At 38.5% G+C, this 56,822-nt stretch overlaps 1 protein-coding gene, 2 long non-coding RNA genes and 1 pseudogene across 5 annotated transcripts; 1 reads left to right on the forward strand and 3 right to left on the reverse strand.

Moving 5' to 3' along the window:
- Positions 1-12,237: 12,237 nt before the first annotated feature.
- Positions 12,238-15,913, reverse strand: LOC116203194. Of its 3 annotated transcripts, none has more exons than XR_004156223.1 (2): positions 15,712-15,913; positions 12,238-13,565 (listed from the first exon to the last, which is right to left on the reverse strand). It is a non-coding gene; the product is annotated as an uncharacterized LOC116203194 (long non-coding RNA). The 3 variants fall into 3 exon arrangements; XR_004156224.1 differs by having other exon boundaries at positions 12,238-13,233; positions 15,712-15,899; XR_004156225.1 differs by having other exon boundaries at positions 12,238-12,470; positions 15,712-15,887.
- Positions 15,914-22,694: 6,781 nt separating this feature from the next.
- Positions 22,695-25,147, reverse strand: LOC116204300. The gene is made up of 3 exons (XM_031536393.1): positions 23,661-25,147; positions 23,165-23,558; positions 22,695-23,081 (listed from the first exon to the last, which is right to left on the reverse strand). Exons 1-3 carry the CDS (start codon positions 25,145-25,147, stop codon positions 22,695-22,697), a joined length of 2,268 nt encoding a protein of 755 aa, XP_031392253.1.
- Positions 25,148-29,870: 4,723 nt separating this feature from the next.
- On the reverse strand, positions 29,871-34,524 carry LOC116203192 (annotated as a pseudogene).
- Positions 34,525-44,233: 9,709 nt separating this feature from the next.
- Positions 44,234-46,078, forward strand: LOC116205656. The gene is made up of 3 exons (XR_004156549.1): positions 44,234-44,498; positions 44,561-44,634; positions 45,366-46,078. It is a non-coding gene; the product is annotated as an uncharacterized LOC116205656 (long non-coding RNA).
- The last annotated feature ends 10,744 nt before the right edge of the window (positions 46,079-56,822 follow it).

The following is a 56,822-nucleotide window of genomic DNA, read 5'->3' on the forward strand; positions in this document are numbered from 1 at the left end:
TTCTTTGTCGACAAGATTCGCTTTCTCTCCTCCGTTGTTGGTGTTATACCAGCAGTCATAAGAGTAATGGCCGAATTTCTTACAAACATAACACTGGATTTTAGATTTGTTGTACCTTCCTCCAGTGTTTCTATCGCGTCCTCGACCTCGGCCTCGGCCTCGAACACCACCTCTTCCACGGCCATACCCTTTCTGATCACGATCGTCTCCATCACCGTGGATGCTGGTTTGATCACCAAAGTTAGAACCTCGACCGCCTTGGCTTCGGGCTCCGCCTCTTCCTCTTCCTCGTTGATGACCTCCTCTCGAAGATTCAGTCTTGAGGGAGAGTTTTGTTTGCAGCGCTTGCTCCAGAGTATTCTTCTCTCCTTTCTTCTTTTGTATTCTATCTTCATATACTTGCAGGGATCCCAAGAGCTTATCGACTGTCATCGCCTCCAGATCTTTAGATTCTTCAATTGCCACAGCTACATGATCGAACTTTGGGTCTAGAGAACGCAAGATTTTCTCTACAACCCGAACATCCTTCAACTCCTCACCATTTCTTCTCATCTGATACACAATGGAAATCACTCGGGAAAAATAATCCGAGATCGTCTCTGAATTCCCTTGCTGTAGTGCTTCAAACTGAGCTCGCAGGGACTGCAAGCGAATCTTCCTCACTTTATCGACTCCGACATATGCTTTCTTTAATATCTCCCAAGCCTCTTTCGACGTCTTTGCTGGAGCAATTAACTCGAACGTGGCTTCATCGACTCCCTGATAAATGGTGAACAACGCCTTCTTCTCTCTTTTCTTTAATTGCTTAAGCTTCTTCTCATCCTCCTCGTCCGTATCTGATTCTGCATAGCCATTCTCCACAAGGTCCCACACATCGAGAGAACCCAAAAGGGCCTCCATTTGGATACTCCACATCCCATAGTTGTCTTTGGTTAATCTAGGCACCTGTGATTGAGAAGAACTGGTCAAAGCCATTGTTGTTTTGGCTCTGATACCAATTTTGTTACCCTATGTATGGTATAGAAGAGAAATAGAAACGAGAGGAGAGGGGGACGTTGAAACAAAGAGAGACTTTATTGATATATTCTTCTTTTTCTTATATTTTCATAATTCATCATATTACATATTTATATATCTCAAGAGAAGATTCTAGTTACTCTATTAATGACATCTCCCATTTAATTCATCACTATCCAATGACCCTAGAAACTTTCACTAGTCAAAGGACTCATCATTTTCCGATGACACTAGAAACTTCTTCCATTCAAAGCATTTACCGATAAGATCAAGTTTACATGCCAACAGCTTATTCCTATCCGACTGTGTAATACTATGGCTCGTGATATACTGCCCATTTCCTTGCATAATAAAGTATGTTAATTGACGGAGTCCGAATTCATACCTCGAACCCAAGTTTGTGTTCGCGTTCCTGAGTCTTCAATCAATTCCGCTTTGAACCTGCAAACAAAGGAGATTGAGGGTTTTCCTCTATTTCCCCTCCGATGCTTAAGTATGATCTCTGTCTGAGATTGTATAATATTACTTAGAATTAAATAACATAACTTCTAGGGTTTATATAGAAGGGATGTGATGTGATAAGATCCTGAGATATTCGGGATATTTGATATATTCTAGATATATTTGATGTGATCTTTCCCAAGATATATTAGAAAAATATATATTGTAAGAGATAGATCTCACTTGGGCCAGCGCATGAGCCTTATTTAATTATAGTGGATGAATGCCTTGTTGGGCTGCTTAGTAGGCCGCTAGGGCTGAGTCCATCATTTGCCCCTTACTTGGCTCCAAGTTTACTTGGAGGCGATTAGAAGAAATCATGTGTCAGGCGCGATGACGCAAGTCACTTGGACCTTGAGGCGTGAACTGCGGTTAATTGCTCCACCGGACAAACCTGTTGTTTTTCCTCTCCGATAATGTGTATGATATGGTGTGGCCATTTCCGGGAATAGGTCACCATTATGCCCCCAGTAGCTGTGATGCTTCTGGAGTAAACTTTATGTTGGATGTCTCCATAGAGGGCGAGGATGAAGGTGAGGATGAAGAGGTTGCTTTAGACTCGCTTGGCTCTGGTCGCTGAAGATGAGAACAAGGAGAATCGTATGAAATGTTTATGCCCCTACTGATCAGTGCAAGAGTGACTGCTATATGAAATACCAGTTGATCATGCTAGCGATGATCATGTTGTCAAGTATAGAAGCTCAGTGTCTAGTTTTACTGAAGCATGTAACAATAGAAATAGCCCGCGCACATCAAGTAAGCGTTGAATATTTCCCCTAGTGCGAGGGGAGCATCTACAAGAATTGCCCTAAGAACCCGCCCATTATCGAGCGAAGATTACTCCACTCACTCAATCGAGGTAATTTAGACTTGAAGTAAACAAGAATCACTTCACTCGATCAGTCAGCTATTGCTCAACTGGCTCCAAATCATAGTCGCGCAAACATGAATAGTCCACCAGGACCTTGGTGTAACCGAGGTCGAACGCGACAACCTTTAGAAGGAGGTTGTTCGGCTGAGGAAAGCTTTGAGCGACAAACAGGGAAAAAAAAAAGCGGCTGGACTCCTCCAAGAAGTCGAGGGTGAGCCCCTGGAGGAGATCAAGGCATTGAAGCGCGAGCACAGGAGGGAGCTTCATCTCCATGGTGCCAAGATACAAAGGCGGAGGGATCTCTACCCATGAATCAGCTGAAGTTTCCAACAAGCCTCATGCTGATGCTTTAATATGATGTATGTGCCTTTATTTCGATAATCACTTGTAGGAGTTAGTCAAGGATAATATGACTTTCGCATTTTCTCTTTGAACTCTTGAGTGACACACGTCTACTTTTCGAGCAAGTATCCTCTATACTTTTGCTCAACTACTGCTTTTATTGCGAGCTCTTTCCCGTGTGGCTCGCTTTATTTACAAGTACTTGAATCAAGTTTTAAGTTTGAAACGATATTCGCGCGAGGATTATCTCCTCAACCAGCTGCTTGGACAAGGCCAAGTTCTTTATTTATTACTCGAAGCCAGCAATGCTCGTCACTTTTACCCTGTCAATTGCTTCGACGAGACCAAATTATTTGGTTTGACTAGGATGGGTGAAGCTAGTCGCTTTCGCTCAGCCCGTCTCTCGGTCAGGGCCTAGGCATGGAATGTGACTGAAGTGAGTGCTGAATGTTGTATTGATTGATCCCAATATCAGTGAGAGCATTTCAAATGGTAGCATTAATGATGAAGACCCCAGCACATTGAGGGGCCTTCGCATATTGCCCCCAGTGTAGCAGAGCGTTTATAAAATTACCCCCCTCCTTATAAGGGGTCACTTTGACAAAGAGGATTAGGTCCCATACGCTTAGATGCGGGTGAGCACTTCGCTGCTTCAACAGGGAGTATTGCACTACAGAAACATCGCGCTAGAAGACTACGACACTTGATCATGTGAGAATTATTGTACCTTCCTCAGACAATCGCTTGGTCGAGGCCAAGCTATTTAGAGTTGACTTAGAGTGGAACTTATCGCTTTTTCTTAGTAAGTCACTCGGACAAGACCGAGTTATTTAGTTGACTAGGAGGAAGTGAGGCCCGTGGCCTTCACTTTGCTATCCTCTCAATTGAGGACGAGGTATGGAATTCAACTTGAGTGGGTGAAGCTAGTCGCTCCAACCCGGCCAGCCTCCTTGTCAGTGCATAACTATCGAGTTACTTGTCGCTTTCACTTAGCCAATCGCCCCAACAAGGCCAAGTTATTTGGTTTGATTGGAGCAAGCGATGCTTGTCCTTTCGCTCAACTAGTTTTTCGGATGAGACCGAGGTGTTTAATTTGACTGGACCGAGTAGATCTTGTCGCTCCAACTCCACTAGTTTCTCAGACAAGGCTGAGGTATTTAATTTAATTAGAACGAGTGGATTTTGGTGCTCCGACTCAACTAGTTTGTTGGACGAGGAGAGGTATTTAAGGTGACTAGAGGCGAGTGGAGCTTGGCGTTCCAACTCGGCCAGTCCGATGGAATGACTGGAGGCGAGCGGAGGCTAACGCTCTATCTCGGCCAGTCTGATAGAATGACTGGATGCAAGCGGAGGCTCAACTAGTCAGATGGAATGACTGGAGGCGAGCAGAGGCTCAGCCAATGCGATGGAATGACTGGAGGCGAGTGAAGGCTAACGCTCCATCTTGGCCAGTCTGATGGAATGACTGGAGGCGAGCGGAGGTTGATGCTCCATCTCGGCCCATTGCTCGATCAGGCGAGGAAAATTGCACTCGCTCAGCCGAGTGGCGACAGGCTTGATGATAATTCCTTGATGCCAGCCGCAGTCTTCTCAAGCCTGTCGAAATCACATTTCGAGAAAATATAATAGTGGCGCGTAATAAGTGCATCTGTAGTCATTGTTCATTTAATAATTGCACCAAGCAACCAAAAGCACGATTAAAGAGATAAAAGAAGGGGTGCTTATCTGCATGTTAGGGTCTACCGCCCCCATAGTGCGCTCAGTATACCGGTGGTTTATTAAATAGCGACTTGCCGTGGTTGTCGAAGCCTTTTGCTTGACCGTGATGGAACGGCCAATCTGATAGAGAGTAAGCCTTGTTCTGTACTCTCGCTTCAGAGTGAAAGCTTGAGTTTAGCTACTCTAGCCCTTGGCACCTTGGGTGCCTCATGCTTTTGCCCGACTCGGTTTAGTGCTTTAAAAGCTTATAGAATATTTATGAACAAGAACTGAGAGCATAGATAGAGAAAGGCTTAGCTCATGATTTAGAGGAGGTGAAATCCACACACCACTCTTCCCGGCGTATGCACTTCTCCTCTAAGGCATGATATAGCTTATGAATGCACGATGCGTCGACGAAGCTCACATTCCCACGCGACTTCTTTGACATGCTTCAAGCATTGCTGGAACCAGGATCTTTCGGTGCATTTCATCCCACAAGTCACTCCATTTGACACACCTTCTTGGTGTGTGACATGTCTGGCCGGAACCTAATGAAGATGCAGGGCTTGATGGGCGATTGCGGGCTTTGTGCTCTTGCTAGTTGATGGCGACCGATTATGGTGGACCTTTTACATGGCAGATATATAACCAAGAAGACATGAGACCTGACTTTATTTCTTATTCATGGCTTGGCAAGAGAAAGTGGAAAATATAGATAACAAAATATTAAATGATATGAAAAATCAGAGAAATGGAAAAGCTGAGGTTATCTCATCTTCTTCGCAAGAGTGGAGCTGCTATAGAAGCTCTACGCCTGTAGTATTGGTCGTCCCCTTTTCGGCATTCTCGATGCTCCCTGTTTCCCAAAGAACAGAGGAAAAAAATTCTCTCCTCTATGAATAATAGATGCAGATGAGCACCCCTTTCCGTTCGTTTCATCTCACGATGATTGATATGAGACTACGAGAGTGGGCTATATTACATATATTTTGTATGGAGTCCTCCTTTTTACTCAAAATCGCGAGATAAATGGAAATTTATTGTCACAATTGCATCTTGAAACGGGTTTAATTAAGAAGAGAACTTAGCTCTGGAGGAGGGGGCCCTCTTGTGGCTCTTGGCGAGGCATGGTGACAGTGTTGCGAACTAGTCCCTCACAATTCTTTTTCTGTCTGCTCCTTATCTGCTTGCCCTCATTGAGAGTTTTGAGTCGAGTTTCGGGCCTCTCCCTCGCGTGGACTTGACAATCGTCCTTTAACCTTTACCGTTTTGTTTCCCTGGTCCACGTGTCTTTGGCCATGCGCCATGGGGTTTTCTGTTGAGATCCTTCCCTGAGTCGGCGCCCTTCATGCCTCAGTCTTGGATGCCTTATGCTGGTTCTTAGCAATCGTTGCGCTCTGCTGTTCTCTCGCGAGGGTACGTGCCCCCTGGCTGTGCGTAAGGTTCCCACCTGCTTATCAACGAGCCTAGGAATCTGGGCAAACTTCTTGTTGCTAAGCGACATGCAGACCCTAGCACTGTTGCTTGCTGCAGATGCTTCAGATTTTATCGGTCGAAATTTTGGTCATGGCGTTTGCTGCTGCTGTTCCACCCGACCATTCGAATTGCTACTTGTTGCATGCCTCGCTGCTCTTCACACTTGGACCTTTGATCTGGTTCACTAGAGGGAGTACCCAACATGAATTATGACATCAAAGCGTTGGTCATGTATTCCTGGGGATCGGAATTCGTAGTTCTTGCTGCTAGTTTGTGATTCCTATGCCTCCTTGGTTGTACGATCGGCTCCTTCCATGGGTACACAACGTTTCTCAAGAATATTGTGAATATACAATATATAAATGAGCATGAGATACTTATCTCCGTAGGTCCTCAGCAGTTGACATCGATATTGTGCATGTTTCTTACACGGAGGAGTTGCTATTTTGCATACATGCGAAACATGGCTAGCACTTTGCTTTCGTTTCTAGCAGCGGAAGATACACTGAGAGACTCGAGCAAGTCGTTTTGACGGCAAGCTCAGGCCTGTTCCCTCTTACCAAAAGGAATTATATTAAGAGCTTTCCCAACTTCCGCTCTGTTTTCTATTCCTGCCATTCACATATTTCGCGTGGGACACTATCAAAATGAGCAGAGGGGCTGCCAAGTGACGCGGGGCCAGAGGTACAAGGGCTGGGATGCCTAGGGAATCAACGAGAGCCATCACTGTTAGCCCGTCATTAGGCCAGCACATCAGACTTCGTGAGTACAAACGCCTCGTTGTGCCTTCTTTCTCCACATTGTTCAATAGCAAGAACACGTCACACTTCGCACCGCAATATCATGCTTCTCATATTGTGCTGGTCGGCAAAAGCCGCGTCTCGCTAACGATACATTCCATAAGTGACGTATTTTCTCGTGCTATGGACACAGGACCAGTGCATGAGGTTCCCAACCTGTAATCACTTTTCGCTTTGTTGCGCCCGAATAGGTGTTGCATCATGTAGAGCTTCTTGTCTCCTTGCTTAGATGTTGCTCACACAGTGTTGCTCGGTAGCGAGCTTAAGTTCCTTGATGTTCAGCTCACACGCATCGGGATCTCATCAATCCATGCCCCACGTCCCTGCTACTCCCTTGCTCGCTATCTGACAGTTCTCATCAAGTTTCATGGCTGGTGCTTTGCAGACACATCGACGCTTCTCGATAATAGTATAATTATCTCGAAGTTGGCAGGCTCTATCGTTCGTTAGCTTGCAGGTCATTGTACAAATTCACACAACCGTGCCTTCCTCGGTGGTGACAGGTCTTGCAAATCAGAACGCGCACCTGTACTCCACTGTTCGTTTCATGTCGATGCACGTCGCTGTTCACTCGGTAAGCTTCCTCTAACAGGTGCTTGACCTGGAATCACTATGAGATGTATCCTTGTGATATACATGGTTCATATACACATATACATATAATATGCATTGAATCGAAGTCGGCCGAGTGGTTTTTACGCCCTTGGGGCACAAAGACGTAGATCATTTGCCCAGAGCTACTCTTGGCGAAATCACTTTGAGCGAAGGTTAGCTGAGTTGGACTCCGAGCGGGTCCATGGTTCCAATTGTCGCTAGGGACTACCCCGGAAACGACTGATGTTGGATTGGTCCAGCGGTCACTCAGACTACGATTGACGCTTCATGCCAAGCGTGACGGGCGTGGAGCAGCCCGTGCCCCCGACAGGAAACACCTCGATGCCGACTCGATAATTCCACTCGTGGGTCAAAGCCGTTCGCGAATTTTGTCTTTCTGTCCCTCGCCCCCTTCCTCAATAGAGGAAAATCCAGGTCAAAGATAGGTATTCCAGACATATCTTGGGCTTTGGGGTTGTGAAATCAAAACTAGGATTTTCCAACACTTTGCCCAATCAAAATAATCTTACATTCGTATCATTCACACTTATATATATGCAAATATGTATGTGCATCAGTAGATTGCTGGGCGGAAGCAAGAACTTATCTGTCATGAATGATCCTCGACAATAGTTCCGTTCATAGCCTTTTGTATTGTTTCCCACAGATGGCGCCAAATGATGGAGTCCGAACTCGTACCTCAAACCCCAGTTTGTCTTTGCGGTCCTAAGTATTCAATCAATTCTGCTCCTAACCTGCAAACAAAGGAGATCGAGGGTTTTCCTCAATTTCCCCCTCCGCACTTAAGTCAGATTTATGCTTAAGATTGTATAATATTGCTTGGAATTAAATAACATACCTTCTAGGGTTTATATAGGAGGAGTGTGAGGTGATGGAATCCTGAGATATTTGGAATATTTGATGTATTCCACATATATTTGATGTGATATTCCCTAAGATATATTAAGAAAATATATATTATAAGATATAGATATTTTCTCACTTGGGCGGGCGCATGGGCCTTATTTAGTTAGAGTGGACGCATGCCTCGTCAGGCTACTTAGTGGGCCATTAGGGCGGAGTCCATCATTAATCCAACAACTTTTGTGTAAATTTGAGCTCATGGAAATAAGTTTTGCTATACGATGGAATTACATGTGACAAATGCTCAAATTTGCAACTGCATAATTGGTCTAGTCTGTTAACGGATTCATAAATCAGCAAATCAAGTACATATATGAATGAGAGTTTTCTTAAGGTTTTTCACTCATACATGTTCATGAAAACGGGATGAGCACATGATCATAACGGTGCTAAAATGAAAGCTCTTGCTTGAGTTCTAACGATTGTGTATGACTTTTCCAATATCAGCTCTAGAGTGACGGTTTAAACGATTAGCCACCGCTCACTTGTTTGTACTTTGAGGGTTTACACTAAGATAGGGTTTAATCTACGAACAACACTGTTTTATGCATGACCGTTGTGTAATTAATGTATGGAATTGGAAATCTAGTGGGGGAATGTTGATATTACTAAATTGCAAATTCATGGGTCTATACATTAATGGATTACTTGGTTATAACATTCCAAGAATTTTCTTCAATATACATATTTACATATTTTATCTATTATTTATTAAATTAAAAATTTTACATGCATGTACACACATATATGTGTGGGTTGTTTAATTTGATTTTTGTGACAACCTCATATTCCTTATCATTATCAATTAAAATAAATTAATAGTTTCTTAATGTGTACTTATTTGCAAGATAAGCTTTAATTTAACTTTTCATGTGTTGAATTCTCCTTCACCCTTGCCTTTCCACATGTCCAACTCAATTTCATCTTGACCCATTTCCTTTTTTTCCACCGCCATTCTTCTTCAATACCACACGGCCAAATCCAAATCAATTTCATTCATTTCCACCGCCTTCTCTTTCCTTTAAATGACCTGATGAACTCTTCTTTGTCGTTTAAATTTCCACGGCCAAAACCATTAATTACAGAGAGAGAGAGAGGAGCCTTGAGCAACTTAGGGAGAATATTGAGGGAAAAATTTGAGGAAAATTCTATAAAATAGAAAACATTCGGTTTTCGATGTTTAAGGTTTGGGGAACTTGTCAAGGTGAGTAACCTATTCTTAAACTAGTATTTTTATTATCGTTAACATGGTATTTTTAGAATTACATTGTCATGGCCATATCAATATCACGGATTATGCATGTATTTTTATATAATCGATTATGATATTTGAAAATGAAAAGTGAGGTATTGAGTTGGGTAAATGAGATTGATGGGAGTCGGTGAGTCCTGTAGCGCCCTGAGCCAGTCATAAGTCAAGCAGTAGGAAAGGACTGCATGGAGTAGAGAGACTGTCAGTGTGGAGTCGCCATTATGGTTGAGAGCTAGAAAGGGACCCAAGGATGATCTGAGTTATGGAAGTCTCGATGAAAATATTTATAATATTATTAAACCATGCTATGATCCAGCTAGTTTAGGTTGTGGTTACTCACTGGGCGTCAAGCTCACCCCCCAAATATATTCTCAATGTTTTCCAGGTTAAAGTGGCAATGGATCGTAGCATTTTATCGGGATTTTATTTGTCCGATTGAATTTGTAATTTTTTGAATATCCTTCATATATAAGGAAATTCATGTGTAATTATCGAATTCTATCATAATAAAATTTTCAGATTTTACAAATGGTATCAGAGCCTAGGTTTTTCGATCTCCTGAGCCTGTGGGGTATAAATTTATTTTCGATTACTTGAATTTCGGGGACAAAATTCTTTAAAGGTGGGGAGTTTGTAACATCCCGAGAATTTTATTCAATATACATATTTACATATTTTATCTATTATTTATTAAATTAAAAATTTTACATACATGTACACATATATGTGTGGGTCGTTCAATTTGATTTTGTGACAACCTCATATTCTTTATCATTATCAATTAAAATAAATTAATAGTTTCTTAATGTGTACTTATTTGCCAAATAAGTTTTAATTTAACTTTCCATGTGTTGAATTCTCCTTCACCCTTGTCTTTCCACATGTCCAACTCAATTTCATCTTGATCCATTTCCTTTTTTTCCACCGCCATTCTTCTTCAATACCGCACGGCCAAATCCAAATCAATTTCATCCATTTCCACCGCCTTCTCTTCCCTTTAAATGGCCTCATGAACTCTTCTTTGTCATTTAAATTTCCACGGCCAAAACCATAAATTACACACACACACAGAGAGAGAGAGAGAGAGAGGCCTTGAGGAACTTAGGGAGAATATTGAGGGAAACATTTGAGGAAAATTCTATAAAATAGAAAACATTTGGTTTTTGATGTTTAAGGTTCGGGGAACTTTTCAAGGTGAGAAATCTATTCTTAAACTAGTATTTTTATTATTGTTATAATGATATTTTTAAAACTGCATTTTCATGGCCATGTCAATGTTACGGATCATGCATATATTTTTATATAATCGATTATGATATTTGAAAATGAGAAGTGAGGTATTGAGTTGGGTAAAGAGATTGATGTGAGTCGGTGAGTCATGTGGCGTCCTGAGCCAGTCATAAGTCGAGCGGTATGAAAGAGCTATCTGGAGCAGAGAGGCTGCCAGTGTAGAGCCGCCACTAAGGTCGAGGCCTGAAAAGGGGCATAGGGATGATCTAAGTTCTGGAAGTCTCGATGATATTTTTATGATATTATTAAACCGTGCTATGATCCAATTAGTTTATATTGTGGTTACTCACTAGGCGTTAAACTCACCCTCCAAATATATTCTCAGTATTTTTAGGGTTAAAAGTGGCGGTGGATCGTAACATTTTATCGGGATTTTACTCGTCCGATCGAATTTGTAATTTTTTGAATATCCTTTATATGTAAGGAAATTCATGTGTATCATAATAAAATTTTCGGATTTTACATTGGTGTAATTCATTCACACTAGGACAAAATCCAGGCTTTGGTGTAAATGTGATTTGGTATCACGTTTGGAGGAATTGTTCGAACAATCACTATGATGTTCGAACAAATAAGTTTCGGATCACAATCTGAGAGCGGGATTGGCGGTGATTGCTTCAATAACGTCCATAAAAATTCAAATAACCGAAAAGGTCCCCTGTGGGACTGATTTTAACAAAAAGGAGACATCCTAAACGATTACAAACAAAGAATATACATATTGTTGGTGCCCTTGATCATTATAAGTTATAGGCTCCTGTATCAAAAGTTATGATTGACATCATTTGAAATAATTCGAGAAAAATGAGAGAGAATTTTTCAATTCTTCAACTTTGCTAATCGAGAACTCTTGGACTTTGTTGTATCCCGGGAGGATCTCCCTCAAAGCCCATTAGCAACTACATGTGGGAGCGGATAATTCTATTTGGAAAGCATTGATCGTGCCTTGAAGCTTTCCTATCCTTCATATTCATCCGTGTTCATTAAGTTCGTGTTTCATCTTCACCGTATCCGTCCATCTCGGAGCCACATCCCCAACAAATATTAGTATATATGTAGGGTTGTATAACAAATAAGCTATTATGGACCTTGCTCAAAAATTGACGGATAGTTAAGTGAAATTTTCTCAAATGTTTAAAATTTTCATATTTTCATGATTTTTCCCCTAAAGTACTCTTGTTAAAATTAAAAAGGGAAAATGCGTCTTAATTTTGGCAACGAGTTAGTAACCTCGTGTGGTGAATGTGTCTGCCAATGATGGTCCCCAACCCCACCACCAACACCACCCCAACCATCCCCCCCCCCCCCCCCCCCCCCCCCCCCCCCCCCCCCCCCCCCCCCCCCCCCCCCAGATCAAGACTGATCTTAGAAGTCTTATGCTCCCTCCTATCATGACCAAATATTCCAACAGAGTTTCCTTTAAATTCTCTCAATATCCATTATCACATACTATTCATTTAAAAACCTGCTTTCCATAAATTTCTCAATATATATAATCAATCCTGCAAGCTCTCACATATATATATATACATTGTAAGAGAGTCACATCACTAAACCAATTAAACAAAAATTTCGGGCCGTAATATATTCAAATACATTCTATAAAAAAAAATACTTATTAACTACCTAAGGTCTAACTGCAAAAATCCTTCACGCTGATCCCCAATATCCAAAAAGTTCTCATGTGCTGCTTGTCTAGCTCCTAACTCATTTGAAAAATATATGCAGGGAATGAGCTACATCTCAGTGAACACAAAATTCCAGAGTGAAATGAACTATTATTAAGTAAAAATATATTTCTAAATGAACAAAGATAATATTAGCATACCTAAATCCGTCGTTAAATTCACCAACACAGCATGATATACATTATACACAAATAATGACTAAATTGATTTTTAAACAATCAATCATCTTTATAATCATATAGTAATAGTAGAATTAACCATTAACTCGGCACCACCTAACATTCATACATTGACTATATCCAGCTCTAATAAACAATACGACTTTCACAAAACTTCAAACAATCTCAACAATCATCACATCTATAACAATCAGATCAAATAACAATATATAGCACAATCAATCAATATAGCCATAGGGTCGCATTTTTTTACGATAAGTTAAGACGGTATCGTAACCCTACACTTCTCACTCACATCATCCTCAACTCCTAATACCAATATCTCATAAGTGAGGGCCGCCTATTAACCTTTGGTGGTAAGAGTTGACCACTATTTATATTCCGCCAGGTCTAGCGGCCGATCCTGCCCTCATTTCTATTCTGTCGGGTCCAGTAACCGATCTGTTCCCCACTTATATTCTGCCGAGTCCAGCGGCTGATCAAAGCCCTATTTGTATTATACCGAGTCTAGTGGCCGATCATGTCCTATTTGTATTCCGTTGGATCTAGCGGCCGATCGGGCCTCTTTTGTAATCCGCCGGGTCCAAAGGTCCCATGTCTATAATCAACCAAGTCACGTCAACATACACAATCACAATTAGTCCACGAAAACAATATATAGCACAACCAAGTAGCATAACCATAAAGAAACAAGCAATATAAGCAAATTTCAAGTCAAAATGTAACATGAGAGGCAGTATCTCTCAATTCTCTTCATACAACATAGCAAGACCGATTCCTTAATCTCTAACTATCACCATATTATTCTTAAATAATTTATATAACTATAATACATCATTTCACAAGAGAATAGAGTACTCACCGAAAACCTCGAGAAAGATAGCAAACTGAGTCAACCCTTCAGAGTACAAGGATTTAGTCTCCATGATCCTTATTATTTGCAAGTATTAGATTAGATAATAAAAATATAGCACCATCACAAGGACTTCCAATACCTCCCACAATCTTCTTTAGAGCCTATTATATCCAATAAGTCCCAATTTATATATTATATATCATATTCATTATGTCCATTTCTAATCTATATCAAGAACTACTTAAAACAAATCTTCATAATTCCCATTTAAATAAACCTGATTGCTCTTGTCAATTTTAAGGTAAATAAGAGATTCATAGAAGACCAAAAATATATAATTACGGTATAGCAACAGCCAAATAGTAATCCATGCAAAAAATCCGACATCATAAAACTCAAGGCAGCATAGCGTAATCTCCTAGCATTACCTACCCAATATTATTTATAAAAATGATTAATTGCACCGGTGATCCAAAAGGTTTCATGAATGTTTCAAGTTGGTCCAAAATATTTTTTTGGTAACTTGTTGGTACAAAAAGTTTTAAAACTGTTTCAATATAGTACATTCCGTTTATTACCCTTGACGTCGTTAACATTTTGCTTACGTGGCGCGTCCTAAGTACCACTTTTGTTATGTGGAACCAATCATAGTGCGCCACGTCATTTTAGAGAAAATAAAATTTGAAAAAGTCCAATAAAAATACACAAATAATGAAATAAAATAAAAGTAAAAATTTAGAAAAAAATTTAAACTTTTTTAAAAACTTTTAAAAATAATTTTAAAATTTTAAATTAAAATTAAAATTTATTATTATTTTTTAATTTTAAATTAAAAATTATTTAAATAATAAATTAAAAATTATTTTTAAAATTTTTAAAATTTATTTTTAAAATTTTTTTATTTTTTTATTTTTTCTAAATTTTTACTTTTTGTATTTTGTTATTATTTTTTGTATTTTTATTGAACTTTTTCAAATTTTATTTTCTCTTAAATGACGTCACGCATTGTGATTGGTTCTACGTAACAAAAGTGACACATAGGACACACCATGTCAGCAAAATGTTAACGGCGTCAGGGGCAATTGACGGAATATACTACATTGAAACTGTTTTGAAACTTTTTGTATCAACAAGTTACCAAAAAAATATTTTAAACCAACTTGAAACATTCATGAAACCTTTTGGATCACCGGTGTAATTTACCCTTATAAAAATTTATAATAACTTGTCTAAGCTAAAATAGTAATAACTAAAACTTTAGTAACTTAACAACAATATATATATTATTGAATTCACTAACTTTATCTACTTAATACAAATTGAACAACAATCATTATTCTTCAGCTACCTCACCAACTCACATAACTAACTAGCTCCCAACTTCCTCAAATTTCCACCTCAACTAACCGTCATTCTAAAACTCAATTTTTGATCCATTTCATCTAATTTCCCCAAATTCATTAATTCATTCAAATAATAGCTCTCAAGCAAATGAAATGTGTTCTTAATTACTTCACAAACACAACTCTAATTTTTAACTTAATAAACTAACTATAGAATACTGAAGCAACAGCTAGTAGCAAAGGAAAGCCGAATGCCTTAAAGGCCCTAAGACCCTGAACCAACTTTGAACTTTGTCAATCCAATATTTTACCTAATCACGACCTCAATTTATCACAAGAAATACATATAAGCAAAGCAAAGCTTAAACAGTATAAATAACACAATCAATCTCACATACTTAACATGCACTAGCCCAATTAAGTGACACTAACTTCTCCTTGATGTTTCTCCCATCTGTCTAATGTCATCCTACTTCTAATTATTCAGAGACAATTCAGCTAAGTAAAAAGAATTTCCACCAAATTCAAATCTAACCACACATACCTAAGTACATCAATTAATCTTAACTGATTATAAGCTCATACAGTGACCAAATTCATTCTAACCACAAAATAAGGTTGACCCCCAACATATCCAACTCAATCGACATAAGCTAGGAGAAAACTAGGATAATTAACTAAGCAAGCAAGCTGAGCTCCATATTTGCAGTGCTTTAACCATTTCCTGTTTCCCATTCTTCTTCGTTCCTTACTTCTCTCTTATACAATTCTACCTAGAGTTGCAGCAAAAATCACTTTTTCTCACTATCTCTACTTCCCTTCGTCCCGTTTCAGCTATTCCAACCGACAAAACAAAAAGGAAATTCACACTACATACCTGAAATTGGTGGACAATCGAACCAGAGAGCAAAGTCACGCTCTTCCTTGCTATCTCGACACTTCTCCCTCTCCCTCCCTCTCTCGTGCTCTGTTTCTTCCTCCTCTTTTCCCAGCTGAAACAGAGCAAGAATGACAATAAAAGAAAGAGCAATTGAAAGGAAATGGATGGCGGTGGAAGGGGATTGCAAGGGAAAGTGAGGGCCACGTGGTGCCCTTGCTACCCTTTCTTTTTCTTTTTCTTTTTTTTTCCTCTGGCAACGGATATAATATATATATAAGCATATGTATGTATAGATATGCATGTTTAAAAAAAAATGCCGGTTCTTACACCACCCCTCAAGAATGATATTAGAAGTCTTAATTTTGGATATTAATGTTAAGGAGTGGGGGTCTATGAAACCTAACATTTTTATTGCAAATAGCTTACATATACATATACTTACATGCTTTTATATATATATATATATATATATATATATTATTTGCATGTTTCTGGAGCATTAACCAAAAAAAAAAAAGAAAAGGGAAAGGTGGCATGGGCTCCATGTGGTCTTGGGACCAGCCTTTATTTTCCACCGCCATTGCTTTCATTTGTTTCCTTCTTTTTCTTTCTTTGCTCTATTTTTGGGTGGAGGAGACGAACAAGAAAATAGAGAGAGAGAGCTAAAGTGCAAAGTTAGAGGATAATCGAGGGAAACGAAGTAGGGAGAGTCGGGATATAGGAAGGAAACCTAGGAATTGAAGCTCAAACTTGCATTTGCTTAGATAATCAACACGGTTCGGTATGTTCAAGTTGAAATGGTTGTCTTTGTTGTGTCTGTTTATCTTCTTTCTATTTGCCGTTTGGGTTATTTTGCATGTGGTTGATATAGGTTGTTTAATGTTGAATTTCACTTAAGCAACCAGAGGAGTTATGTTCTTAAGATCATCTATGCCTTCTTGAAAGTATATATATATATATAGGCGTATATACATATATACATATATATATATATATATGCATGTACCTTGTTCTCTCAGCTAATTGCAAATTAGAGGTTGGTCAAATAATTTCCAATAGTGCCAACTCAATTTCTGACTTTGGGAAGTGTTTTCGCGTGGAAAGTTTTCTTGTAGGATTAATTGAGGTCTACTTCTTCCATCTTCCTTTGTTGATCATGTTCTATTTGTGAATTGGAATATGTTAGGTTAGAGGTATTATTTAAAATGGAACAAAGTATGGAGAGAAGGGAATGGATAAAAGATTGAGAAGACAACAAGGGAAGAGATTAAATTTATAATCAATGATATGCTTGAGTATGAGATGTTGAGTTTAAATTGATTGAGCTTCTTTTACTTTTAACCTTGCTTTTCTTGGTTGAGTTGAGAAGCCGTTTGTTTTCATGGAGTTCCACTGTTATAATCAATTCGCTTTTTAATTTAATTATTTGTTAATAACCGAAATGCATACTTTTCTCCATTTAATTGCTTAAGCAGAGTGTGGAGGTTAGACATCATTAAGTGGTGATTCTAGAAAGATCCAAAAGTAGGTAGTGATTCAAATTAATGGTATTACGTGATTAAGTTACATGTTGATAGGGGCTGATGGGTAATATATGATAAAATAGAGATGTGATTGATTATGGAAGTATCAATGTCGCTTTTTCCTATCAGGAGGGATACCTACCAGCACCGATATGTATGGTCGTATTATTATGTTGTTCATAATTTAGTTTTATGCTTCAAATGATAGGCAACGAAGACGAACAAAATCATGCACCGGGAAGGCTTGACTCATTGAAATAACTTTGGCAAGTTCTATGAGTACTTTATTCTTTTGTGAAATTATATATATAAATATTATATGAATACAAATTATACGGAGTATTATTAAAGGAAATATTGTGATAATTTGGGAATAAGAATTTGGTATGGACATATGAGGGATGGCATGATTGTAGTTGATCATGCTTGTGTTGTTGGTTGACTATAGCCATGGGACCGCTGGACCCGGCGAATTACAAAATGGGCCTAATCGGCCGTTGGACCCAGCAGAATACAAATGGGGCCTGATCGGCAACTAACTTGACAAAATACAAATATGGTTTTGATAGGCCGCTGGACCCGCGCGAAAAAGAAGTAGGGGCCAGATCGGCCGCTAGACCCCGTCAAAATAGAAATAGGGGCATGATCGGCCGCTAGACTCGGCGAAATATAAATGGTGGTCAACTCTTACAGCCAGAGGTTAATAGGCGGCCCCCATTTATAAGATATGGATATTGGGAGTTGAAAATGATATGAGTGAGATATGCAGGGTCACGATACCGTCCCAACTTGTCGCAAGGAAATGCGACCCTATGACTATATTATTTGATTAGTGTTGTGCATTGTTTGTTCGAATTGATTTAGACGGATATGATGATTGTTGAGCTTGTCGAAATATGTTCTTATACTTGAATACGAGTGGGATGTTAAAGCTTGATTTGTCAACTGATTGTGCAGTGATTTGCTTTGGAACGCTAAATGAATGGATATTTGATCTTTATGTGACATTGGATATTAGAGAAATGGTTGGAAGAATTGTATGTATTTGTTAGTAGAATTTAAATTTAGTTACTTTATTGAATATAATTATTATTATAGTTTGTATATATATACCATTTATGTGTGCGGGTGAGCTGATAGTTGAATTTGATGTGATTGTATTATTTATTTAAATATTTGGTTGTTTGTAATTAAATACTTATTTAATAATAATTCATTTTACTTTAGAATTTTGTACTCACCGAGATGTAATTTATAGCCCCTGCATATAAGTTTTTCAGATGAGTTAGGAACTAGACTAGCAGCACAGGAGAACTTTTTGGACATCAGGGATCAGCGTTAAGAATTTTTGTAGTTAGACCCACTCATAGTATAAGTAGTAAGTTCATGTAGAATGTTATAAATATGTTACGACCTGAAATTTTTGTTTAGGTAGTTTACTGATGTGGGTGAGAGAAAGTCAACTCCTGAGATGTATATACATATCAGAGCTTGCTAGGTTTAATATATATATATTTCAGAGTTTATGGAAAGTAGGTTTTTTTATGAATAGTTGATGTGGTAATAGATATCGTGGAAATTTATGGGAAATTCTGCTAAAATTTCGAGCCATAACTGAGTTTCACCAACAGTGAATACCCTCGCACTAGATAGCTAAAGGTCTGTTAGTGAGTCGAATGTAGTGCCTATAATTGTTTCTTTTTTCTTTTTCTTTTTATGTAATTTTCTAAAATTTTAGAGAAAATTATAGCGATAAGACCTAAATAGACAAACTGTGATGCATTGAGAATGAAATTGAAATAGCAACTAGGAATTGAGGATAAAAAGAACACATTTTCTATCAAGTCTCAAATCATGTGTCATTGCTGTCAAGTAGCTAACTATTTGTGGAGACTAATCCCATTTAACATTAGCCTGGCACTAATTACCAGGTACTTTTAGTCGGTTTCAAACCCTTCAATGCAAGTATAGTCCAGCCACTTGAAGAGTTCAATATGTTATTGAGCCATACGCTCATTGTTGAAATTGTTTATAAAACTAAAAATATAATATATTATAATAATGCCAAGGGCAAACATAAAAATAAAAAACTTTGTAGTATTTAAGTAAATAAGCAATTAAGAATATAAAAAGTTCACTTATTAATTAAACAATTAACTTAAGCATGTTCAATAAATTAAAGACTTAAAAGTTAGTTAAGTTGTACTAACGTTGGTGGGTTTAAGTGGTTCGGCACTTGTTTCGCTTAAGCAATGTCTCGGGTTCGAGTCCTCGTGAATGTAGAAAATTCATTATGGGAGAGTTTTTATCATTTAGTGGGCCAACTCGGCTCGATTGGATTAGTCGGGCTCCAATTGGGCTTCCAAATACCAGGGTTCACATCGAAAAAATGTTAGTTAAGTTGTTACAAATGAGTTAAAGAAAGAAAAAATAAAATGGAAAGATATGGATGAGAAGATCTATCGTGAGAAAATATTTAAAGACACTAATAAGTTAAAAATGACTTTTTTTAATGCCAATTTGCATTATTTACTTGTTAAGTGGTTTTTTATTGAATGATTAAACATAATTAGACCTTCATTTTTCCTCTCTCTTCCTTTAATTTGTTTTTCCACTAATTTTTAACTAACTCTTAAGCACTTATTTAATTAAGTTGTTATCCAACACAAACTTAATTTAAGTTGAATCAAAGTTGAATCTATGTGGCGATCCACAAGTTCCGTGTCGAGGCCACTGATTGGGCTCACCTGTCATACCTAGGACTTTTACGTGATTAATAGCCGTTAAATGACCACTTGTTTCTATATCTATCATTATTCCACTAATTTTTAACTAACTCTTAAGCACTTATTTAATTAAGTTGTTATCCAACACAAACTTAATTTAAGTTGAATCTATGTGGCGGTCCGCAGGTTCCGTGTCGAGGCCACTAATTGGGCTCACCTATCATACCTAGGACTTTTACGTGATTAATGACCGTTAAATGACCACTTGTTTCTATATCTATCATTATTCAATGATTTAATGGCCTTTAAATGTTTGAGTGTTTGGAGATATAAGAAAGAGGGACTGTCATTTTGGTCCCTGAAAGATTTGTCATTCAACAGTTTAGTCTTTCAAATAATTTTAAACCAATTTATCCCTCGATGTCTATTTTGTCCACTAATAAAATAGTCCGGCCTTCAATTACAAGATATATTTAGCAATTTATCCCAGGTTTGATACTTAGATGGGAGTGGGATTACCCACACCCTTTTGTTAGATATATTTTGGATATCCATTTCATTATATTAAGTCCATACCCCCCTTGTAACCGAATAAAATAGTCCAGCCGTCAATTGTTAGGATGGGAATTTTATGTGAAAACTGACATGGAGTTAACGCTGGAAAAAGAACCATTTTTTAAGACCAAAGCACAAAATTATATCGTTTTCTCACGAGTTAATATCATCAATTTAGTCCTCAAAGAATTTATCACCCACCACTTTAGTCCCCAAAAAAACATTTTCGCAACCACAACTTCCTAGATGGTCATTTCATCAGAGAAAATAGTCTATCGTCAATGGTGGTTACGGAAACTTTGACATGGCACGAAACATTTTTAACTTAATCCATACGCAATTTTAAAAAGTAAAAAATAAAAGATAGAAACAACTGATTTAGGCCTTCTTTTTGGTGTATACTCAGGTATCTGGAAGCTTATTGGTCCCGACTAATCCAGTTCGAGCCGAGTCGGTCCACTAAGAGGTAAAACTCTGCCAGCGTAGATTTTTTCCATCTACAAGACTCAAATCCGAGACCTCGATGAAGGGAAACTACTTGTTTTAGACATCTTTGATTTAGGCATCTTTATTTAACCTTCTTTCAAAAATTTAAAAAAAAATAAGTTTTTTTTTTGGTTGAGAGAGGGGCAACTTGAGTGGGGACCTGTGACCTCCCGTACAAGTGAAGTCACCGGCGGCGTCAACAGGAATCGATTTCATACCCCTCCTACTCAAGCCAAGTCTACCTCCGTTCCGCACGTGCAATAGTTTGATTTCTTGGAAAAAAATTTAGAGGATATTAAATTAAATCGCTTAAATCATGTTGCTTTTTGTTATCATTTTATTTTTAAAATTTTATAATTTTTAATAGATAGATAGTTTGACCTGATAAATCTGGTTGCACCATTCTCAATGTCCCACACAATGAATATTTTGCTTGATGAACCAAACCAGCATGGATGGATTAAGGGGGAATTGTCCACTTGGACTCGAGAAAAATAACAAAATTTCAATTAGAATGTGTCAAAATTTATCAATTTTTCAATGAAATTATTTTATTTCATTCTCTTTTACTTTAAGATATAAAGTTCTTTTGAACTACCAACAAAAGTGTTGGTTGAGTGATAAGCAACTCCCCCCGTAAGGAGGAGAACACAAGTTCGAATTCTGGGAAGCGCACTTGTTGGAAGGGAAAATAATCTTTAATGCTCAATCTCCCGACTGAATTAGTCAGATCCCATTGGGATCTGGATACCAGTTTACACACCGAAAAAAAGTTCTTTTGAACTTCACCTCTGTTGGACAAAATTCATAGATCCATTCCCTGCAAACCAGGTATATGATCGTATGCAAGACACTCTTATTGCTTCGGGGATATACCTAATATGAACATGTTGGAGTAGACTTCCGAGTAATAAAGAATAAAATAGACAATAAAAATAAGATCTCATGCAGATACGAAATATACTACGTGGGATGACCACTTTGGCTGCGCATCTAAATAAAAAAAAAAACTATGAAAGTTGACAACATCCGAAAGAATTACAATCTTCAAATACATATCCCTCCTGAATTTTCATGAATATAAGATATTACAAATTCGATCCTAATAATAGAAATTTCAAACCTGATCTGCATTTTCCACTTCACACTGTCATTCCAACCGAAAGGAATGAGAAGACAAACAAGCGGAATTCTGCTATGCTAAGTTACAGCGTAGGTCAATAAATATGTTATCGTAGTCAAAACAGAAGGGTTCACTTAGGGTCGATAGAGAAGACGCTATTAAGCGAGAATTCCGCGTACGGACCATTCTACCAATACAAACAGTCAAATTAACTTTTAGACGGGTGTTGAACTTATTATTCACGACTCTCAGAGGCAAGGTTGTCAGAATCGCGATTCTACCTAGAATCGGTCGAGGGTCGTAGAATCATGAATCGTAAGATTCTACCTGTAATTAAAAAAATAACAATATACATATATGTAACATACTTTTCTGAGCAAAAAAAATTAATTCTTGTTCATTCAAATAAAAACACAAACCAACAAATCAACAATAAGTTATAAAAACACAAAATACCGTTACAAATTATCGAAATTCAAGGTTCAAAATCCAAATCATAACTCAATATCCCGAAATAAAAAGTTAACAACATATATCATAACTCATAACATAAAATGAAAAAGCATATCAAATCTCATCCAAATCGTCATAATCACCTACGTCATCATCATACAAATTATCAAACTCATTTTCTTCAGGAAGCTCCAAGTCATCAACCGTGCCATGCTCTTGTGTGCGCATATTCTCTGCATCTGCATCGCCAATTTGATTATCTTCACTCTCTTTATCACCGTCATTCCCACGACCAAGAGAACGCAAGTTAAAATTATGGCTTAAAGCTGCGGTATTCTCTGTCTCCTCTTCGACAATCCATTCATCATCGGAAGAAATGTCATCCACTTGAAGATCAACTTGCTTCCTGATCTTCTTATCTTTTAACTTCAAATTGTACATCACAAATACTAAATCATTCATCTTCTTTTGATGCAACCGATTTCTTCTCTTTGTGTGTACCTAAGTAAAACAAAACAGTTAGTAGATATATTAAAATGAATTCTAATAAGGTATCACATGGTAAAAAAAAATCCATAAAATACCATTTCAAAAGCACTCCAATTACGCTCACATCCCGAAGAGCTGCAGGTCAAACTTAATATCCTTATACTAAATCTTTGCAACTTTGGGGTATCGGCACCATATGACTCCCACCAATCTGCCGGTGTCTTCTTGAACCTCATAGACTTTGCAGATGAAAATCCAAAGAGCCCTCTTTCATGTTTGAATTCCTCCAGCTGCAAATCAACCTTATCCCTCTCTTCATCATCTAACATCCGATCCATAACCTTATATAATCCATGCATAACTTCTCTATCAGCTCTAAATTCAGAAGAGAAATGCAACTGGGGGTTCAGGTAATAAGCAGCAGCATGTAGAGGCCTATGAAGTTGAACCTCCCATCTCTCATCAATAACTTTCCAAACAGGATCATAGCTAAAAGCATGAAACGGGCCATTATTAGATACTTATAAATTTCAAATAATAATGAATAAGTAAGAAAATACTAAGCATATAGCAACTTATAAATAATTTTACCTTTTCCGATCATCTTTGAAGTTTGCTTTGATCTTCTGCTTAGCTTTCTCCATCTCATTATAAATAAAGCCCATCGCAGGCTTTTCATCCGAATCCACCATGCGGAGCACCTTAATGAGAGGATATGCGGCCTTCAAACATGTATTAACATTACTCCAAAATCTGTTATCCATAACAGCACGTTCCGCATACTTTCCACCTTCTAACTTTGCAAATCGACTCCCTTTCCATTGTTTGGATGCAAACATAGTCCTTAGAGCATTTCTATTATCGAAGAGGCATCCCAAAGTCAGATAAGCAGTAGCAAAGCGAGTCACAGTCGGTCTAATCAAATCTGTACCCTTTGTGAAATGCTTCAGCATCGTGATAATGAGTGTTCTCGAGTAAATGAAGGTTGTGATCTTCCTACCCTTCATTATCGTCAGCTCATGTACCTTAATTTTCTTCTCCAAATCCTCCAGCATAAGATCTATGCAATGAGCTGCACAAGGAGTCCAAAATAACTTCTTCCGTTTCTCCATTAACATCTCACCTGCCGCCTTATAATTGGCAGCATTATCTGTGACAATTTGAACTACATTCTCTTCCCCAACTTGCTCTACTATATCATCTATCATTTCGAACACTTTATCTCTAGTCTTAGAGATGTCTGATGTGTCAATAGAAGTCAAAAAAATTGTACCCTTGGGGCTATTCACTAGGAAATTACATATAGACCTTCTCTTCTTATCAGTCCATCCATCTGACATAATGGAACACCCCGACTTCCTCCACATAGCTTTATGCTCCTCAAGCAATGACATAGTATTATCAACTTCTTTTCTCAAATATTTATCTCTAAGCTCGTGATAAGATGGCGGTTTCAATCCAATGCCATACTTCCCAATCAATTGACACATCTTCTCAAACTCAAGATTCTTCACACAATTAAATGGAATTGCACTTGTATAGAAAAAACGAGCAATCTGCATACACACATCCTCTCTTAAATCCTTTTTCATCATCTGATTAATTGTTGGTTGTCCTTGCTTGCTTTGAATGCTCAAACTTTTCTTCTTAAACAAAGTAGAGATTTCAGTTGTTTCCTTTCCCTTTCTCTTTGTACCAACTCCTACATTTTCATCATCATTATCAATGTCTACAACATCATCATTTTCCAACCCACAACTACTAGCTTGTTTCTTCTTCATTGAAATATCCTCCAAATGCATACAAATCGCGAGCATATTATTCTTAACATCATCAGGAACAGCAATACAAGGTGACACATTAATCTTGGTACATCCCAAGTGATGCTTCAATCTATAAGGACCCCCAGAAACTATCTTATTACAGTATTTGCATTTAATCTTTAGTCTTTCTCCTGGAACTTCATAACCGTGTGCCCATGCCGGATCATCTCTAACTCCAGTTGCATTTTTTCTAGATTTGGCAACTACCCCAGTATTACTAGCCGATGCACTCCCAGATCCACTTGCAGAAGCCATATCTGTTCAACCCAAACTCAACAATCACTCACTTAACAATTCTAACAGAAACATGGCTTAACTGATCAACTCAGTCCAGAACGACTCATTCTAGAATGAAGACTAATAGCAGCAAAAATTTTGTTACAGAAAAAGGGAAAGAGTTAGGGAAAAGGTACCTGGGTAGTAGCCCTTTGGCTATATAAGCAACTCCTATTTTCTTGGAAGGAGAATCAATTAAGACAGTGGCCTGAGATAGTGCAAAAATTTGGATTAATAAAAGTGATTAGATAAGAGCTGTGGTTATTAAGAAACGAGCTGTGGCTATTGAAAACGAGCTGTGGCTATTAAATCTATGAACAGGACAATCACCTTCAATGCCAGTAAATTGACTAACTGAGTATTTGAATTGCTTATAAATTTACTACTCATCGATCCCGTCAAATGTGCAACTATCGATCGTGCCATCAACCAAGCATTCACTCAGTAACAGAACGAGCCACAGCTGTGGCCATAAACCAAGCATTCACCATTACCAAGCAACAGAACGAGCCATAGCTATGGCCATCAACCAAGCATTCACCATTACCAAGCAACAGAACGAGGGAAGAAAACATCAAAAAAGGAAGCAGCAGCAGGACGAGCAAAAAAAGAAAAAAGAAAAAAAGGAAGATCAAACACGTCCTTCCCTTCACTAGATTACGTACCCTGACACCAGGGACTTAAGCTACGTAACTATAATGGATAGATACACTTTATATACTTTTTTTAAAATATATATATATATATATATATATATATTTTCCTTTTGTTGAGGAAAGCCGTCCTCCCATGGCATACATGGAGGAGGAATCTGGAGACTTGCTTTAGAATTAAAGCTTTGGTGTCACCGTGATGTGAGGTTGGGATGTGAACACACTCAAAACAGATGATCCGACCCCTGTTCTTCAGTGATTGGGTTAATTGCACAACAGATTCGCACTCAGTCTATTGCCAATATCTGATATTAAACCCAGACCCCTGTTCTCAAGCTACATCAAGTTCAAACTCGACGATAAGTATTAAGTACTCGATGCTTTTCATACCTGGAAAATGCAGAGGAACTGAGGAAATAATCGCAACTGCAATCGAAGCTTGGACAAGCTAGCTTCTCGAAAAAAGAAGGCGGTGGACCGTCAATCGAAGCAAGTAGGTGGATCGAACTATCGAAGATTTCGTCGAAGATTTGAGGCAATGTTCGAAGGTCGAATTGGAAGGACCGAAGGAGACGATCTCTGTAAGGAGCTTCCGTGGAGAAATTAGGGTTTCATCTGATAGGAAAGGAGGAAGAAGGGCGGGTGGGAGATGGGTTTCGGGTTTGGGCTTTCGGGTCCAGGCTTCGGCCCGCTTATTGGGCCCGGGCTTGGGCCGAATCTGGCCTGAACGTAGAATCGCAGAATCGGCCCGATTCTGCGATTCTATGATTCAACGCGCGATTCGGTTCCGATTCTACGTCCCCGACTCACCTAGCTGAATCAGAATCGATGATCCTCCTTGAATCGTAGAATCGTACGATTCTACGATTCGAATCGCGATTCTGACAACCATGCTCAGAGGTCAATAGAGAATGCTATTACGCGAGAATTCCACGTAATGGTCACGACTCTCAGAGGTCACTCTTGTTTGAATCAAAGTTCTGATCGTCTGAACTGATGTTCCTCTTTCATTTTCTCATTATGTCATCTTTCTGCAGGAAAGGAAAATCAATCTGCCCCTTTGTTTGGTCGAGACATGTCGACGTGTGCCAAAGACAGAGTTTACGGCCCTTTCTTTGCCAGTTTTCTGTTACTCTTGTTATTTCTTCTTCGATTTCAATGTCTATATTTAACTCTTTTATTTATTCTTTAATCCTTATGGGCTAATTTCATATACTAGGATTATGATTAAATCCACATGTAATTAATTTGTTTATTTTCTCTTGATCTAATGAGTTTTTGATCCTATTCATTTATTCTATCTGATACTTAATACTTGCAATTGTCTAATCAACAGTTATTATGATATGTTAGTCTAACTGAACTTGGGAATGGGATTTTAGATTTAGAACAAGGATAGAGTAGCCTAAGTTCAATATTGAGGAATTGAGTTGATTAGTGGGTACGATAGGAATATACTTACATACCTTAGGTAGCCAATTCAAGTTAGAACTTAATGAGTTTAGCTTAATTACAATTCTGGTAGGAATATCGGGAATTGGTTGAGTTAGATATTTTTCCTAAGTAATTCAGAAGATACTTAGGAAATACTTTTGAAATTTAGGTTAATAGATTGGGTCTTAATCGAATTAGGAAAGAGGGAGTAGATTGAATTAGTGAAGTATAGGGGAAATTGTAATTCTAGTTCGTCTCACCAATTGATTTTTTCAATTATCTTTAATTTGCTTTATATTTTAAAAATTGATTTTAATTTGCTTAACCTCAATTAAGTTGTGATAATTTCAAGCATAAGTAGAATTCTAGGTCAAGTCCTTGTGGGAACGAAACTGTACTCACTTTATATTACTTATTACAGCCTGTATACTTGTGAGATTATAAAACCGTCAAACAAAATTTTAGCGCCGTTGCCAGGGACTTGTTTTCTAAAATTTCTACTATTTTTGATACTAAGCAACTTAATTTTCGATCAAGCTTTAGTTTATATTTTCGACCATAATCTAGTCTTCTTTCTTGAATTTTTGTAGGTACACTTACAATAGTGATGAGCCGTCAATGGAAAGCATGATTTGAATATATATAGCCGAGGGTGATACGGACTGGTGGAACCCACCAAGCTTCTCGTGGCAAGAAAAACATGCAACATGGCCGAATTCGTATGTATTTGAATCGCAACAATGGCTCCCGATACAAGACAAAAAGCCAAGTACCGAGGAGGAACGTTTCATGTTAACCTATGGTCCCAGTTGGATCTCTTCGATACACGCTTACAGTCACAGGTGGCTCTATCAGAAGAAATCCATTGATGTGTTGTTGAATGGCACCGATTTAAATTTGATGAGGTTATCAAAGAAGTCACAATGAGCAAGACTTGGTGCAAACAACAATTTGAGGAACACAAGACCACAAGTGTCAGCACCGTTGAACTCGAGGATGATACCACATCAACGGAGAAAGAAGATCAAGAAGGACCTGATATCATGCCATCTGATGGTGCAAGCAATCTCAAATATCCACTTGAGAATTCATTGCTTTCCGAAAGAAAATTTGATGACGTGGATTTTCTTGGAGTCTTGAAGTGGCTAGAGCCTACACCATCTTTGCCAGGAGCGATAAATAGAGATGCACTTCCAATTTTCTTTCAATTACTGAAATTGATCCAAAATTTTGTGCCTCTACCAAGAAATAAAAAATTTTGATTGGGCTGATTTGCATGGATTATTACTGCTGGCACTCTATCAAGAATTGAAAGAAAGGATTCGAAGACTAGGGAACGAGTTAAAGTGGCAATCGAGGAAACGACGGTTGAAGTGTGCAGCTCCTGATCTAGGAGGAGAATGTTGGCTGTCTAAGGAGTTGAAGGAGTCAAGTGAGTCAGTTGAGTCATGTCCCAGTCTATAGGCATTAATTGACAATTGGTCTATCTAGCTATTTTTCTGGTCAAGTATGGTTTGCTCTGTTTTGCTATGCTTGTGGTCAAGTTAGTTTCTTTTCGTGCCATGAAAAGTTGAGTTTAGTTCAGCTGAGTCATTTATAAATTTTGCAGAGTTCACGTTAATGAAAGTATCTTTTTAGCTCAGCTTTGTGTACATACTTGCTACTCAAAACAACAGTTCTTCTTTCTTTTTTCTCTGATGTCAATCTTTCTGCTAGAAAGGCAAATCAAAGCTCTCCTTTGTTCGACCAAGACAGTTCCACATGCGCCAAAGAGTTATGGCCTCTTGATGGAAAATTTCAACAAATATTTGCTTAAGAAATTGTGATGAATTAGATAAGAACAAATTCGAGCTCCTTCTGATCATGAGTTCCAAGACTAAGGCACATAATTCTGGTGTTTGAAAGAAGGACCTTTTGATCAACTCAGAGATTATCTTGATTGACTAGTAGCATTTGTTGAGTTTCATATCAGTATCAATTCGAATTTGGTAATTGACACACTTATTGTAGCTAAACTAGCAATATGCAATGGAAATTATTTTTAATAAACCCTCGACATGATTCAGTCTATGGCAATTGCTAACATTTTGGATGGGCAAGTATCTAATGGTTTCCTGTCGAAAATGACCAGTTAATTCAGCATGGTTCAAGAGATAATGACCTCTCAATTTTGAACTTCTAGAGATATAAAAGAGCTGAGAAAACGATATTTTTGGTTTTATAAGTTTAGCGTGCGGTCAATTTTAATCCTCTAGGTTTTAAAAGTGCCAAATTAGTCCTATACATTTGCTTCGTAAGGCAATTTTGGTCCATTACGTGACTTATATGTCCAAAAATGTCGTTCTTTTTCAAAACTTATAGGACTATATTTTAATTCAAAGCTAACTTATAGAACCAAAAATATCTTTTTTCAAAACTTATAGGACCGAAATTATCTTATGGAGCAAACGTGTAGGACTGATTCTGTAAGTTTAAATCTTATAGGATCAAAATTGACTAAATGCCAAACTTATTGGATCAAAAATATCTTTTTCCCCTAAAATAATCAATTTGGCTTCAAAGGACTTGTTGGTTATAGCCACCAAATTTATGACTCTCCTAATACTCAAAATCGATTCAGCAAATTGATCACTAGGATAATATTATCCAGTTTAATTTGCACAAGGTACATCTTTCCCCTGAACATAGGAAAATGCAAAAGATTGTTCCCAACTCTACCGACCTTCCAATAGGGTTACAGTAATCTCCTTGGCAGTGTTCTCTCTTCTATTCGTTCCATCAGGGATCCTTTCCAGGTAAAACCCTGGTTCCTTGGGCTGAGGAAGTCTCATACTCTCGCTGTCAAGCATCGGGAGCACAGAAGACATGGTCGGTCTATCTTCGGGGCATTTTGTACGCATAAGAGCCCAACTTGTATGCATCTCGTAACTTCCGCAAGCGGGAAAGAATCCTCCATCCGTTCATCTATCAACTCTTGTGCTTTCTCTTTAACCCACAAATTCCACGTCTGCAATTTCCATATGTCAAAAGAAAACCCCATATGAGAGCATCTCTGAAGTACTAATATCTTTTGGATAACAAGCTTACATGCCCGAGAAGGTTGAAATTGTGGTCAGGATGATTAAACTCTCTGTTCCTTTTGCCACAAACTATTTCAAGCACAAGCACTCCGAAGCTGAAGACATCTGACTTTATTGAGAATATCCCATCAACAACATACTCCGGTGACATGTAGCCGCTGCAATTCCATCGAGGAAAGAAACGTATTTTCAGTTTCAGAGACTACAAAACAATTAATATGAATTTGAACTATCTAGACGAGAAGGTTTCATGAATCTTTTTGTTGGCCTTACTATGTGCCAACTATTCTTTTGGTTTTCTCTAAGAACTGATCCTCCCCAAATGTCCTGGCCATGCCAAAATCCGATATTTTTGGGTTCATCTTGCTATCCAACAACACATTGCTAGCTTTAAGGTCCCTATGGATAATCGTCAACCTTGAATCTTGATGAAGATAAAGAGGTCCTTTAGCCACTCCCACAATGATATTAAATTTCGTCCTCCACAATAGACAACGTCCTCCAGTTGTGCCTGCTGAAACATTTCCATGAGTTCAATTGATAATGACATGTTTCATGTAAAATGTCCGGATAGAATGGCACTAACTGAATACAAAGGAATCCAGGCTTCCATTGGGCATGTACTCATACACTAGCATCCTCTCTTGTCCTTCTATGCAACATCCCAAAAGTTTCACGAGGTTTCGGTGCTGAAGTTTTGCAATCAGCACTACCTCATTCTTGAACTCATTGAGGCCTTGCCTAGAAGTCTCCGACAGTCTCTTGACAGCAATTTCTTGCCCATTTGGGAGCTGACCCAGTAAAGAATTATTAAAGCGTTGATGTCAAACTGTAAATACATGATGTAGATAAAAATATTGATTACATTACGTTTTCGAGAAGGATAGGTGATGACCTTGTAAACAGGCCCGAAGCCTCCCTGCCCTATCTTGTTGAAATGGGAAAAATTGTTAGTTGCTTGTGAAAGCATGACCACACCAAGCATGGGTAATTCAAATTTCTCCTCTTCCCCAGCATGAACGTCAAACCTTACCCCTGTCAAAAAATAAAAAGCATGCAATTGATCGTTCGATTTTTGAAGCTGAGTACAAAGACGTTTCATCAATGGGACAATTCTATCAGATTGCTTAAAGAAGCCAGAGAGAAGGGAAGACTGAGGTACCTTGGCCTCTTCTTCTTCTCCAAGAAGCCCATAAACAGAATATTGTAGAAGAGACTGATAGAATCACAGCCGTAGCAACAACGACCCCCTTCCACCTTTCGGAATTTCCTTCTGTTATAACAATTTGTTAGGCAGGAGAAAGGAATCAATAAACTTGAAGATATAGTGGGAATTTCATTTGGATAATTTTTCATGAGTGAATGAATTGCATTATATGTTACCTAGCTCTGATGCCACAACTCGGACAAAAAGTTCTCTAGCTACGGATTCACTATTACTTATCCTTACGTCAAGAAGATCTCCGAACCAAAACCCGCAGCCTTTTTTGTCTCTGCTTTCAAATATATGTGCATAGGCAGTGCAGGTACAATTCCCCAGGCACATGTTCTCACATTCCTTCAGGGTCATGCTAGTATTCATCTCAAATAGCACCAAATCAGGCAACTTCACCCGCTTCACCCCTTTAAAACCTTCAGGACCCGAACAATTAAATGGGCTTTTCCTTGTACACCCACCCGAGTACCATGGGTCGAGCGTATCTGAGCCTTCAGCCGACTTGGACACATAGCCCGGAAGGCATTCGCATGTTCGGACAGCATTCACAATGACACACGCTGAGTTAGGACCGCATGTCGCATACTCATCGCATGAATCACTTGGTGACTCATAGAAAAGCGTCCAATCAAGTGTTTGGGTATTCCATTTGTAATGTTGGTGCTTGCCCATGTAATTTACGAGAGACCTTAGCAAACTGTTTTGGTCATGGAGATCATATGAGAAGTATGCTTCCTGAGAACCATGTACGAATATCGAGGTGATTACTGAATCAAAAGATGCGTGGTTGCTGCTGAAACGAGGATGGGACCTAAACCTGTTAAATGTTGACACAGGAACAGGAGGGAGGCATTAACACAGATATTGCAAGAACACTGCTTTTATCACACAAATGGTACAAGATGAATGTCACTGCATTTAATCCTCTTTTTGTAACATTTATACCGTTAATAGCAATTGATTTTGCTCTTCGATCATGCCATGCACATGACCATCATTGGCCTCCCAGTCTATGCTTGATGGGTGTGTGCACTTTTGAATTTATTCTACAAGCAGCACATCTAACACGGTAAATTTGTATTAGTCAACAGTTGGCTTTCAAAACTTTTCATAAGGAGCACCAGAATAATTGGAAAAAGGGTCACCTAGGAATCCTCATCTGTGTCATGATAGACATCAATATTTAAGAAAAGAGAAGTACTTAGATCAGTTGCGGTGTCTTTCAAAATTTATATGCGAAAAAATGATAGGTAGGAAGAAAGCAATTATAAACTGACGCAGCGTACAACGCGAGTAACCATCACAGACCCGTTGATTCGCGCACGAATACCGGAACTACGACCCTCTATACCTGTTGATTCTACGAATACCAAGAAATAGGCATCAAACTCGAATCCGAGATTGGACAAAACACGAAAGCTCTGAATTTTATTAATAATTCAAAAGACGACTCTACATTTTGCCCTAGGGCTTACATCGTTTAAATAGAGAAAACGAGAATATATCGAAAGAAATAAAATATTCTTAAAGATAAACTATTTCCTAAAAATATTCTTAAAGATAAACTATTTCCTAAAAATATTCTTAAAGATAAACTATTTTCTAAAAATATTCTTAAAGATAAATTATTTCCTAAAATATATAAAAAAACCTAATTAATATAAAATTGTCTGTTTGAGGCCTTAAACGATCGAATTCGCCTAAAATATCGAAATTTCCTGGCGAAGCTGTGAGTTTTGCTCCGGAGGCCATTTCTTTCGAGATAGGGCCGTCATAACCTATTTTTTTCCAGGTATCGACTTGCCAGGTCTTCTGCCGCAGAATTCCATCGTTTAGGGTCTCAAATAGGCAATTTATGTTAATTAGGGTGTTTTTGCAATTTTTGAAAAGTTTAGTTCTTTTATGCAATTTAGGTTTATTAATATCCTATTTAAGCTTCTGTAAGCCCTAGGGCAAGAGTAGAGTCGTCTTTTGAATTATCAATAAAATTCAGAGCTTTCGTGCTTTGTCCAATCTCGAATTCGAGTTTGATGCCTATTTCCTGGTATTCGTAGAATTAACAGGTATAGAGGGTCGTAGTTTCGGTATTCGTGCGTGAATCAACGGATCTGTGACGGTTACTCGCGTTGTACGCTGCGTCATAATCGATGTGCCACAACAATGTCAATACTTATGCCCACTGTTGGGGGGGTTGGGGGTTGTGGAATTACGTTGACATCGGCAAGCAATTTCCAAGAATACCTTGTGATGTTGTCCTCAAGAAGCTTCAGTTGCGGAAATCCACGGGGATCCATTCTGTAAGAGAAGTGCCCCGGAAAAGGATCTTCTGCACTCTTCCATGACGTAATTTGCCACTCCATCCCGTCCTTAAAGTCCCAGCCAAGTTTCATTCCCGGCAACATTGTATCGGTAGGATAATTGAAACTCTGCCAGAGATAACTTTCCGAGTTATCGTATTTCAAAACCAAGTTTCCTGAATCAAGGAGCTTTGTGGTTGTACTCCTCGAAGATAGTCTCCGAGTATTCGATGACCAATATACTCGTCCAGAGTTGTCTTGGATAACAATAGTCCCATGCTCGATTTTCAAAAGACCCAGGGAGCCATTGAGGGGTTTATTTCTATTTGCAACCCAAACAATCGTTTTAATTGGGATATTATAAAACCAAATCCCAAGATAACGGTTGCTCGAGTTGTCTGTACTAAAGAACCCCAGCTGGAACTTTCCTCTGGCAGAGATTAACGTCTCGCCCTCACTCATGGATTGGGATTGATTCAGTGAATCCATGCACACACACAAACCAAGCATCAGCAATAATGCTTGAAGTGACCAGAATACAGTGAAAGACACAAGAAATCTCATTTGAGCTTTCAAGACTGATCTGAACTCCCCGAAGGTTGCCTAAGTTAATGATTGTGTAGTGCTGAATAAAATTGGGCATCCCATCTCAACTATTATAATTTGCCGTGTTGAAATGTCAAGATGCCATTATGTTTGCAGCTTCCAAGTTGAAATGTCTACGAAATCTACATTTATCAGTCATTCAACTCCCTGTCAATTTTTTTTTTTTGGTTACTATGGATGTCTATTAGTCTAATACAATGAAATAGAACTTCTAGATAACTAATAAAGGAAAAATATAATTTTACAACGAATATCGAACATGAAATCTCTTAATAAACAGACAAATATATACGCCGCTACACTATATCTTCTTTTATATGACCTGTTAATTTAGAGAGGATGGACGTCCCAAAAAAATATCTAACCTGGCAGGAAAGGGACATGTTGACAGTTGACTTGATGTAAGCAATCGAATCATTGAAAACTGGCCGAAGAAGTGTGTGGCTGCAACCTCAGGGGATGTCGCTTTAATTATTTATCATTTTGAAGAGATATACATTTCTAATTTTATAAAAAGTATATATACTTTTAAGGGGGGCTTACAGTGAAGAGATATATATTACTATATATCATGAAGATATTAGTATATATGTAGGGTTTTATAACAAATCAGCTATTATGGACCTTGCTAAAAAATTCACCTATTGTTAAATGAAATTTTCTCAAATGCTCAAAAAAATTTCTTATTTCTATGATTTTTCCCCCTAAATGCTCTTGTTAAAATCGAAAAGGGAAAATGCATCCTAATTTTGGCTATTAGTAATCTGGTGTGGTGAATGTGGTCGCCTATGACCCTCCCCTCAAGAATGATATTAGAAGTCTTAGTTTTGGATATTAATGTTAAGGGGTGGGGGTCTCGCCAATGGTGAATACCCTCACCTTAGATAGCTGAAGATCTGTCGGTGAGTCAAATGTAATGCTTACAATAGTTTCCTTTTTTTATAATTTTCTTAAATTTTAGAAAATGTTATCAATTTAACGAAAATTAAATCGATAAGACCTAAATGGACAAACTGTGACATGTTAAGAACGAAATTGAAATAGCAATTGAAAATTGAGGATGAAAAGAACATGTTTCTACCAAATCACAAATCATGTGTCATTACTGTTAAGTAGCTAACTATTGGTTAAGACTAATCCCGTTCAACATTAGCTTGGCATTGATTACAATGTAGGTGTCAAATCCCTGCATTGCAAGTATAGTCCGACCATTGGAAGAGCTCAATTTTTTGTTGAGTTACATGCTCGTTGTTGAAATTGTTTTTAATAATAAAATTAATATTATAATAATGATAAGTGCAAATATATTAAAAAACTTTGTAGTATTTAAGTAAATAAGCAATTAAGAATTTAGTTATTGTAACTTTTTCTCTCATAAAAATTGACTTATTACAATTGACTTAAGCATGTATTTGATAAATTAAATTCTTAAAGGGTAGTTAAGTTGTTGAAGGAGGAAAGATAGGGTGAGAAGATGTGATGTGAGGAAATATTTAAGGGCATCAATAAGTAAAAAATGATTTATTTTTTATGTCAAATTTTCATTACTTGTTAATTGGTTTTAGTCAATGATTAAATAGATTAGATTTCATTTTTTCTCTTTCTCTCTTCCTTTCATTTATTGTCTCAACTAACTTATAATTAACTCTTAAGAACTTATTTGATTAAATTGTTATCAAACACAAACTTAATCCATTATAATATACATAAGTGGGGGTGTAGGATGTAACTGTGCCACACAAAGCCAATCATAAAACCCATAGCTCGACATTAATGGACCTTTCATTTTCACTTAAATGAATTGTTACTACTTTTTTTGTACTGTATTCAATGAATTTTTATATTTCTCTATATTTATATATAATAATGAGTTTTAATGAAAAATTAAGAGGTTTTTCTATAATTTACATGACTTCACGAGATACGAGATATCTTTCCAAGTTCAATTAACTAAATATCCTATAATCCTATAAATAGATGACATATTTCGTTTCATATTGTGCGGGCCCGAATTTCGTCTCGTTGAGGCCTGCATGCGTGCTCACTGATTGTACGACTTCAGAGTGTCCACCTTATGGGAGGGAGGGGGAGCGCGACAGACATACGTGAGAAAGAATCGCAACTAATTGTTTACGATCCAGAGGTCGAGGGCCTGTGAGTTGTCCGGGTCTAGGGGTAATGGACACACCTAGTTTGTTATGGCATACGGTCTGCGGCACCGAGAGTTCCAAGTTTTGGGGTTCTGTTGTATGCGGGCCTATATCCCATACGCACTATTGGTACTCCGATTTGTCTAAGGTTTGACCTTTTATTTTATTACCTCTTGATTAGGCTCATCTTGCTCGGTTTGATATCGTAAATTTGTGAAAGCAATTGATTCGGGTTAAGAGACCAAAAAAGGAGCGGATCCTTGAGTCAGGGAATCGATCCACCGTCCTTGCGTCTCGGCTAACAGGACCGTGATGGCCAGTTAACGGCGTGGACCGGGCCCGTAACTCTTGTGGTCCCGCTCGTCTTGGGGACCTATAAATCGATTCGATCGGTTCCAACTCTCGGACCTCACGCTTGCCAATTGGAATCGTTACACAAATGAATGTACAAATAAATTCTTTGCAATGTACTCTCAAATAAAAAATACACATTACAATAAACAGATCCCAGTTTGCTCACATTCGGGCAATATTCCGCTCACACTCACCTTGAGTTTTGGAAATATCGAAATCAAAATTAATGCGACGCGGGCTCATGAGAGCCGGGGGTCGGGTTCGACCGAACCAACAGGTTTTAGAAGGATTGAGTAGTCCTCGAAGTGCCCACGAGAGCAACCGAGTTCCCGGGTGATTGTCTAATCTCATTTCACGCATCCTAACACGACTCATCGTCCACTTGGATACTACTAGGGTTGAAATGGTGACTCGAGGTTAGACCTCATGCCGCGCTCGGATCGTGCGCACTCAAGGTGTGTGGGGGCCGTTGGATCCCGTGATCGATGGTTGGGGCATTGGACCCTGTGTGAACCATATCCTATGGGTTCGGGCTTGAAAAGTCATAAAACAGATAAAAAATAAAATAAAAACAGACATAAATATATAGAACAAACAAGATGTGTGAATTATAATTCCCATGTTTACGTGATTATCAAATTATGAACAAGGGTTGCTTGGCAGACATGTCTTTATCCTAAACAACCAAAAAAAGAACATATGCATATGATCTCTACTCTTGCCCTATAAAGGGCCAAACAACATTTCGCGTGTCGTCCCCGCTTGCATCTCTAATCCACCTCCCTAAGCACCGGAATTTACGTCAAAATGACAGAAACACTTCGGTCGGGTAAAGAGGGCTATGCAGATAATTCTGCACCGCACGGGTAGCCCGTCTTTACCCGTGGCTCGGAGTATTTCAATTACTCTAACCCTAGGGTTGTCGGTAAATCATAAACTGATGGTCGTGCCCTTGAACAAAAAATGTATTTATATGTATAAGAGGCTGGGGCTATGTGACACAGACCGTTGAAAGTCTATAGTCGATGTCGACCAATCCTTTGGACCCATCGGGGTCGTATGGACCCCGAAGGAGCTGAGAAACCAGTCACTCTACCCAGAAGTGGTCTAGGAAGAACTCGCGCATTCCGACTTGAGCCGCCTCAAATCGAGCCCATTCTAGGGTCAAGACGCTCAAGTACTCCCTAGATATCCATTCTACGCGTGCTATGTTTCCCGATATTTTTGTTGAAAATTGTAGCCTTTAAAAAGTGCATGATCACCAGTTCATGATTCATCAACTCACTTACATGTTATTGGTCGGTTCATGCAATTTGTTAAAAAACTCAAAGTGGATTTATTAGCCAAGTGAAACGTCCCAATTACCATGCGTGTGAGATTAATTAAATTGAGTGAATTGCCGAACGCTTTTGTTTGCGGGTTTCAAGCCGTCGAGCCGGCCATCGATGGACTGTTCGATAAGAACTCTAAATTCCGATCATCTCAGAATTAATTCCGATTTTAAACCGTCTTTGCATGATTAATCCGATTCGTGTGAGGTTTCGATCAAAGACACATTTCAACACCCCAAGAGCACACAAACACGGGCATTCAAAATCACATAGATATTTAAATTGTCGATTTTAAGCTCGAGTGGTCAATTAAGCCGGTTTTTATGCTTTTAATCGATTTTATTCCTTAAAGCTGAGTGAGCATGAGATTCAATTCGTATGGGCTCATTTCCGTTTCATACAACCGATTTTAAGGCCAATACTTTAGATATTCAAGTTCATACTCGTGTCGTTTTTTTTCTTTTTTTTTATCATACACCCAATGTAAAATACCCACTTGGGCCTACACAGACTTAAGCCCATCTGCAACCCAAAAGCTTAAGTTAATAAGTTACTGGACCCAAGCCTCATATAAGCTTGTGGTTTCTTTCTCAATTTTTCGATGTGGGACAACATATCTCAACACCCGCCCTCACGTGGCAACGTGTGGTCCAACACGTGCCACGTGCCTTAAACACCCGCCCTTAACAATTGACCCGAGCCGGGCATCCTCTTCCATACTCGGGTAAGGGGGGGACAAATACAAAACTAGCCTCGAGCTCCACACTCAAGTCTAACTAGAGGTGCACCTTTTTAGCTACCTCGGAACTGGACCGGGCCACTCTTGAGCCTGATTAACATGAGGTGCACTCTTGGCTACCTCGAAATCGAATCTGGCGTGGTATGAACCCACATGAGCGCGCGGAAACCTAACCCGCTCTGATACCATATAAAATACCCACTTGGACCTACACGAACTTCAGCCCATCTGCAACCCAAAAGGTTAAGCTAATAGGTTACTGGACCCAAGCCTCATATAAGCTTGTGGTTTCTTTCTCAATTTTTCGATGTGGGACAATATATCTCAACACCCTGCTTTTCCTTTTCCCTTTTTTTTTTAAATGTCCGATTCGTATTGTTCATGTTCGTATCATCCTGATTAAAGATCACATTTCACATCACCATCTTTCACGTAAGCATTGAATCAACCGCAAAGGAGAGCCCTTCACGTGATGCTAAGTTCGAGTTGCATATCTCTCTCGAGCTAAGAGGAACTATGTGAAGCTTCGAGCTGCCCACAAATGTAGGTTGGAACGAACTGTCCAAGGGCTTCTCGACAGAAAGGAGAAGGGCTACAAAACAGTACAGCATGCTAGGAGAAACCTGAGCAGTGGCAGCAACGGGATGACAGCTGCAACGGACCCGAGCTCACGAAGTAGGCTTGAGCAGCAGCTGTAGTAGCTCGAAGAGAACTCGAGGAAGCTGAAGAGCAACTCCAGAGAGTAGCAACAGCTCAGGGAGGAGTCGGGGCAGGGGTTACAACTCAGCTAGGAGCTCGTGGAGCTCGAGGAAGGACCGGGTCTCAGCAACACAATCTGCAAAGAAGGAAGAAAAGGGGAGCAGCAGCAATTTCACAGTGAAAGCAGGAGCATAGCAGCTCGGGGAGGAGGGCTGCTCAGGGAGCTCGAGAGGAAGCTCGAGGGGTCACCGTAGCAGCTCGGGGAGGAGCAGCAGGGGCGCTACAGTAGCTCAGGGGAGAAGAGAGGAGCTAAGGAGGTTCAGTCATGGGAAGGGATGAAGAAGAGGGTAGTGACAGTGATGACATTCACGAAGTGATGGTGATGATCCGTGGGAAGAAGAAGAAGCAGAGGAGGTGGATGGCTCCCTCCTGCTGTTGCTGTCTTGGCCGAGAAGAAGGGAGAGAGAGAGAGAGCCAGGGAGAAGATCCAGGACCCCCGCTGATCAGAAACGTGAGCAAGAGGAAACTGATGAAGAGGAGCAGAAGCAGCCGAGTATGATGGGGAGTCTCTGTGCGGCAGAGCAGGAACGAGGAGGTGTGGATCAGATGGAAATGATCTGAACTGATGTGGTCAGGGTCACTGGTCAGCAGTCGAGGAAGGACAGAAGAAGGAGAAGAAGAGGAAAGAAAAATGCGGGAGATGGAGGTTGCTGTCCTTGTTGCAGGCATGCTGCCGTGAAGAAGGGAAAAAAAAAAAAAGGAAAGGGAAGAAGTACAAGGTGAGGTTGATGGTTGCGTGAGGGTCAAAAACCGCAGAAGAAGCTGGGAGTCAGGAAGAAAAGAAAGAAAGATCAAGTTGGCAGGGCTGCCGTGCAGGAGTTTGATCAGCAGAGGATGGGCTGCAGGCTTGGGCAGGCTGCAGAGCAAGCAGCCAACTTGCCTGGAAGCAGCAGGAAGAAGTCGAAGAAGAGAGCAGAAAAGAAAGAAAAAAGAAAAAGAAGAAAAATGGAAAACTGGTCAACAGATTCTTGTGGTTCGGCCATCTATGAGATTTTTTTTTTCCATACCGGCGTCCTTGCGGCAAAAATTCAATTTCTCAAAATCCATCGAAATTTTTGGAATGAATGCTTTAAAATTGAGAAATTCAAAAAATAATCGGCTCTATGAAAATTTCAATTTGCATCGAAGAAAATCGAATTTCGATAAAAATCGACATCGAATCTCAGACACGCGTCGCTTATAATTGCTCGATTATCTCCAAAATTCAGTCTTTAAAATCAGATATCCGAAAAACATTTTAAGACCACCATTGTATTCAGAAAAATTCGAAGATCAACATTATGCAGAAAAATATTTTCCAATCATGAGCATCGTCTCAAATTTTGAGGATTGAAATTAATGCGCGTGAGGCCTGAAATTCTTACCTTTTCAATTGGATATCTTAAAAATGAAATGGGACCACCATTGTGTTCAGAAAAATTTGAGGATTAATATTATGTAGAAAAATATTTTCTAATCTTGAGTATCATGCCGAATTTTGAAAAAAAAATCGAAATTGATGCATGTAAGGACTGAAATTCTCGACTTTTCAATCGGATATAAAAAAATAATATGAAATAACCATTGCGTTCAGAAAAATTCGAGAAACAATATTATGCAAAAGAATATTTTCATTCTTGAGTTTTATTCCAGATTTTGAAAATCAAACTTGATGCACGTAAAGCCCGAAAATGTCCTGTAGAGCATTTTTTCTGAAAAATATAAAATTAAGGTTAAATTAAAGAGATGCCCGAGTTCAAAAGTAGTGAATGTATCGAGGGATAGTCAGAGGCGACTTCCTCGATAAATGAGAATTGTGGTCGTGTCTTTCTTGACGGTTCTCGAGCATCGGACGAACAAAATGGAATGCTAACACACATGCATATAATCTTTCTATTCATTTTCTCCTTACCCCTTTAAGTGATAGACAATTTCTCTCCGCGCATATTACAAGTTGAATTTCAATTTGTCAATATATATTTTTAAAAGATTATAGTAAGTATTTATTTTTTTCATAATTCACTATTTTTTAATCTCGTTCACTATTTCTATTGACATATTTACTCGACAGAGAAGTTTTCTTATTTATATTTATTCGTAGTAAATGTTGAAATATTACAACAAAGCGTGAATATTAACTAGTTTAAATTGAATCAATTAACAATCTTTGTGGTGGTCCACAAGTTTCCTTGTTGAGACCACTTATTGGGAACTAAGTCCCCTGGTTCTACATCTACCATTATTCAATGAATTAAGGAGAATTTATTTAAAATGGTCCATAGTTTACTCGTTTTGTCAAATCTATTCTATACTTTTTTTTATCAAATCTATTATATGGTTTACTTTTTGCATCAAATCTATCCCGGTATTATTTTTTCTGTCGACATCTAACGGCCGTACTGGCGTGGCGTCCACGTGGCAAGTGTTGCCTACTATCTTTTCACGTGCCACATCAGCACGGCCGTTAGATGTCGACGGAAAAGATAACGCCGGAATAGATTTGATGTAAAAAGTAAACCATAGGATAGCTTTGATAAAAAAAAGCATATGATAAATTTGACAAAATGGGTAAACTATGGACCATTTTAGGTAAAAACTCCATGAATTAAAGGCCAAAAATGTTTGAGCGTTTGGAGATACAAGACGCGCAAAGTGAATATATATAATTTCAATTTGTAAAATCAAATGCGTATTAAAGAAAGATATTCAATAACCTATACTGCTTATATTTATTTTTTAAAATAGGAGTATGTTCATTTTTGAATTTATAAAATTATTAAAATATTATTAACTAATAAGGATTAGGAGGGTGAAGAATTGAAAAAAAAAAATATTAAGTGGCGTGAGACTTGCAGGAGGAGAGAGGAAGCGAGAAGAAGAAAAATAGAGGAAACAAGTGAGAGATCTGGGTTTGGTAGTAAGAAAATATATGAATTGATATTTAATCCACATTTTAGTAGCTCACAAATTTTTAATTTATTTTTAATGGGCAGTTTTGGAAACACAAAGTTACACCATTCTTCTGACTGGAAGTAATATAGATAAAAAAAAAAGAGAAATTATCATTTTGGTTCCTAAAAAATTTGTCAATCAACAGTTTAGTCATTAAATAAAAATTGATACCAATTTACCCCTCGATGTCTATTTCGTCTACTAGAATGGTCCAACTGTCAATCACTATTCCCCACCATGATGGAAATTTGACGTGGAAGCTGACATGGAGTACTAGAAAAAAACCATTTTTTAAGACCAAAATGCAAAACGGTATTGTTTTCTCATTAGTCAATTATCAATTCAGTCCTCGAAGAATTTATCACCCATCACTTTAGTCCTCGGAAAGATATTTTTGCAACCACAACATTTCCTAAACATTCATTCCATTGGACAAAATAGTTCATCGTCAAATAGCAGTTATGGAAACATTGACGCGGTATGTAATGCTGTTAACTTAATCCGTACATAATTAAGAAAAGAAAAAGGAAAGAAAAAAAGCTAGTATCAACTTGATTTACATATTTTTATTTAACCTTCTTTCAAAAACTTGGGTTGAGAGATGAGCCATCTTGGATGGAGGCCAGTGACATCCCTTGCAAGGGAGGTCACCGAAGGTGTTGAAGGCCTCCAGCGGCCTTGCCTAGAGAGAGAGAGAGAGAGAGAGAGAGAGAAATATAGTAAGAGAGGAGGGCAGCTCAGGTGGGGCTCATCGGCCGAGGACCTCCTTCCCAAGCGAAGTTGCCGACAGAGAGTTCTCATAACCGAGTTGCTCCTATCTCCACCAAAAAAAAACAAAAAAGAATTGGATTTTTTGAAAAATTTGTTAGGGATATTAAATTAAAACACCTAAATCACTTTTTAGACCAAAACGCAAAACGATATCAATTTTTCATTTGCTTATTATCAATTTAATCCTCGAAGAATTTATCACCCACCACTTTTGTCCTCGAAAAAAGATTTTTGTAACCACAACATTTAGGAAATATTCATCAAATGGCAGTTACGGAGAAATATTGATCTGGCATGTAACATTGTTACTTAATCCATACACAATTTAAAAACTTAAAAAAAGAAAAAAAACTTGATTTAGGCATTTTTGTTTAATCTCCTTCTAAAAATTTTAAAAATATATATTTGGGGTTGAGAGAGTGCGAGGTTTGGGTGGACTAGGATCGGCAATATTTGATACTACATGATAACACGATATGGTTACGACACATAGTTAAACGGGTTCGGATTGAGTATTTTTTATATTCGGTCTAAACATATCCAACCCATTTAGACACGGTTAATAAGCGTGTCTTATCGGGTTGAAGCCATGCAACCTAATTATACACGATTAAACCTATTTATTTAGACGTGTTTAATCGTGTTGTTATAATCGTGTAAACCGTTAATCCATTTGTAACTAAAATTACAAAAATGATCTTACTAACCCTAATAGCTAATATGTTCTCCTTCCTTATGCAGCCGCCTCAGTTTCATCTTTCTTTCTTTCTCGACACTCGACGGAGAGAACTGTTCTCAGAGACGACTGACGGACTCAGAGCAGACGAGACGGAGAGACAACCTCGAGCCCTCGACCACTCCAGGCGCCACGGTGAAGGTGATCCCACCCCGACTCGTCGATTCCCACGAGAAACAAGAATAGTGATCTGAAGGTTCGATTTTGGGGCTCAGCAGATTGCCTCTTCGCTAATCTGACCTAAATTGCAAATCGAGCTCGACAGATTTGAAGGTTTGTTTACTTGTCATCTCATTCATTCTAATTTAATCTAAAATAACAAGTCGATCTCACAGGTTACTCTGAAGGTTCGATTTTAGGGCTAAACAGCGATCTTGAAGTTGTCTTGCTGGCGTTACTTCCCCTAGAGGTAAAAATTCAACTTACAATTTTCTAATTTCGCTTGCATCACAGCTCAAGCTTCGGTCACTGCCCTCTCCCGTCACCGCAGCTCTCTCCCTCCTCCATCTGCTACCGAACAATGTGTCATCTCCTCCTGCCTTGCCCTCTCTTGACCATTCCTATAACCCCAGAACATTATCCCATTTGTCTCCATGATCGAGCTTTGGACAACGCATGTTCAAACTCAGTAGGAGCTGCAACATGCAATGGGTTTTCAAGCATCAATCAAGCTCCATATATATCACGTCAAATTAGATCCACTTCGATCCGGTTCAGCTCTCTCCCTCAACGTAGTTTCCCTCGTAATTTTTCTTGCTTGGTTATGAGATGCGAGGGGGAAAGGCCGTGGGCTTTAGATTAGTAATTAGATTACTGTTGAATATGATATGTTATTAGATTACTAATTGAGGCCTTGCATTTGTATAATCTTAAAGATAATGCTCAAAAATAAGTTCTCTGCTTTTCTTGGTCAATGCAATTAACTTGGGTTGGGTTCATTCACTCGATGTGTTGTTGGTGGCCATAGTTGAGAAGAATGCAGTTAGATTAATCTTCGGATATAGACTTGCTAACCCAAAGATATTCTAGGATTTAAATGATCTTCTTCAACACTTAAGGAATCAATCATTCAAAGATCTTCTTCACCTCTTGCTTGAGTTTCTGTTTTGTAAGCTTATAAAGTTTGACCTTGGTTTGCAGCATGGCCCGTCGGAGTGCTTGCTCAACGCCATCGAAGCCTGTGTCATCGATACTTGGCCTACAGTGGCAATACTCCTTGACCTTCAGTTTAATATTAAATTATGCTACATATTATTTCCTCGCTGGGTGTGTTTTCCTTCCAATTGCCGCTCAAGATATCGTCTGGCTTTGCAGTGTTTTGGGTGCGTGCAGCTTCTTTATTTCATTTCCTCTCCACTTTAATATTGTTTGGAGCTGTTTCTGGAAGAGATCAACGGAGACCATTCGCATTTGTCTTCTCAAGAACAAGACCATCTGTGAAGCAAACAAGATTTATGATCCCCCACTTGATGAAATTTCCTAGCTCTTTCCTTGTCTAAGGTTTCTACAGTAGTTGGAGATACTGGCAACAGTTCCGATCAGTATTTCTTTTCCGTCTTCGGATATACTTCCACCACGAGTTTAGTTTCTTCCATAAATGACCTCTTTCTTGTACTTTATTCACAAAGGGTTCTCCAATGGGGAGATGGGTTCTATAATGGAGATGGGAACTTATCTAGGTATGATTAGGCAGGTTCATGTCGTGTCTGGGTAATCAGGTTGACATGGATAAACATGTCATGTTCTAAATCTAACTCTTGTAATAATCGTGTCGTGTATGAATACGTGTACCTATTATAACACGTTTCGATAAATAGGTTTAAACATTTTGTGTTCGGGTTAACACATATATAAATAGGCCTTGTTCATGTTTTCAAAAGCTAAACCGTTTAATAATTATGTTGTGTACGAGTTATGACTTCGATGACACGCGTCCGTTTAGACACGACACGAATTGTCAACCCTAGTGAACTCCTCCACAAGTGAGGTCATCGGAGGCATCAAGGGCCTCCAGTAGCCTTGCCTAAATAGAGAGAGACAGACAGAGGGGGCAGCTCAAGTGAAGGCTCCTCGGTCGAGGACCTCACTCCAAGTAAGGCCGTCGGCGGGGAGCTCTCACAGTCGAGCTGCCCCCCATCTCAACCAAACAAAAAAATAGAAAAACAAAAGACTTGTAATTCTTGGAAATTTTTTTAGAAGATATTAAATGAACTCTTAAACTAGGGCGTCTTTTTGTTTTCTATTTATTTTTAATTTTTTTAAATATTTAATATATAGATAGATTGACCTAGGAGCAGTGTTATGAAAATCGGACCGCATGGCGAACCGGATTGGGCATGGATTCATGAGTTCACGGTTTCAACCAGGGGTTCAATGGCTAGGATTGTATGTTTAATTAATTATATAATAAATGTTTATATTATTACTATAGATAAAATAAGTTTGATAATAAATACATAATATTTGTATAGTTATGCTAAAAAGTACTTGTGGCTTAGTTGATTAGTGAGGTGGTCATTGGGCCATCATATTAGTATTTATTTTAATTTAAATATAATAAATCGTTGGACTCATAAATTGGCCTGTTTAGTGGAGTTTTAATTCAAATCGGTCGGTTCTGTGGGTTTAACGGTTCAAATGTGCATTTTCGATCTGAAGATGGAATCGCACCGGTCATGGTGCTGGTTCCGGTCTGCCGGTCAAAGCAGGCTGGTCCGGTCCGGTTCTTATAACAATGCTTAGGAGGTCTCTGGTTGTACCATTCTCAATGCCCCACACAATGAGAGGGACATCGTCCTTCACTCCTACAGACAAATACATTGCTTGATAAACCAACCACGTATAGGACCGTATGCAAGACGCTCTGATTGGTTTGGGGATATACTTAATATGAACACATTGGAGTAGTTTACTAGTAATAAAGAATAAAATAAACAATAAAATAAGATCTCATCAGACACGACCGATATATGTTATTTGGGATGACAGCTTTGGCTGGGCAAAGGATTATCGAAATAAACCAATAAACCAAATTCTATAAAAGTTTACAACATCCAATAGTATTACAATCTTCCAATACATATCCCTCCTAAAATTTTACAAATTCAATCCTAATAATAGAGATTTCAACCCTGATCTGCATTTTCCCCTGCACACTGTCATTCCAACAACAATCGTCGACACAGGAAATATATTATGACTAGTTCTGCTTTGCATCATATTACCTATAGGGAGAAGCAGTGCATATCGGTTTGGTGAATCTACAGATAAGGAAGACGCTATCTAAGTTAAATCAGTACAAATTGGTTACTTCAGCAGATAATGAAGCCAGAAATTACTGAAAGGAATGAGAAAAAAAAAAAAAGAAAAACTTCATCGAAGGTGAATTCTGCTGCGCTAAGTTAAACAGCACCTAGGATAGGGACCACAGATGCTTAATGGTCAATAGAGAAGATGCTATTATGCGAGATTTCCGCGGACGGACCATTCTACCAATACAAACAGTCAGATTAGCTTTTAGACAGGTGTTGAACTTATTATTCACGACTCTCGGAGGTCAACCTTGTTTGAATCAAATTTCTGATTGCCTGAACTGATGTTCTTCTTTCATTTTCTCAGTATGTCGTCTATCTGCAGGAAAGGAAAATGAAACTGCCCCTTTGTTTGGTCGAGACAGGACGATGAGTGCCAAAGACAGAGTTTATGGCCTTCCAATGGAAAATTCAACAAGCCCTCCAAGTTGATGAAATAGGCTGCTAAGAAATTGTGATGACTTAGAACAATAAATACAGGTAAGAATTTCTGATCTTGATTTTGGAAACACACAGAATATTGATCAATCCAGATATTGTTTTGATCGACCCAAGGTACTGGTTCAGTTTGACATAAATATCAACTCGAATTTGATGGACACAACTTAATAACTTCTTGCTGCTAGGCCAGCAATACGCAATGGAAATGATTTGTAAGATTATTTGAGATACTCACTCTCAATATGGTTCAATCCATTGCTAACATATTGGATGCATGGGTAAAAATCAAATGATTTCCTGTCTTATCCTTCAAAGAATTTACAACAAGTTCAGTCAAAAATAAAATTCTTAATGGTCATTTGAGAAGGCACAACGGTACGCAAAACATAAGTACAACATTCTTACTTATTTTCTGAATGTATGATACAACGCTGTTGAATGAATCAAGCTTTCAATCATCTTCCTTTGATTGCAGAATCAGTTATCACAGACATTGACCTCATACTTTTTTTTCTACGACCGAATCTCCATAATTCCCATGCCTATATTTACACAATCAGCATTTAACATTTTCCATTATAGTTTAAGAAGGCAGTGTTCTTCAAGCTGCTGACAAGATCTACTGGCAACACTGGAAACTATACACCTGAGATTTCTTTGAAAATGTACCTCCCGCGGCATACTCTGGAGGCATGTACCCCCTAATATACAGGCCATTGTCATGCACCTGGGAGAATTTGATTTGTTATTCGAAAAAATACGCAATATCTTTGTTGAAGGAAATCTAGATCCTTACAATGTCCCTACGACCTCCTTGGTATTCAAGAAATCCTGAGTGGCCTGAAACGTCCGTGCTAGACCAAAGTCCGATATTTTAGGATTCATCTTCTCATCTAACAAAATCTTGCTGGCCTTCAAATCTTGGTGGATGAACCCCAAGCAAGAGTCACGAAGTAGATAGAGAAGCCCTTTACTTTTTATATATTTTTTTGGACAATTGTCTGTCGATCTTTATTACTAATGAGAACGTGTACATATAAGACCAAGTATAAGGAGAAATAGGAAACTATAAGTAACAGAGGAAATATAAGTAACTAGCCTAAAATACTAATATGTACATAATGACACAAGATGCTCAGAATATTCTAGAGAATCGTAATAGATGTTGCGAGAGACATTAGTGGGAATAGAACAAATAAATGTTATTCCATAATTATCTTTTTTTTTTTTTAAGTTGTCTTGCAAAACAGTAATCTATAAATTAAAATAAGGAAAAAGTACAAAAACTCCCTTGTAATTTGAGCATGATACAAATTGGACCCTGTGATTTTTTTATAGAGAAATAACACTCTGCGGTTCACTTCGTGAGACATAATGGACATCACCGTTAATTTTTCATAACTTTTGGTCTTCTTTTTGTTATTATTAGCCTCAACCTTTCAATTTTTTTGCAATTTGTTCCTAAAATTTGAAAAAAAAAATGAAAAGGGGGAAGGGGCTTGGGTCGCTAGTCAGCGACCCCGACCCTACCACCGAGGTTGCCGACAACCATAGAAGACGTTGACAACCTCGAGGTTGGGGTCGGAGTCGCTGATTAGTGGCCTAGCCCCTGAATCGACCAGGATCTCGACTTCTAGATCCTGGGTCCATTCAAGGGCGGGGGCCGCCAATCTGCGGCCTCGTCCCGACCTTCATGGTTGCCGGCATCCTTTGTGGGTCCATGAGACCTCAGTAATGGAGTCGGGGTCACCGACCAACAGCCCTGGCCCCTTTCCCCTTTTCTTCCTGAATTTTAGAAACAAATTGAAAAAGTAGAAAGTTTGAGGGTAATAATGACAAAAAAAAAGTTTGAGGATCAAAAGTGAAGAAAAAATTAACGATAAGGTCCATTATGTCTCACGAAATGAACCGCATGGTGTTATTTGTCCCTAGAAAAATTACATGATCCAATTGGTCCTAAGCTCAAGTTACAATGGGGTTTTTGTACTTTTTCATTAAAATAATTCATTTATTAGCTTCTAGACGGATGCCTTCGTCCTAAAAGGAACAAGGCTTACATAATTGCTCGACTATCCTCGATTCAATTGCAAAAAGAGAATTCGAACCAGCTCGACAACAAAGCTCTCATTGTTGATTGACCGATCAAAGCCCAACACATATAGTTGAAGCTGGAACATTGATAACCAAATCGATAATTACAACGAAAGAGCAAAGATGTCCACAGCATTAACGCCTTTGCTCTTGCACCCTTACTATAAGCGATTAGACGACTCTTTCATAATCTTATTTGTATGCAGAATTCTTCAAATAAATGCTTAGCATACAATTCCAACAGCATAAATCAAATAAGGAAACATAATATATATCAGTAAAGTATGATGAAACCTATGGGACATCACTGTCGCCTTTGTATATATATTCAAACCTGTGGTGTCAACAAATCAAAGGTGCCCAGCAAATCGAACCTGACACGGCTACTTCCATGAAAGTTGCGCCCTTTGCAATGGTGTTGTTTTTATCTTTTTTATGTTTGGGTCAAATGTTACGCCGACCCAATTGTAGAAACAGTACATAAAATTTGTAATAGCAACACTTTGGATCCGAATAGTCGGTTCAGTGCGAATCGCTACAGCGTGCTCTTGCAATTACAGCAAGAGACACATATCATGGTTACAACTACTTTTATTGTTCTCTTGGGTTTGAGCAGACCATCTGTGGGCACGCTGCATGCCACGGACGACTTTCACACAGCGATTGTCATTACTGCTTACAAATGGCTTTACATAATATATACATTGGAGAAGACTGTCCCCCTGATCCTATAGGACTTCAACTTCAGCTTGTAGACTGCAGAATAAGGTATGAAATCCATTACTTTTCTGAGCCATTATGCAACGGATCTATTATCGTCTGGCTTCCTCTGTGAAGTCCTTTCTATGTGTCTGAATAAAAATCCAGGTTATGCAAAGGGTTCTGCTCAGTAGAGCAACTCTTGGTGCATACTCTCCTATTTACATAGGTATGCTTATTCCTATTCGACTGTGTACTACTACAGCTCATGATATACTGCCCGTTTCCTTGCATAATAAAGTATGTTAATTGATGGAATCCAGATTCTTACCCCGAACCCTAGTTTGTCTTCGCGTTCCCGAGTCTTCAATCAATTCCGCTCCGAATCTGCAAACGAGGAGATTGAGGGTTTTCCCCCTTCAATTCTTAAGTAAGATCTCTATTTGAGATTGTATAATATTGCTTGGAATTTAGAGTGTATCATTGCTTTGTTGGGCTGCTTAGTGGGCCTCTAGGGCGAAGTCCATCATTTGCCCCTTACTTAGCTCCAAGTTTACTTGGAGGTGAATAGAAGAAATCATGTATCAGGAGCCATTACGCAAGTCACTTGGACCCTGAGGCGTGAACTACAGTCAATCGCTCCACCGGACAAAGCTGTTGTTTTTCCTCTCCGATAATGTGTATTATGGTGTAGCCATTTCCAGGAATAGGTCATCATTATGCTCCCAGTATCTCTGATGCTTCTGGAGTAAACTCTCTGTTGGATGTCTCCATAGAGAGCGAGGATGAAAATGAAGATGAAGATGAAGAGGTTGCTTTAGACTCGCTTGGCACTGGCTGCTGAAGATGAGAACAAGGAGATTGGTGTGAAATGTTTATGCCTCTACTGATGAGTGCATGGGCGATTGCTAGATGAAATACCAATTGATCATGCTAGCGAGGATCATGCTGTCAAGTGTAGAAGCTACTTTAGTGTCTAGTGTTACTGAAGCATGTAATAATAAATATAGTAGGCTTCAAATATTGCCCCTACTGTGAGGGAGTGTCTGCAAGAATTGCCTTGAGGACCCGCCCATTATCGAGCAAAGATTACTCCACTCACCAATCGAGGTAATTTAGACACGAAGTAAACTAGAATCACTTCACTCGATCAGTCTGCTATTGCTTAACTGGCTCCAAATCGTAGTCACACAAGCATCGAATAGTCCGCCAGGACCTTGGTGTAACTGAGGTCAAACGCGATACCCTTTAGAAGGAAGTTGCTCAACTAGGGAAAGCTTTGACCAACAAACAGAAAAAGGAAAAAAAAAGTCGAGGGATGAGCCTCTGGAGGAGATCGAGGCATTGAAGCACGAGCACGGGAGGGAGCTTCACCTCCAGGGTGCCAAGGTGCTAAGGTGGAGGGATCTCTACCTGTGAATCAACTGAAGTTGCCAACAAGCCTCATGCTGATGCTTTAATGTGATGTATTTTCCTATATTTCGGTAATCACTTGTAAGAGTTAGTCAAGGATAATATGACTTTCGCATTTCCTTATTGAACTCTCAAGTGACACACGTCTACTTTTCGAGCGAGTATCCTATATACTTTTGCTCAACTACTGCTTTTGTTGCGAGCTCTTTCCCATGTATCTCGCTTTATTTACAAGTACTTGAATCAAGTTTTAAGTTTGAAATGATACTCACGCGAGGATTATCTCCTCAACCAGCTGCTTGGATGAGGCCAAGTTCTTTATTTTTGATTTGAAGCAAGCGATGCTCGTCGCTATTACCCTGTCAATTGCTTGGACGAGACTGAATTATTTAGTTTGACTAGGATGGGTGAAGCTAGTCGCTTTCGCTCAATTCGCCTCGCAGTCAGAGTCGAGGCATGGAATGTGACTGAAGCGAGTGCTAAATGTTGTATTGATTGATCCCAATACCAATGATAGCATTTCAGATGGTAGCATCAATGATGAAGACCCCAACACATTGGGGGGCCTTTGCATATTGTCCCCTTTGTAGCGGAGCGTTTCTAAAATTACTCATGTTACCACCTGAAATTTCCGCAGAGTTTCCCCTAAAATTTCTTCAATAGCCATTATCAAATAAACTATTCATATAAAAACCTGCTGTCCATAAACTTCCAAATATATACATCCAATTCGGCAAGCTCTAATATGTATATACATCTTAAGAGAATATTTTTTCTCACCCACATCAGTAAACGAACTAAATAAAAGTTTCAGATCGTAATATATTTATAGCATTCTACATGAATTTACTACTTATACTATGAGTGGGTCTAACTACAAAAATCCTTCACACTGATCCCGATGTCCAAAAAGTTCTCCTGTGCTGCTAGTCTATCTCCTAACTCATCTGAAAAAATTATATGCAGGGGGCTGTAAACTGCATCTCAGTGAGTACTATATTTCAAAGTAAAAAGAACTATTAAATGAATTTTAATCCTTAACTATATATATATATAGATCACCACATCTAGATCCATCAACTAATACCTTCCGATAAACAATATCCGTCCATTATATATTTTATACCTCAGAAACGAACATTTACAAATCTCAACATTTTATATAAGTCAAGTATCCATAAAATTCCACCATAATATTAGAACATGCCTTTTATTCACTATCGCGTAATAATTTCATACAATATGTACAATATATACAAATACTTCACAATATCCAAGATCTAGCAATCACATACACGGCATGCAACTCAATATCGCATAATTAGCAAATACCCATTAAGTCAGCATTTCATAGCAAATCACTATCCAAGCATTTAACATTTCAGGCTCGAACATCCCACATGCAATTAAGTATATTTCGAACAGATTCAGACAAGATCAAACATCATCATATCCAATCTCAATCAATCCTAACTCACAATGTATAACACCGCTCAACCAATAAAGCCACAGGTATCACGAACTGAAATTTCAGTAGAGTTTCTCCTAATTTTTTTTATATGCATTATCATATAACTATTAACATAAAACTTACTTTCCATAAACTCCCAAAATATATATAATCAATCCAGCAAACTCTAATATGTATATATACTTCTAGGAGATTACTTTTTCTCACCCACATCAGTAATCCAACTAAACAAAAGTTTCAGATCGTAACATTTTCAAATACATTATATACAAAAATAATACCTATCAAATAACTAAGGTCCCTACTTAGTTCTTCAAGCTAATCCCCGATATCAACAATGATTCTCTCGCACAGCTAAAAGCTTATCTGGAAAAATATATGCAGGGCGTGAGCTGCATCTCAGTGAGTGTTATATTTCAAAAAAAAATGAATTATTATTAAATAAATATTCAATTGCAAACAACCAATTATTCAAATAAATAATATAATCACATCCAATCCAACTATTAGCTCACTCACTCGCACACATATACGGTAATATATACAAACTATAATAATAATTATATCCAATATTGCATAAACATCAAATATCCATTCATTTAGTGTTCCATATCAAATCATTATACAATCACTCGACAGATTGTACGGACCCGAATGTGGACTCTCGTCGGGACTCGCATGCCCACTTTTGGATCGCGCGGCTTGGGAGTGTCCACCTTCCCGGGGATGCGTGACGGACACGGGTAAGAAGGAGTTGCCACTTATCATTTTACGACCCGAAAGTCAAGGGCGGATAAGTTACCCAGGTCTAGGGGTAAGGAACACTTAGTTTTGCTAAGGTATTGATCTGTGCGGAACCGGAAAGTTTGAGTTTGGGGGTTCATGTTACGTGCGGGCCTATATCCCGTACGCCATTTCGGTACTCTGGTTTGCTAGGCTTGCATGTTTTATTATTTACTACGTGAATTAAGTTGCGCTCGGCTCACACGTTTTGACATCGGAAATTCGATGAATTAAACGATGTCGGTCGAGAAGCTGAGAGAGAAGTAAACCCGTTTGTCGGGGAATTGATTCACAATCTTGCGTTACAGTTCATCAAACCATGGAGGTTGAATCCCTACGTGAACCATAACCAGGAGATCTTGGATTTACTCATGTCTGGGCAAGCATTAGATCAATTCGATTAATTCGACTCTCGGACCGTTCGCTCACCTACTGGAATTCTTACAGAATAAATGTACAAAATAAAATCCTTACAATGCTCTTGAAAATAATAAATACAAATTATAAATGGCTGAATTTCAGTCGATTCACTTTCGGTTATTATTCCGCTTAACTCACCGTGAGTTTAAGGAAAAGCTGAATAACTGAAATTTAATATGTGCTCTCACTGAATAGGGCGTTGGACCCTGTGAGTGATGATTAAGGTTGGACCTTGTGATCGATAAATAGGGCGTTGAACCCTATGATATTCGTCTTAGGAATCAGGCTCGAGCCGCATGACAAACAAGTGCAGAAAGATAACACGCAACATGTTAATAACAGACAAAGTGTTTATTATTGTCAAGTGTACGTGTTTTAACAAGTTGTTAATCCGGGATATTTTGGCATGCAAATCCTACCCTAGACAAACAAGCACGTGCCAATGTTTTAGTATTCGGCTTTGGTTTGAGAACCTGACATATCGGGTGTCCGTAGTCAAGTTTTGTGTTTGTGGATTGCTTTTACAGTGATTCGGTGTTGTGACACTGAAGTTACACTGAATTCATCCAAACTTATATTTTGACTCTAGATTTGGAACCTAGAGTTCCATCTAATCATTTTCTAACATTTGGTTAGGTCGAGTGAAACAATTAGCTAAGTAATTGTATTTTGATACAAAATACCCAACTAACACCATAAACTATGCTAGGATGACAAAAACTCATCAGTGAGAATAAGAAGGGCTATGTAGATGAACCTACGCCTGAACAGGTAGCTCATTCCTATTCTGATACCATCGTGTTTCTGTCAAACTAACCATAGGATGTCGCTAAATCACAAAATAATGTTCTTGCCCTTGACTTGAAAGTTTGTTTTTAGAAAAAAGAAACAATGCAATACGGGCCACCTCGGCTTGTAACCGGTGTTGACCAATTCCTTGGATCTTTTAGGATTATGCGAGAACCACGTAAAAGCCAAAGATTTGGTCAATCTATCCGGAAGTAGTCTAAAAAGAATTTCTGTATTCTGACCTGAATTACCTAAAGTTAGGTGAAACTCAAGTTAAAACACACAAGTTTCTCCTAGATGTCCATGTTACTTCGTATTGCATGTCTCGGGTTTGAAGTATGCGTATTTTGAAAAGGGAATTAACATCGTTTTGTAATTCGTCGACGCGAGTTACAGATTAATGTCCAATTCGTGCAAAGTTATTTAAAGTCGAATGAATTAACCGTGTGAACGTCCCGATTAACCCGTTCGTGAAATTAATGCTTAAGGTTATTGCCAAATGCATTAATTATGAAAAACGATTCGTGATTCGGTGACCAAGACGGTTCCATAAGGATCGAGGATAATTTGGTCCAATGACCGAGACTATCCTCATAACTGAATGGACTTGAATTAGTTATCGATACCCGAATCCATGCTTGTTATTTTAAAAGACATTCTTATACGCAGTTTGCGACATAAAGGAAATTGTAAATTACACGAAATCCGAGAACGAACTTAAAACGGGAGAAGGAAGCTTCCTTCGTCCCGAAACGATTCAAGGAGCTCTCGGCCTCTTCCAAAAAAGGGTGGCCGAGAGGCACCATGACCCAAATCGGGTCACGAAGAGTTTCCATGTCCTGTTTCAAATCATTTCTCGCATGCTCAAGCAACAAACATGATAAATAACACGATAAAACGAAAGTCGGTATTGCCATGATTTAAATGACACATTCAAACATGCAAACATGTACAAACATATTATTTAAGGAATCGATAAAACAATACCGACTTCATGCACATAGGAAAACACAAGGAAACTCAGGAATCAAACTTGGATCGAACCAAGAAGGCCTTTCTTAACCCGAAGGAAGCAAGCTAAGCCTCGGCCACCTTCTTTTGAGGCAAACCCGAGAGCTAGTTTGCTTGTTTCGGGTCGGGATGGTCTTCCGAGCATCGATCCAAACGTTTCCCGACATT

This window comes from Punica granatum, chromosome 4, assembly GCF_007655135.1.
Source record: "Punica granatum isolate Tunisia-2019 chromosome 4, ASM765513v2, whole genome shotgun sequence".
NCBI classification, from domain to species: Eukaryota; Viridiplantae; Streptophyta; class Magnoliopsida; order Myrtales; family Lythraceae; genus Punica; species Punica granatum.

Excerpts from the sequence above, each read along its gene's own strand:
- LOC116204300 (XM_031536393.1), bottom strand. The coding sequence starts at position 25,147 with ATGGCTTCTGCAAGTGGATCTGGGAGTGCATCGGCTAGTAATACTGGG. Across the intron at positions 23,559-23,660 it reads TTCAAAGATGATCGGAAAAG|CTATGATCCTGTTTGGAAAG; the intron begins GTAAAATTATTT and ends TCATGCTTTTAG. Across the intron at positions 23,082-23,164 it reads ATTGGAGTGCTTTTGAAATG|GTACACACAAAGAGAAGAAA; the intron begins GTATTTTATGGA and ends TGTTTTACTTAG.